Source organism: Ovis aries, chromosome 2 (assembly GCF_016772045.2).
Source record: "Ovis aries strain OAR_USU_Benz2616 breed Rambouillet chromosome 2, ARS-UI_Ramb_v3.0, whole genome shotgun sequence".
Classification (NCBI taxonomy): domain Eukaryota; kingdom Metazoa; phylum Chordata; class Mammalia; order Artiodactyla; family Bovidae; genus Ovis; species Ovis aries.
The window spans coordinates 242,829,949-242,897,885 of record NC_056055.1 but is presented as its reverse complement, the minus strand read 5'-3'; the positions used below and the strand labels follow the sequence as shown (position 1 = coordinate 242,897,885).

Genomic DNA, 67,937 nt, shown 5'->3' with positions numbered 1-67,937 from the left:
TTGTTTTTTTTATTTTTCCATTTTCCTCTTGTCTTTCAGTGCTTTAAATGACTCTACTGCCAACCAGCCTGAGACTGCTCTTTTCCAAAATTAAAAGACCTTTAAATTGTGTTTGTTGTAAAAGTAGAACATATTTGTTTAAAAAAGTCAAAAATGCGCATAGCAGAAGATGAGCGTCTCTGTGCCCATTCCCCACCCCCACCCCCCCCCCCACACACACCCAATATAGCTTTAAACGTGCCTTCAGAACATGTTTTGTTGTTGTTTTAAAAGATGGGTCTTTTACGTTCTCTCTCAAAGGGATCTAACCTGAGTGCTCTAACCCCCTCAGGTTTTCAGATGACACTCTGGACTGGCCTTAAGCTGAATAGTAATTAGCTCAATTTATAGGGACGTTACCTGTATGCTAGGTGTTGCTGATCCAAGATGGACAAAACAATGGCAGACTTTGAGGAACTCACTCTGTTCCTTAAACCAAGGATGAGCTGGTAATCCCCCAGTGAACATATACAGAGTATAATTTTAAAAACAGGTTAAAAACATTCTTTTTAATCAGAATGACAATGTAATTAACAGATCTGAGAAGAAGACCAATATTCAAGTGTAAGAGTCCTTTACTTTGTAGGTGACCCTGCCTCCTGCTGAGAGTGCACTAAGTATATGCCAGGGCAGTTAGTCAGCGATTCTGCTTCAGGAATGAGCCCATGTATCCATTATACCAATGTTACATTTTCAAAATGGAATGCATTTAAAATGTAAACATAAATTAAACATTTCCTGTGCAGGAGAGGGAGATTTTAGGCCTGGGACTAGAGTGCAAGGCTCCTCACACCAGTTTGATGTGTTTCCTTACACCCTGTGATTGAGTTCTAGAGCACCGAGTGAGTATTATTCTTCATGGACTTTTTATCCATTGCTGACTATATGGATTGGATTGTGCTGGGCAATAGAGATTTAAAGTTGGACAGCTCAGGGAATTCCCTTGCATTGGAGGTCCAGTGGTTAAGGCTGTGCACTTTCACTGCCATGAGCCTGGATTCAGTCCCAGGTTGGGGATCTAAGATCCCTCCAGCTGCACGGTGCAGCTTAAATAAAGTTGGTCAGGTCAGTCACCTGCACTTTGTGCTGAATAAACAGCCCAGTGACAAAACAGAAGAATAAAATGACGATTTACACCCAAAAAGGGTTAGTTGCAGAGGAAAGGGCCTGGAGCAGAGGCATGGAGGGCTTCTCAATTTAGTGAATGAAAGCTGATTGGAAGAAACAATTTATGTCATTTCTTTTACTTTTCCTGGAGCAGAGACCTGGAGAGCTACTAGGCTTTCCCTGGTTGGGTGAGGAGTCAGGCTGGGTACATTGGGGAATTGCTGATGGTGATCAGATTAGTTTGTAATCCAATCTGATCTAATCCAACAGGATGTAATCAATGCTGGTATTTTAAATCAATTTTCAACTGTTTGAAGTGAAAGTTGCTCAGTCCTGTCAGACTCTTTTGCAACCCCATGGACTGTAGCCTGCCAGGTTCTTCTGTCTGTGGAGTTCTCCAGGCCAGAATACTGGAGTGGGTAGCCTATTGCTTCTCCAAGGGATCTTCCTGACTCAGGAATCAAATCAGGGTCTCCTGCATTGCAGGCAGATTCTTTACCAGCTAAACTACCAGGGAAGCCGCTTCAACTGTTTAGTAGCTCTTTCTAGCCATGATAATAGTTTATTAGTAGTAAAATTTAGTGCTTCTGGGATGAGGGTAAGAACCCTCAGGGATGGTGTCTTGGACTGGTCTGATTCAGGCCTACTGGTTTAGAGGAAACAGCCATTGGTTCATTCAAGAAGTATTTATTTGGTACTCGGGTACCAGGCACTGTTCTGGGGTGAAAGTGAAACATGGGCTGTTACCTCTTGTAGCTAAATTGTTTGACTTTTAACGAATCCCTTTCACTCTCTGGGCCTCAAATCCTTCACCTACTCGGAGATGTGCGTTCACCGTGAACCTAGACTGTTTAGATTCAAATTCCAGCATCACTTCTTTGGTGTTATGTGACCACAGGCAAGTTAACTCCATCCCCCTGAGCTACGCGTTCCTCATCTGTAAAATGGGGATAATATGACTCCTTTCATTGGGTTGTACTGAGCGTGAAATTAAGCTAACGAAATCACTGGGCTTCAGTGCGCCCAATCAAGAGTGGTCACTAGCGTTAATCCCTGCTGATTTCATTAGCCGCAGACCCACTAAGCAACCACACACAGGTGTTATTTAGGGCGTGGCTAGCAGCGCAAGGGACCGGCCCGGATTTATAGAACCAGGGTCCGGCGCTACGGTCTACATTCCGCCTCGGCTGGACATCGGAGCGTGGTCTTTTCGGGCCTGGGCTCCGCGCCCCCGAGGACCAGAAGCCGGGCTGTCCAGCGGCGGCCAGTGCGGAGCACCCGGCGCGCCGAGACTAAGCGGCCGCCCGGCTCCCGGAGCGCTCGGGCCGCCGGGGGCGCGCCGAGGGCCCGGGCTCCCGGCCGCGGGGGCGGGGCCTGCGGCCGAGCGGCGCCCCCGACGCGCCGCGCCCTCCCCGCCCCCCGACTTCGCCGAGGCCCGGAAGGGACCGGCCGCGCTTCCGTCTCCGCCGGGGATGCACGGAGGGCGGAGCCGCAGCCCGAGGACGCGACGCGAGCCCAGTTCCGGCGAGGAGGCCGCGCCAGTGACAGCGATGGCGGCGGAGTCGGCGCTGCAAGTTGTGGAGAAGCTGCAGGCGCGCCTGGCCACGAACGCAGACCCGAAGAAGGTGAGCGAGCGGGCGGCCGGGCTGGCGCGGCGCGGGGCGGGCGTTGGGCGCGGCGCGGCCCGGTAACGGTCGCGGGCCCGGGCGCGGCCGCGGGGGGCTCGGACCCGCGGCGCCGTCCCCGCCGGGCTGCGGCCTGCGGCGGGCAACTTCGCGGCCGTCCGGCCGCTGCCCACGCGGTGGGGCCCGCAGGGCGGCCGGCCTCGACGGGCCCGGGCCTCCGGCTTGTGCCGGGCCCGGGCGCCCGCGGGCTGCGGCGGGGCCGGGGCGCGCTCCGCGCGGACGCCGCGTGCCGGCGGGGCTCGCCGAGTCCTCCCCGGGCGTCCCGGGCCAGCTGTTTTCCTGTCGGGAGGGCTCCCCGCCCGGAGTTAACTCCTGCCCGCTCAGCTACTCCCCCTGCGCGATCCGTCCCCTGATTTCTTCCCGTCTTTTTGATGTTTGTTGGGGAGAAGGGGGTAGCAGGGGAGTGGTTCTCTGCCTGCGCCTGATGGAACCTAGGCTCGGTGTGCGGTCCCTGCGTCCTTAAGACGTTTTTTAATTCTTTCCGCCTTGATAATTAGAACGTGGACTCTATTATTTTTGCTTTCTCAGTAAATCTCTTTCAAAGCAAAAATAAACCTCATGTCACCCTAACTAAAAACTTAGGTTGTAATTGTAAGAGGAGGGGAGAAACAGGGTTAGAAGTTGCCGCTAGATTTTCCTTTTCCTTCTGGCATTGCTGGAAAGGTAAGGGCTACCGTTTCTGGCAGCTGCGATTGATGGGCAACCATTTTTAATTGTGCTCGGCTAGTTTTGTTCCCCCTCCTTAACTGTTTCCATAAGTTAAATGCATGTTTTGGGGGGTTTTTTTTCCTCCGATTTTTCTTCCATTCAGCTTCTCAGTGTCTGGGAGAGGGTCCGGTGGATGTTAGTTGTTTTTTTTTTTTTTTTAATTGAAATACAGTGATAAAAACGCTCAAGGTGTTTGACATTTCTGTCAGCATTATAGCCGCTGTGTACAGTCCTTAAGAGTTGGATCTGTAAATCCCAGAGTGCCTTTTAAAGAGGAAATAATCCAGGGAGTCATTAGAGAGAAAATGGTGAGGAGATTTGAGTTCTAATTTATTTGCTAGCCATGGACATTGGGGGGGGTGGGGGGAGGGATGTTCCTTGCTAAGCCAGTTTCCTCACCTGCTTCTTCTAGGACAGCACCAAAAGGCGGAAGTGCTCAGTAGATGTTAATCTCCACTCTTTACAGTTTTTCTTGATGGGTCCCTTTCTCTTCACCTTGTTCTCGGTCTGTCATAGGTGAGGTTTTTTTCTTTCTAAAGGCTGTATCTCATTATCAGACGACTTGCTTCTCATGCACACCTAGCTCAAAGATCCACTTCTTCAGGACGACATTTGAGCTTTAAGTCTGTGAAAACTGAAATGCTCTCACTTGTTTTGTGTTATATTTTCTATCCTGGCTTCAGTACCTAGTGGACAGACATATTTACAAGTTTCTTTTTACAATAACCCTTTGTGGGCTTCTAATCAGTGGTCATTATTTCTGAGTACTAGCTTGTTTTCCCAGACACTGTAAGTTTGCTAGCGCCTTTAAAACCTTAAAACATTATGTAAATCCTCTTATCTCCCCAGTTTCGTCTTCCATCGGGTTTAGAAAGGGAAAAGCACCGTTTGGTATCTATAGCCATTTCCCCGCTAGAACTGGAATTTTGAAGTAGCTTTTCTAGTTGTTGATGTGCATGAGATTTCAAAGTAAAAAAAGGTTTGTTTGACTTCTCAACCTATTCCAACTAGGAGTGATTCTGAGTATCTGGGCACAGACAGTCACCCTAAACTTCTGACTTTGCATTATGAAGATCATTTTTGCAAAGGGCACAATAGTTGGCATTCACAAATGAGCTAATGCAGAGGGAAAACTGCAAGCTGGCACCCCGGCCTTCTCAACCTTCTGTTAACCCAGCAAGCTCCCACAGGTTGTTCTTGAAATTGCAAGATGATTATATAGCAGTATTGAAATTTGAAACTAAATCTTGATTTCAAACCATTATTAGCCAAAGGGTTGATCCTACACCTCTGTGGATGGATTTTCCAGCGTTAAACATAGAGATGTTTAACTATAACGCTGTTTTCACTTTAAGCCCATGTATAATCCAGCTTACTTGGGGGAAAATGTATCAGGCAAACCAGGGTCACTTGGTTCCTACTATTTAAGTGGAAACAGTTTTCATGGCTGGTCAAGTTACTTGTCACGTGTTATCGTTTGAACATGGAAATTACCAGGAACACAGTTTGAAGGCAAGTGGAGAACAAGGGGTCAACACTATGAACATCTTTAGCTCTCTGGGATGAAGTGGTGTGCAAAGGACAACTGAGATTCTTAAGCATGGACTGTGCAAATGTTTTCCGTTTCTCAATGACTTGTTATCACTTCTTGCAAACTACAACTGGTCCCTCAGTTTGCTAACAGCAAGTTTCCACCTACCTGAGGATGCCCAAAGAGCTTTACCTTTTTAATGCTTTGTTCTTCTTTGAACCTCATTGAGAATAGAGAGGCTCTGAAGCCATGTTTCTCTTGGCTTTGGCTAAATTGGTTTGAATATCTCCAGGGTTTTAGTTTTGTCTGCTTTTAAGTCGCCCCTTCTAACCCAAAATGAAGCAGAAAGACAGGATTTACACTTCGAGTTAGTGCTAGGCTTCAAGATGAACACCTTCAGTGACTTCTAGCCCTATTCTTATAGAGGTCCTGGTAGTGACCTTCTTTCCTCTGCAGACTCTAAACTATCTGACATTGTAACACTAAGGAGGGACTCTTCTGCTTGATGTCACGTGTGCTAAGAGGAACATTTTCTTTGCCTCTCTTCTAAGGACAGTGTTTTTGTTTGTTTTTTTTTTTTTAATGTGGCTTTGTAGTATTAAGTTGGCCAAAGGGGTTTTTCTGTAACATTTTACCAATCCAATGCCTGCTGTGTTAAACACACTTGACTGACTTGCTTGTTAGGCAAGTTACCTTAATCTCACTGAGCTCAATTTCAATATTTGTAAAATGTGGAATCTAAAATCCATTTAATAGAGTTGGTTAACGAGAATGAAATGAGCTAACAGGTGTAAGAACTTAATGTAGTAGCCAATGGACAATAAATAGTATTCAGTATATAAATGCCTTCCAGAGAATGGTGTTAGAGGAGACAGTCTGTTTTTGATCTTTTCAGATATTCTAAATTTTCTTTTTTAAGAAAAGGATTTGGCAGGAATCTTGGCACCCATCACTTGGGTGACAAGAAATACACATATGCTTTGTCCTGAGTTGGATGGTGGTGGTGATTGAATTGGAAGCAGAGCATAGTTTTCCACAGATACACTACTTGGCTTCTCAGTTGTTCCCAGTCAAACAAGATGATCACATGTGATCCAGTTGCTCTGCCTAGCGACTGTGTTCAGTAATTATTGAAGTAGAATGACCAGAAAAACATACTTGCTACTCCACCTAGTAGCAATATGGCATACTAATTATAGCCTGGGCTACACATGTAAAAAGAACAGATCCTGTTATCAGATATTTAAATATAAAGGCAGTCATAGTTAATTTTGAACAACCTGTACTCTTTTGGCACTCCTTGAATGTAAATTTATATATTCGTAAACCTTTCCTAGAGAATGGCATAGCAGTCATGACCTTGGGTAGAAGTGGAGCAAGTAGGAACTGGCTGAGAATATCTGGTAGAAGATTAAGGGTAGCTGTTTAACGAATGGTCAGTTGATGAATGAAATGATTAATAAGCGTTTATTGAGCTTGTATAGCATTCCAGGCCCTAGGGCTATAGACATGGTTTGAATCCTCACAACCTGTGAATAAGTAGAGACAGGATTCAGTTCTGTTTTGCAGATGAAGTAACTGAGGCTCAGAGAGGTTAGTGACTTGCACAAGATCACCCCACAAGAAAGTGGCAGGGGCACATTGAAGCCTGTCTGTGACTGAGACTCAATCTTAACAGCTCTGCTGTCCTGATTTTTATCAAGTTCAAGAGACTATACTATAGAAAGGAAATGTGGCCAAACCCAGATTGCTTCTCCAGTCTACCCAGACATTTTCGTTCACCATTTGCAATGCAGAGCTCCTATTCTAGCAACTTGAAATTGGTCTTGGCTTCCCACTTAACATCAAAAAGCAAACAAACAAAAACCCCAGTTCTGTTAAACACACTTTCTCTGGAAATGTGATTCCCTTTTCCTGTAGAGACCTCTTCTCCTTTTTACTTTCCTCCATGAGTAATCTCCTACATTCGGCACCTTTCTCAGAAATTCTAACTGGGGCAGAACGGTAGTTGTTGATGACTTATATTAGAACTGATAGGGCTTCCCTTGGTGTCGCATAGTGGTTGAAAGTACAGAATCTAAAGCCACAGACCTGAGTGAATCTTGCCCTACATGCATCCTAGGACAAGTAACTTAACTTTGCGTCTGTTTTCGCTCTTGTAAGTAGGATAATAACCATACTTAATACTGTATAAAACAGAGTAAGCACTTTGCCGTTAGATATTATTCTTTGATATTTGTTCAGGGAATGATTATGATTTTATAGAAATTAATGTGTATTTAATTTCTCTTTGCAGCTATTGAAATATTTGAAGAAACTCTCTGCCCTGCCCATTACCGTAGACATTCTTGCGGTAAGAGCTGTGTAATTTTAGATATTATACAACTGTATCCCATCCCCTTTGCAGTTGGAGAGATTATATAGTAAGGTTAAGACCATGGGCTCTAGAAGTGAAGGAAACCAGACACAAGGTCACATAGTGTGTGGTGGTGTTTATATGAAATGTCTAGAGTAGGCAAATCTACAGACAGAAAGTAGATTAGTGATTACCAGGGGTGGGAGGAACTGGGTTTCTTACTAGGGTGATGAAACTGTTCTAAAGTATTAATTCAAGGAGTTCCTTGGTGGGTCAGTGGTTAGAACTCTGTGCTTCCCCTGCCACGGGCCTGGGTTCAATCCCTGGTTTGGGGAATTAAGTTTCCACAAGTCGCACAGTGTGCCCCCAAAAAAGTATTAACTCAGACACCAGATGCAATACTCTTAGGTCTGGATCTGACACCTGCCATAATCACTCTTGTTATTATTTTTAAAGTTCTAGAAGTGTTTTATGTCTTATAAACCATGGGCTTTTTTTTTTTTTTTAACTGTATTTATTTTTGCTGTGCTGGGTCTTTAGTGCTGTGCGCAGGCTTTTTTAGTTGGCATGAGCAGGTTTCTCATCACAGTGGCTTTTCTTGTGGAGCGCAGACTCTAGGGCGAGTGGGCTTCAGGAGTTGTGACACATGGGCTGAGTCACCCCGAGGCATGTGGAATCTTTGAGACCAGGAATTGAACCTGTGTCCCCTGCACCAGCAGGCAGATTCTTAACCACTGGACTACCAGGGCAGTCCCTCCAGAAGTGTTTTAATTTAGTGTTTTCCTCTTCTGAATTTGGTATGCTTTGCTACTGTGTGTCATTAGAGGTTCGGCGCATTGACACAAACTAACTTTGTACTGAGACTTGTATGTTTTTGGAATGAAGTATTAGTTTGTTGGAATGTAGGAGGCTTTGTTTCTTTAGAAAATTATGAGCCTAGTTCCACAACCTTCTAAGGATTCCTTTGTCAACTTTGTAGGAGACTGGAGTTGGGAAAACGGTGAACAGCTTGCGAAAACATGAGCACGTCGGAAACTTTGCCAGGGACCTAGTGGCCCAGTGGAAGAAGCTGGTTCCTGTAGAACGGTAGGAAAAGTTCTTTTATTCCTTCTCTGCCTTCTTATTTAAAATGTTTATTCTGCCTCAATTATAAAGAATAAGTCACGATCATTAAAGAATATTATAAAATATTTAAAAAGTAGAAGAATACATTTCTCTTTTTGGTACTGCCTCTGGAGCTTCCTTGGTGACTCAAGACGGTAAAGGGTCTGCCTGCAATGTGGGAGAACCAGGTTCGATTCCTGGGTCGGGAAGATCCCCTGGAGAAGGAAATGGCAATCCACTCCAGCACTCTTGCCTGGAGAGTCCCATGGACGGAGGAGCCTGATAGGCTACAGCGCATGGGGTCGCAAAGAGTCGGACATGACTGAGCGACTTCACTTTCACGGCTTATGGGATCTCAGTTCCCTGACCAGGGATTGAACCTTGGGCCACAGTAGTGAAAGCCCAGAATCCTCACCACTAGGCCACCAGGGAACTCAAAAGAATAAAAATTTCTAAATTGTACCTTCCAGAGATCAGCATTATTGACATTTTGGAATGTTTCTTTCTAAGCTGGTCTTAAAAGTCATTTTTATACAGTTGTGAATAAACTGACGTAAATTACTGCCCCTTTTTAATGTAACAAATTCAGTATTTCCCTGTGTTGAAAAGCTTTTTAATTATTTTCACGTACACAAGATACTTGATCTTCTTTGTAGCCTGTATTCCATTTATGGAATATTTGAGTTTTCCCAGTTTTAAAACCTAGTTGAGTATCTTTGAGCAGAACCTTCTTCCCAAGCCCATGTTTCTAACTATGTAAACTCTTCATCTGTTTTGTGAGTTCAGGTTCTGTGACTTTGTCTTATGAACAAGGATTATCCTGAACTTTTTCTCTGTTTTTTCCTTTTGTTTTAGAACCACAGAGCCTGAGGAACAGAACTTTGAGAAGAGCAGTTCTCGGAAGCGCCCCAGGGATGCCCTGAGGGAGGAGGCAGAGATAGAGGGGGACTACCCGGAAAGCTGGAAAGCCTCCAGCAGCCAGTCGTATAGTCCTGATAATAGACAGAAAAAGCACAGAAAACTCCCAGAGCTCGAGCGGCCTCACAAAGTATCTCACAGTCATGGGAGGAGAGATGAAAGAAAGAGGTACCACAGAGCTTCTCCAGTTTACTCTTCAGACCATGAGTCTTCCGATTACGGCCATGTTCAGTCCCCTCCACCATCCGCCAGCCCTCATCACATGTCTTTGGACCATTACAGATCCCTGGAGGAGGACCATGAGCCCTTTGTTCCCCACCAGAAGCCTGGCAAAGGCCATGGTAACACCTTTCAGGACAGACTGGGGGTCAGTCAAGAACGACACGTGGGGGAAGCCCAGGGCAGAGAAAGCGCGAGTCAGAGCAAGGAGCACAGATCTTCCCATAAAGAAAGACGTCCGGCGGATGCCAAAGGAGACGAGAAGGCTTCTCTGAGCAAAGAAAAGTCACACAAGGTCGTCTCCAAAGAGGAAAACCGGAGGCCGACCTCTGGGGACAGCACAAAGGAGAAACTGCCCTCTGGTGTCAGGAAAGAGAAAGAGAAGGAGAAGGAGGGCAGCGCCAAGAAGAAGGTCTTACCCCCCTTGGAGGTGGCTTCAGACAACCACCTTAAAAAGCCAAAACCTAGAGACTCCGAGAAAACCAGATCAGACAAAAACAAGCAGAGTCTAGAAAACTCGGACGTGGGCAAGGGGGCAGGAGACCTGTTGCCCAAGGCAAAAGAGAAGGTTTCTAACAACCTGAAGACTCAAGAAGGGAAAGTCAAACCTTCGCATTCAGACAGAAAGTCGGTGGCTTCCTTCCCTAAAGGTGAGGAGGCAGATACGGATGATGAATTTGAGAAGCCCACCATGTCTTTTGAGTCATACCTCAGCTATGACCAGCCCCGGAAGAAAAAGAAAAAGGTTGTAAAAACTTCAACCACGACTCCCGGAGAAAAAGGACTTAAAAAAAATGATTCAAAAAGCACTAGTAAAAACTTGGACTCAGTTCAGAAATTACCTAAGGTGAATGAAAACAAGCCCGAGAAGCTTCTGCCAGTTGGAGCCGACTCAGCCAAGCTGAAAAAGGTAACCCCTGCGGCCCCTTCCACCCAGAGCACCTGGGCCTGCAACCCCACTGCTGATTTGCTTGGCTGGCTTTTCCGTGACTTGCTGAATTTCAGTCTGAAATAATTTCCTCCTGGCCTCTCTGGCCAACAGGGTCGGTAGAACCCAAGGAAAGTTTTTCTGAGGCATTGCGTCGTGCTGGGCCCATCTGTGTGTCTCCTGACTTAGGTGGCATCAGGCACGGCTGCTGCCTCTCCTCCTGCTGCCTGTGAAGTTACTGCCGCGTCGGCACCGCTGGGCATCGACTGTGGGAAGGAGCTGTGCTGGTAGGAAGGGTCTCTCCAGTCACTGGTCTCTTCTCTGCAGGTCCCCAGCGATGTGCTGCCAGTATTACCTGACCTCCCATTACCTGTGATCCAGGCCAATTACCGTCCACTTCCTTCCCCTGAATTGATGTCATCCTTCCAACCAAAGCGAAAAGGTAATTTGCTTGTCTCTCTCTTTTTTTTTTTTTTTTTTTAAGGAAAAAGTGATATTAAAAATTCATGATCTGACATCATGAATGGTGTGTTTTCTAAGAGCGCAGGTTCTAGAGTTTGATGGCTTAGGTTTGAATCCCAGCTCTGGCCTCTACTACAAGTTATATGATCTTGGGCAATAACTTAATTTTCTTGGGCTTCAGTTTCATACTCTGTAAATGGATGAAATAGTGGTGTCTGCCTATGAGGTGGATTGAAAGTGATAATGCTCGTAAAGCTCTGAGCTCTGGTATTTTACACAGAATAAGTGTTCATTAAATTTTAGCAGCTGCTATTACTAGCAGCCTTCTGTTCTGTACATTCCACAGGGGCTTAAAGAAAGGTCTAGGTTTTTTCTGGTTTGGGGTTTTTTTTTTTATTTTTTAAGGTTAGTTTTAATAGCAAAAGAATTAGACGCTACATAGGTGCTCCTTTGCAAGAGACTCACAGATGGATCATGGTTCATCCACACAATGGCATCCTATGCCACTTTTTTTAAGTGGAAAAATCTATGTATTGAGGTGATTTCTAAAATTCAGTAAATGACAAAATGATGGTATGTTATTGATTAAAAGGAATAAAATAAATACTAGCTCGTTTTTGCGTAGACTTTCTAGAAAGACAGAAGAAACCGGTGGCATTGGTCACCTCTGAGAAAGGGAAGTGGGAGGCTGAAGAATGGGGTAGAAGGAGAGTTTTCACTGAAGAGCCAGTGCCTTTAAAAAAAATTTTTTTTTAATCTTTTGACAGTGGCACATGGCATGTGAGGTCTTAGTTCCCCCACTAGGGATTGAACCTGCGCCCCCTGCATTGGCAGCTCAGAGTCTTAACCGCTGGGCTGCTAGGGAGGTCCAGCTTAGTGCCTTGTATGACTTACCTTCCTGTTTTTCTTGCCTTGCAGCACTCTCCTCACCCCAGGAAGAGGAAGAAGCTGGATTCACCGGAAGGAGAATGAATTCCAAGATGCAGGTCTATTCCGGTTCCAAGTGTGCCTATCTGCCCAAAATGATGACCTTGCACGAGCAGTGCATCCGGGTGCTTAAAAACAACATTGACTGTAAGTCACACGCTTCTCTGCTCCCTGGCGTGTTGTTCACCGGGTGGCCTGACCGCTACTCAGTCCCTTTTACCCTCGATCCTCTGCAGCGATCTTTGAAGTGGGAGGCGTCCCATATTCTGTCCTTGAACCTGTTCTGGAGAGGTGTACACCTGATCAGTTGTATCGAATAGAAGAGTACAATCACGTGAGTATCCTGCTTGGATGGCAAGCGGGCGGTTTGCTGGCTTGTGTCTGAAAAAATAGATGTGTCTCTGATTTGCCACAGTGATGGGCAGGCAGCAGTCAGAGCGCTGTTCCGGGTTTGCCTGTGGGCCTTTAAACAAGCAGAGTGTTAGCCCCTGCCCCTAGCATCTTACGTAGGCCTCTTAGGCCAGAATCAAGGTGGCATTAAAAGGTGGGAGCAGGGAGAGGCAGACCATTTCCCACACGTCCCTTGCATTTTCTTAGATTCAGAAGTCAAGGAAAATTCTAAAAGCACAGCCCGTGGGATCCAAGGCAGGGATTGAGCTTTGTTCACCAGACACCTGAGCATCAACACGGAAGATTGACTGAGTGTCTTCTAGAGGCAAACACATCTATCCCCCAGTCCTCCTAAGGCTGGAGACACTCATTTGATTGCGTGAGCTGTCCCTCTGTTTCAAAAGATCTGTGGCATCTCCCCCTTAGGCGGCCCCTGGCCATGGCGGTTTAGTGTGAATAGATTGGGGGAATGCTTGGACTGGACTTCACCTCAGCTCCTTCCTGCACAAGAAAATACTGATCTGAAGCTAATTTGGTGTTGTCTTCTCTCCTAGCCCTACAGCCCCCAGCAGCAGTTAGCAGTGCCTTGCACTTAATATTTTAATTCAGGGATTTGGTTTTTTCCTAGAACTATGGTGTTTTACTATACTACTACTGTTACTGTGCAGGCCAAAATACTGTTAGGAAACTGGCCACCATGGGTGATTAAAGATGGAAAAGAGGTATCTAAGAGTGCTTGCATGTAAATGACGTCCTGGTTCTGATTTTAGGTATTAATTGAAGAAACGGATCAATTATGGAAAGTTCACTGTCACCGAGACTTTAAGGATGAAAGGCCAGAAGAGTATGAGTCATGGCGGGAGATGTACCTGCGGCTTCAGGATGCGCGAGAGCAGCGGCTGCGAGTCCTCACAAAGAACATCCGGTCCGCACACGCCAATAAGCCCAAAGGTAAGACTGCAGGCCGGGTCTGGCAGAAGAGTGAGCCCTGTGCTCTGGTCATATCAGGGCTGTGGCGGGCTCAGCTAAGGTAGAACCTCTGGCCCCTAGCGCTCTCGCGTTTGCAGAAGCGGGCAGAGGGCAGGTGTTTGTTCTGCCACTACCCATGCTACCCTACAGAGAGGTTTCCAGGGTTGGTCGATTATCCACTACCTTTGGAGGCCCTTGAAAAGCCTTTGTCCCTTAAGAGCATAGATTATTAACAGCATCTCAGCTCAAGAAGGCAGGTGTTAACCTCCATTTATCTACAGGCCGACAAGCAAAAATGGCCTTTGTCAACTCTGTGGCCAAGCCACCTCGTGATGTTCGAAGGAGGCAGGAGAAATTTGGAACAGGAGGAGCAGCTGTGCCTGAAAAAATTAGGTAAGATCTCTGTTCCTCTGTGGTTCTGCCTGCTCAGGGAGAGAGCCCGAAGGCAGGTCCCAAGGCAGGAAGCAATTCATTTTGTCTGGTGGGGGTTGCAGCGTGAGGCCATAGGGGGTTCTGAAGGCTGACTTTGACCCACTGGGCCCTAGCTCCCTGAGCCGCAGCTTCCTTGGCTGCACTGTGGCCCGGATAATGACCCCTGCCCCTCAGAGAGGTCAGGATTACATGGAGAACAGGGCCTGCCTCTGGGACACATTCCCTAAGGCTTTCCCTTTCTCTGTTTAAACAGAAAATATATTACTGCAGTGACTATGTTATCTAAGTACGTTTGCATTTTCAAAATACAGATTTACACTGAAAGAGTGAAAAGTTAGTCAAGATTATCATTCATTCTGAAAGACTACCATGTCACTTCCAAGCCTTGAGCAAAATCTAGGTAGCAGGTCCACTGGTCAGAGCCATAGAACCGAGTCCGCAGCCCAGCCCGCTCCAGGCTGTTTGTGCCGAGGTTCGGTTTCTCCTGCTTTTGACTGTCAGCTTTGCTCTGTGCTCCAGGATCAAGCCAGCGCCGTACCCCACAGGAAGCAGCCGGGCTTCGTTCAGCAGTGGCAGCAGCAACAGCTTTACCGCCAGCCCCGAGGAGCCGGCCTACGACGGCCCGAGCACCAGTGGCGCCCACCCAGCCCCGGTGGTCAGCAGCACTGTTTCCTATGATCCTAGGAAACCGGCCGTGAAGAGTAAGTAACTTGGGGCTCGCTCAGATGTCTCAGGACTAGTTCACGCTAGTGTTTGTGCCCCTTTGACGTCATTAGCGCGGTGCCATCAGTGCCCCTGTGTGTTAGGTGGAGCGTATGTGGCGCCTTGCCCGTGGCTGGCCTAAGCGTCAGCGCCTCCTTCCTCTGCCTTGTTCATATGCGTGTTGTGTGTGTCGTGTAAGTTTTGAGCGTAGTGAATATTCATTGGTGCTCTGCTTGGGGTTTTTTTTTGTTTTTTTTTTTTTTTAGCCTAAATGTAAACGTGCTTCTCTAGGCAACAACATGGAGTTAACAGCTGAATGATTTTGTTGAAGTTTTATAACCTCAGCTTCCAAGTATTTGTTTTTTATATCTAGTTGGATCTAGTTCATGTCTTACTAACTTTGTTACCATAGACGATCCTAAGTATTCTACAGGGGTGTCCTGACTTAAGCATTATTCTGTATTGACTTCAGGGCCCGCAGGAGCGTGGGAGCTTTAGCTGGGCTCAGGCTAACCCGTTTAGAAGCAGGCTAGTCCTTCTTAGGTGGTATCTGCATTTAGCTCTGTTGCTGCATAGGACAGGTATGAGAGTGGGTGCTTTTTGCTGGTTTGGATGTTGGTGAAGCAGAGTTAAATTGTGGCTCAGAATGGCCTTTAGAGTCTGGCAGGGATTGAACCCCAGTTCTGCCACTTACCATACAGGGCCCAGCCGAGTCTCGGTGAGTTGTGAGACTCAGAGGGAGGGATTGTCGGGGCCCAGGCGGGGGCTCGGGAAGCATCGCTTCGGGCTGCCACTTGCATCCGTTCATCTGGCTGCGTAGAGTCAAGAGCAGCAGGCCTTGGGTTTGCCTGAACCACTGCTGTCTGGTGTCCAAACTGCCGTGGATCTGAAACAACCGCCTTGTCTCTCTCTTCACAGAAATTGCCCCAATGATGGCCAAGACGATTAAAGCTTTCAAGAACAGGTTCTCCCGACGATAAACCGAGGACTTACCTTGGAAATGAAATCTGGGGGGAGGAATACAGGATGGTGGGGGCTGGGGAATGGAACTTCCAGAGGAGACCAGAGCCTTTCACTCCGTGGAAGCTTTCAGTCCCCGAGTCCTGCGCCGTCAGCGGGCGTGCGCCCGAGCTGGTGTCCGCAGCCGCTGCCTCCTTGCCTGGCGAGTGCTTCAGAGTTCTGAAGATGTGAAGCTTCGCTCTCACCGAGGATTTTAAGGTCAATTGTACCTTTGTTATTAATTAGCTTCTTTGTAAACTATAAGATATAGTTTTAATTAATAAATATTGCCCCCAGATTGTATTTATATTACCTCCCCCCTGCCCCCAAGTTTTCTGTTCTGTTTTGGTCCTGTCCCACACACTTAGCCTTTTATTTTTAGGGTTCTTTGTTAGAAGCCTAGTGGAGGTCTTTCTCCTGTCCCAGTTCATCTCTCTTGAGCGGACTCTGGTCCAGAGAGAGGACTGGGTGTCCCCGGAGCCTGTGTGGGGCACACTGCGCTGCGAGCTGCCTGTGCTAGAAGGGGAGCCCTGGCCTGGAGACCGGTGTGTTCCGGGCGGCCCCCCTCCCTCTGGGAACCCGTCTCAGTGTCGCGCTGCGGTCCTGCACAGGTGCATCTCTTCCCTGCTCGTCACATAGTATTTATTAAGGGTCGTTCTGGAGTCTCCCCCACCATTCTTTTTGCCAGGTCCCGCTTCTTTTGAGGCTTAACTTGACACAGAACCCCAGTATTTTTACAGTTTCCAGTTTCTAATCCAGAAATTTAGGCTCCCTTTTTCTCCCTTATTTTTCCCTCTACCCACTGGCATGGGGCAAAACACAAACCCCTGGCAGGGCTTTTGTAGGCCCCCAAATACAACTTAAAAGAGTTTTTTAAAAACCAGCACTTTAATCTCTTACTCCCTGTGAATTGCTGAATGGTTTTAAAAAGTAATGCTATGTTGGAAATCGGTTTTGTTTTTGCCTTTCTTTAAGATCATGTGATTGAAAGAGCACAATTTGCTATGTTTTGTAGAGAACTTTGCAGCTTGAAACTCTCTCTACCTTTTGAGTCTTTAAGCCAGAATTTGGAGGAAAGGACCAGTTTAAGGAAAGGGTCTGAGCCCCAGGGGCATCCACAGGTTTGGAAGGGAGAATCTCACTTTGGAGTGAGACATAGGAGGAAAGATTAGAACTAGGAGGACAGGTCAGTGTTCTTGGCTGTTGAAGGGCAGTGGCCTAGTAGGAACCCCCTTGGTCATGACGCTGGTAGAAGTAGATACTATGAATCGGAGATGCCCGTCCTTTAGAAATCTGAGAAGCAGATTGAGGGTGTGGTTAGTGTGGCAGCCCATGGAGCTTGGCAGTTGCTAGTCCCTTTGACAAGGTCACTCAAAGCTCACAGTATGGAACCTACTGTTTTTAACCATCCTGTAGACCTCAGGCTAATTCTGAAGATTGCAGAGCAACACAGCAAGAAGTCTGTGCAGCGAACGCGGCATTGTTCAGTGTGCATTGCTGTGCACGGTGCCTGAGGGACGCTAGTATTGCTGTGTTTTAATTTGCTGTATTTTTGAACTGGGTAAAAGCATTCTTTCTCTTGATCATATGTATTACCATTCCACCAGTCCCCCGGGCCGCTCCCCAAATGTGATACTAGGAAGCCTCTTCTCTAAACCACACAAGCACCTGGGTCAGGCGCCAGACGTCTGTTGCCTGGGACAGCTTCCTCTCGGTGTCCATACCTTGAATTTGTCTCTTTACCTGTGTGTTGAAGTCTCTGCCACTGAAACGCGTTTTCCATATTTGATTCAGTTGTATGTGATTTAATTTCCTTCATTAGGAGTCTTTGAGCAGGGCGGGAATAAAAGACACACCCCACCATCACTCCCCATCTTTGGATCACCCATTTACCCAGAGCCAGATCTTCCTCCCGCCCCCTCTAAAAGTGTCTGCATCAGGGATATGACTTGGTGGGAACAGTGAGGGAAGAGGAGAAACCGAGTTTCCAAACGACCACCTCTCCTGGGTTGTTGAAATGGCTGCAGAACAGACACAGGTTGACGTTGAACCTTTGGTCTCATTTGTGAAAACTTGTGCAATTCCTTTTCTCTGTGCTACACTACACACAAATCACCAAATTGCAAATTATCCCATTGTGATCCTTGGTGTAATGAACAGTTTCTTTGGGGCTTTTTCTTTCTGGGAAGTGGGAGGGAAAGAAGCAAGGTATTATCTTGCTCTTCATTTGTATTTTGGTCCCAAAATGTAAATACAATTTTCTATGTTACTTTTTTGTGGTAACTACCAAGATGAATATTTTAATTAGATAAGTTATATGAAAAGAAAGGAAAATTCCATGTCTAAATAAAAACAACAACAACACAATATCCATATTCTGTTGTCTTTCTTCCGTTCTCCCTTATTGTGTCAGAATGGTAGTCGGTCACAATGTCTGGTTCCTGGGCTGGAGGCAGAGATCTTAATCCCTGGGCTGGGCCGTAAAGGATGTTGAATTTCTGTCTGTACTGTAGCACAGCTGTTCTGGGGAAGGGGGACTCCCAGCTGGGAGAACCCTATGAGCAAAGCAAGGCAACACAGATAAAATTGAGCACTTGGTTTAAAAGCTCTTGGCTGGGCTGGGTGACTTGCATATTCAGTAACACAGCGTGTTGTCCCCAGTCTGTTGCTGCGTAAGACAGACACTGCCCTGCCTTCATGCAGCAGCATCTAGTAGGGGAGACAGTAATGAAATAACAACACAAATAATTTGTTTTTCTTTTTTCTGGCCGCACCACATAGCTTGTAGGATCTCAGTTCCCTAGCCAGGGATTGAACCCAGCCCCTCAGCAGTTAAAAGTGCACAGAGTCCTAACCACTGGACTGCCAGGGAATTCCCAATTTTAACAATTTTTATTGTTTAAAATAAACAATTTTTTAATTAAAATTTAAACAATTTTTATTGTTTAAAGTACAGATTTCTGGGCCCCACTACAAAAAACTGAATTGGTCAGAAGTATGATGTGGAAAAAGGTACTTTTTCATAGGCCTCCCTCAATGAGTTGCATGAGCAGCCTGGTTTGGGAATGCCTAGTACAGTGGGACGGAGAAGGCAATGGCACTCCACTCCAGTACTCTTGCCTGGAAAATCCCATGGATGGACAAGCCTGGAAGGCTGCAGTCCATGGGGTCGCTGAGGGTCGGACACGAATGAGCGACTTCTCTTTCACTTTCATGCATTGGAAAAGGATATGGCAACCCACTCCAGTGTTCTTGCCTGGAGAATCCCAGGGACGGGGGAGCCTGGTGGGCTGCTGTCTATGGGGTTGCACAGAGTTGGACACACCGAAGCGACTTAGCAGCAGCAGCAGTACAGTGGGAGGATAATGCATGAACTTTGGAGTAAGTCAGATTCAGGTTTAAATCCTGGCTCCACCAGTCTAGCTTTGTGAAATCTCTCTGAGCCTCGGTTTCCTCATCTATGAAATGGGAATAATGACACCTCGCAGGAATTCTTACAAGGATTAAATGAGAGAAGTAGAGCTCAATAAATTTCAGTGTCCTTCATTCTCTCCAAAGGTAGAATGAAAGTCAAAGTTTTGTTTCCAATTGACAGGAATTAAAGCTTTAGGGTCACAAGCTAAGCACTATTCTGAGGTCAGTCAGTCCTTCCTGATAACTGAAATCTTAGGCCCTGCTGCCCCAGATGGATGAGTTCAATTTCTCTGTTCTAGACTCTTATCTCTTCCAGGTCCCTTAAACCATACCCCCCAACAACCACCAAAAAGGCAGCCACTACCTAATTTCTTATCTCAGGAATCCCAAATGGCAGGAATTTGGTGTAAGACAGAAGTGGTGGGAACAGAAGGAAAATGAGCTATTAACCCAGCTCCACTTGATTGTTTCCAGGTAGAAGGCAGGGTCCAGTGTTGCCACATTTTATGAGTTTTAAATGAAATCTAGATGTCTATGTAAAATTTCCCAGTTTCTAAAACCCTGTGTCACAACTATAGGCAGTACTTCAGAAAACCTATATATGAAGTGGATAATTCTCCAGAAATACAGCTTACCAAAACTGACCCCTATAGAATTGGCAAATCTAAACAGGCTAATTACCACAGAAGAAAGAGAGAAAGTGGTTGCAGTGGTTGCCCTATAAAAAAAGCTCCAGACCCAAGATGTCCTAGGGGAATTCTTTTCAGCCTTAAAGATCAGATAATACCCAGGCCACTTAAGCTACTGCAAAGCAAAGAAAGAGAAGAGCTTGGGGAACCTGGGGCTTGGCTATAGTACAGTAACAACTAAAACCCCAGTGACTCAAAACAGCTAAGCTTTGGGGGCTTCACTGGTGGTCTGGTGCTTAAGAATCCACCTTGCAATGCAGGGGACGCTGGTTTGATCCCTGGTCCAGGAACTAAGATCCCACATACCCTGGGGCAACAAAGCTCATGCACTGCAACTACTGAAGCTGTCGTACCACAACTAGAGAGTCCATGCACCACAATGAAAGCTCTCGCATGACACAATGAGGGTCCTATGTGCTGAAACAGATCTGAGGCAGAAAAATAAATATTAAAAAAAAAAAAGTTTGTTACTCAGTGTCCCTTAGGGAGGCCTTTCCAAGTAAGTGAGGAATACTGTACTGGAGCCTAAGCTGTGTCCAGAGGATACATCCATCATTTCCATCATATTTCACTGGCTACGCCAGAACTCAAGGGTACAGGGAAGTGCAATTCATCCATATACCTTGATGCAGAGGACTGGAAATATTTGCTCACTCCAAAGGCATTCATAGTAGCCTGGACTCGGGTAATCCACAAGCCCACCCAGCTTTGGGTCCTACACTTGTGAGCAGGCCAGGTAAGTTCTCTGTGTCTCAATATTTTCCTCCAAAAATGAGGACAATACACCAACCTTATAGAGCTATCGTATAATGATTTAATGAGATAAAAATATGTCAAGTGCTTAGAATAGGGCCTGGCACATAAAAAGAGCTCAAAGCATGTCAGCCAGGACATTGATGATGAATTAGGGGAGGTACCCAACATGGAAGGACTTCCCACGTGGTGCAGTGGTAAAAGAATCCTCCTGCCAATGCAGGAGACCATCCCCGGTCAGGAAGATCTTCTGGAGGAGGAAATGGCAACCCACTCCAGTATCCTTTCTTGGAAAATTCCATGGACAGAGGAGCCTTATCATTTTATAAAGCCCTCAATAAAACACTATAAAGTAGGCACTCTTATTATTCCCATTTTATATAAGAGATATAAAGAAGCTAAGTGACTTGCCCAACAGGCCATACCCAATATTTGTAGGACTGGGCAAGAGTACAAATAAGGAAGCTTTGCAGAACAGCTTCAAAGTCAATGGGGTAGAGTGGCCAGTACAGTAGTATGTCTGAGGTGCTGGCTGTGGATTTCAACGCGATCATTTGCCCTCATGTGTTCATTGTCTGGCTTTTGCTTCTACAGATGCTGCTTTGTATCTGATTCAGACAGATTGTGAACATATCTTTTAAAAATACCTTTCAAATTCTTCATAAGATAATTTTGATAGATGACTGCAGATTTTCCTGTAGTTTGTCAAATTAATAAAGGCCATATGACTCTCCCCAAAAACGTTATAAATGGAACTAATGAACTGTTAAATAAAATACAGCCTAGGGAATTCCCTGGCAGTCCATTGGTTAAGGCTGCAAGCTTTTACTGCTGGAAGCATCCCGCAGACTGCATGGCCTGGCCCCAAACAGCCAAACAAACCAAAAATACAGCCTATTCTGCTACCTTGACAAATAAATACTTTCACGATGACCTGGGGGGCCACATTTAGATTTCTGAGCCTTTGGAGCTCTGCACTGGAAGGTCATGGAATGGGAAAAGGCAAGGCCCTAACCCCATCCCTCTTCTCATACCCCTAAATATGTTTCCCTGCAAGGGGGCTTGAGCACAGATGTGCAGTGTCCTAATCTGCAAGCTTACATTAATTGTAGGGTTTCTAAACTGAAAAGGTCCATCAGGTATCCAGCACAGTGAGTGATGAAAGAGCCACAGCATCACATCTCAGAATGCTAGGGACCAAGAGAAGATCTTAAAAGCTTCCAGGGAGGAAATGAGGGAAATCCACACAAAGAATGAGAATGACACTGTATTTCTTAAAGCCAGGAGAAAACAATAATATCTTCAAAATCTTGAAATTCCATCCTCATCCAAACTACCAATTAAATGTAAGGGAAGTTTAAAGACATTTTCAGGGGTCACTTCCCATGTACGGTAGCATGGTAGCCACCTACAAGAGGGCCTCTAATAGGTTCTACCTCTTGGTACTCACAGCCTTATGGTGTTTCCTCTCACACGAAATACGGCTGATGTATGGACCCATGGGATACTGCAGAGTCACCAACATGTGATTGCTAAGGTTAAGCCATAAAAGACATGGTATTTTCGATTTTTCTCTCTCTTGGATCACTTGCTGTGGTGAAAGCCAGCCACCATGTCAAGAGGACACTCAAAACAGTCCTATGGAGCGGTCCATAGGAGGAACTGAGGTTTTGTGCCAACAGCCTGCACCAACTTGCCAGCCGTGCAAGTGCACCATCTTGGCAGTGTATCCCCCAGTCCCGGCCAAGCCTTCAGAAGACTTGAGTTTCATGAGAGAAGAGAGAGACCCCCCTGCCCACAGCAAGCAAAGCCACTCCTGAGTTCCTGACTTGCAGAAATTGTGAGATGAAGGTCAATTGTTGCCTTAAGATTAAATCTGGCAGTGATTTGTTGCATAACAAAAGGTGAACAGGGGTACACTGGGGGGAGGGGGGCAGGGAGCCACAGTATTTGGCAGTTCTTCCAATTAAAAGTCTATATCTCAACTCTTGAATTTGGATTTGGCTAATAAAACTTGTTTTGGCTGATGGAACACTAACAAAAACGATAGAAGCCGGAGGTTATCGAATGCTTGTGTAATTGGCCCTTCCCTCCTGGAATTCAGTAACTGCAGCAATGTGAGTGAGCTCAGGTAGCCTGCTGGTGACCCCTGGCCATCACTTCCGCTAACAGCTCCTATCAACAAGACAGGTGAGTGAGGCCATTCCAAACTAATCAGCCCAGCCAACTTGCCCAGAAAACAACTGCCCTGGTGATCTGCAGAACTGTGAGAAATAGTAGATGTTGTTTAAAGCTTTTAGGTTTGGGTGTGATTTGTTACACAGTATAAGCTAACTGATACATGTTTGCATTAGGTATACCTTTTTGTTTCAAGAAAACAAAGGAGGCTCAAAGCCTAGTTTCTTCTCAAACTTATCTGATCTTGGGCAAATTAATTCACCTCTTTCAGCCTCAATTTTCCTCACCTTCAAACTGGAGAAAATACTGGGCAACACTCCCTATCTCTTAAAGGTCACATGACAAGTAATTAAGATGAGCCACATGAACTACCCTCATTGCTCAGCTGGTAAAGAATCTGCCTGCGATGTGGGAGACCTGGGTTCGATCACTGGGTTGGGAAGATCCCCTGGAGAAGGGAAAGGCTACCTACTCCAGTATTCTGGCCTGGAGAATCCCATGAACCGTACAGTCCGTGGGGTCGCAGAGTTGGACACGACAGACTGACTTTCACTTCACATGAACTACATGGGCTTCCCAGGGGGCGCTTGTGGTAAAGAACCCAATATTCACTGGAAGGACTGATGCTGAAGGACTGATGGCCATACTTTGGCCACCTGATTTGAAGAGCTGATTCCTTGGAAAAGACCCTGATGCTGGGAAAGATTGAAGGCAGGAGGTGAAGTGGACAACAGAGGATGAGATGGTTGGATGGCATCACCGATCAATGGACATGAGTTTGAACAAACTCAGGGAGATGGTGAAGGACAGGGGAGCCTGGCGTGCTGCAGTTCATGGGGTCACAAAGAGTTGGACACGACTGAGCAAGTGAACAGCAGCAGCAGCCAGGGCAGGAGATGGAAGAGACCGGGGTTCGATCCCTGGGTCGGGAAGATCCCCTGAAGGAGGGCATGGCAACCCACTCCAGTATTCTTGCCTGGAGAATCCCATGGATGGAGGAGTCTGGCGGGCTACAGTCCATGGGGTCACAAAGTGTCTGACATGAGTGAAGCAACTTGATACACACGCATACAAACTACATAATCTGCTTAGCACGGCACAGGGCGCAGGATAAATCAGTAAAGGATGACGATGCAAATGACAGGAAAGAAGACAAAAACGGGCAGGGTGAGGCCTGGGGTAGTGGGACACAGTCTTTCCAAAGACAGACTACCGAGTGTATCATTCAATTAAACAAGTATTTGCTAAGTGTTTAGCACATGCTGGGCCCGATCCCTGAAATTGTAAAAGCAGGAATAGGTCATGACATTGAGCTATTTGAATCAGAACCAAGCTTGCTTGCTTCACAAAGAATTGAACTAGGACATCAAAATATTTCTGAATGGAACTTGAGGAGATAGATGTTTTGTGGCTGCCCTCAGTCTCATCTGGATACTTCGGAGCCAGAAGTGAAGGGTTCACAGTATCCCTTAACTGTCCCTGCATCCTATCTTTCCCCATCTCCACCAAGGAATAACGCATTCTACCCCAAAACCAGAATTACTCCAGCTCTAAATAGTGCTTCCCACCCTTGATCTCAACCTGAAACAGCAGGTCTACAGTCCCTGCCCCCCTGCCAAGTCCTCAGCCTGCCTTTTTTCTGTGGAAAAACACTTTAGCCAAAGAATACGTTTAATCAGAGAAGTGAGAAATGCAGAAACAAAGAACAAAGGAGACCAAATAGTAATAATGTAGTCATGAAGCATATTCAAGGACCTTTTACTTCCTTCTTAAGAGCTATAGATAAGATTCTGAGCCACAGCCTGTGAGCTGTCTTATAGATACTGAAGCCTCCACCAGGTGGAAGAAGTTGACTACACGATGTCATGACAGAAGTGGCCATAATTCCAAGAACTGGCCTCAAGAAATGCAAACAAACTGACCTTGGAACTGAAGATTAACTGTACCTAAAACACGTAAGATGACACTGGTTGGACCACCAATGACCAATCTGAAGATGACTGTCAGAGCTGACTGCTGTTTCTGCATGTAGCCCCCTCCCTCAGTCAAGAAAAACTCCGGCCCCTTAAGTGTCAGGGGAGCTGAGGAGTCAGCCTTTGGACAGGCATTTGCTAAAACCCCTCCTCTGCCTTCCATTTCAGGCATCCAAAATAAAGCAAACTTTTCTTTCCACCCACCTATATAATGACTTCTGAGCAGCAATCAGCTGGACCTGGGTTCAGTAACAAACTCACAAGATGAAAAACATTTTAACTTGCACCTGAGTATACAAATCTGAAGCTGAAACAAAAGTTCCATAAACTGAGACTAAAATGTGTAATACATTCTGAACTTTTAATTCTATTCTATTTAGTTTTTAAATACTGGTCACAATCCTCCTAAACAGATTTTAAGACATTAATGGGTCATAACTAGCAGGTTGAAAAAACTGCTCTGAAATGTCATATGAGGAGGGGACTTAAAGGTCATCTAGTCCAATCCTTTTACTTCCCAGAGGGTAAACTGAGACTCAGAAACGTTAAATTAATTGCCCCAGGCCCCACAGCTGGTAAGTGGTAGAGCTTGGATTTGAACCAAGATTTGACTCGACTACTGAATTCTTACCATGTGTCAGCAACTGCGCTGAGTTCTTGAAGTGCAGTATTTCATTTAATGCTCACTGTGATCGTATGAAACAGATATTACTATTGCCACTTTACAGACGAGGACCGAAGTCTCAGGATGGGGAACGTGACTTACTCAGGCTGTTACAAGGTCAATAACAGACCCGGGACTTGTTTCAGATTCAGCCGTCCATAAAGCCTGTGGTCTCCAACGCGAAGCCCACTGTGAGGAAAGTGACCATGTAGGGTCGTGAGCTCTAAGCGCCTAAGTCTGCACATGTGAGGCAGTGATAACGTTGTGTTTCCTACTCTTCAGGGCCTTATCACTGCCATCACCAGCTCCTCCAAAAACGCTGGCGGGTAAAACAAAAAGAGAACAGATTGTAGCCTAAGGAGGAGGAGGATTCAAAACCCGACCTCACCATTTACTCGGAACACCAGCGTAATCTTTCTGCCTTTTTTTTTTCCCGCCCTCAAGTTTCCACATCTGTGAAGCTGGGAGAGCAATAGCATCCATCTTCAGGACTGAAAGGGTCAACGTGAATTTCCCAGGCTTGGGAAGCGCTTTAAGCGAACGTCCGTCCTCTCCGAGCCCCGCCCTCTCCAAGCCCCGCCCTCTTCTTCCCACGCGCATGCGCCGCACAGGGGCGCCTTCTACGACGCGGCGGCGGCGGAGCGCTTGGCGGCCAGAGTGAAAAGAGCGAGTCGCGGGGAACGGCGGCGGCGGCGGCGGCTGCAGGGCCGAAGGGACGCGCGGGCGGTGGCGTCGCCATGTCGCACGGTCACAGCCACGGCGGGGGCGGCTGCCGCTGCGCCGCAGAACGGGAGGAGCCGCCCGAGCAGCGCGGCCTGGCCTACGGCCTGTACCTACGCATTGACCTGGAGCGGCTGCAGTGCCTCAACGAGAGCCGCGAGGGCAGCGGCCGCGGCGTCTTCAAGCCGTGGGAGGAGCGGACGGACCGCTCCAAGGTGGGCTTTCGGGGCCCTGGGCGGGCGGCCGAGGCGAGGCAGGGATCTGCGCGGGGCCTCAGGCCACCCGGCTGCTCTGTCAGCCTAGTTCCTGAAGTTAAAAATAACCGCAGCCCGATTGCCAGGCGCTTTCCCGTGCCCGTCTCCTTCCAGCCCTTTGAGAGGCGAACAGGGTTGAATCTCCCCATCTTGCAGGTCGGGGAACTGAGGCCCAGAGACGGGAGGGGGCGCTTTGCTTTCACACGGCCAGCGTGCAGTTCCAGGGATTAGGAGGGGGTTGGTGAGGGAGCATGTCCACGAGGGCGTGTTCCCTGCCGTTTGACCACTGGCCCCGATGGCTGCCTGATCAACTTAACCACCTGATGAAGACCAAAGACCAGTCTTTGGAAGATGAAGCACGTGATCCTATCTAGAGCATTTACCATTGTGGGGTTGCAGAGCCATTTGAAAGCTGTGGACCGCAGAGGTACAGATCTCTGCACACAATTTAAGGAAACTAGTCGGCCCTGGAATTTAGTATGTGCTGGAGAACAGAGGGAGGTTGACTGTTTGCATTGCACACCAGTTGTAAAACAGGGTGGAAAATGCCTGAAATTGTGGGCGCTCAGCAAATATTTGTTGCTCTCTCCTCCCTCTCCCCATCCAGTTTGTTGAAAGTGATGCAGATGAAGAGCTTCTGTTTAATATTCCGTAAGTATCTCCTTGGTGCTTGCCTCAGGCTAAATAGGCTGAACCCAGTTGCCTTATCAGGATTCATTCAGTGGTTATATCGAGAGCACACATCTGTTTCTAGAAATGGGCTAAGTTACTGAGGTGGGTGTGTGAGTAGGAAAGGATCCAAACTTTTCCTGGTGCAAAAAAAGACACATTTGTTAAAACATAACTGAGAGGTCAAGGTAACGGCAGAATGCCAGAGGCAGACAGGATCTTAGAAATTATTTAGTACAAGTCTGACACTGAGTAAACTGAAGCCCAGAAAGGGGAAGGGTCTTGCCCCCAGGGTCACACAGCTCAGCAGAGACTCTAACCCAGGTTGACAACCCTCTTTTTTTTGCATTCTGGCAGATTTACAGGCAATGTCAAGCTAAAAGGCATCATTATAATGGGAGAAGATGATGACTCACACCCCTCTGAGATGAGACTGTAAGTGGCAAGGGTCTTGGCCCCGAGAAGCTTCTGTCCTTTTTTCTCTGGTCACTGATAGCACTTTATTCCAGATTGGCAAAATTTTTTCTTTTTATTGGGTTAAATATCCCCTTCTCCTCTTAAAAAAAAAGTTGTATATTTGTTCTGCATCAGAATACACTAACCTCTTCCTGAATTAACGACATTTTTAGATTAGCTATCTTTTGGACCAGCAGCTTGTCTCTCTTCAAAGTACTTGTTGCGGCACCATTCATTCAGAGAGCATCCTCTAAATGCCAACTGTTGATGACTTTGCAATTTTCTTAATAACCCAGTTGCAGATCTCAAATTATCTTTAAGGACTCTACTCTTGGGGTTAGCTTCAACGTTTTCCCTTCCGTTTTAGACAAGTACAATCTTTCTGTGTGTTTTGTTGAGATGGAATAACTCCAGCTGATTTTGCATGGCCTTTAGTTAGCAAAGTTCAATATATCTCTTGTAGCAGCTTCCCACGTGGCATAGTGGTAAAGAATCTGCCTGCCAGTGCAGCAGACGCATTGGTTTAATCCCTGGGTTGGGAGGATCCCCCTAGAGTAGCAAATGGCAACCCACTCCAGTATTCTTGACTGGAAAATTCCATGGATAGAGGAGCCTGGTGGGATACAGTCCATGGTGTCACGAAGAGTCGGACAGGACTGAGCAAATGAGGTATACACACAGGTATACCTCGTTATAACACTAAATTGGTTGATACCAGAGCTACTACTCCCTTTCTGACAAGCTGCCTTATTTCACTGCAGCCTTTCTAGAAGAAGGGGGACACCACTTGTGCTGGAGAAACAGAAATCAGAAGAACTTCTTAAGTAAAGTTCTTCTGAAAAATCAGTCAATTTAAGTGAAAGATTTAAGAAATGGAACTTATTTTTGAATGTTAGAAACATGAATTGGAAAGCAAACCCAAATATTTAATGATTTTAAGGAAACGAAGTAGGTTTGAGTTGATGCTTTGAGACTCTCTTACTTGGGAGATGGATTGGCTGGATAAGATTTGACATCCGTGCTGCATTCTGGGTAAGAGTGGGCTCTGGAATAAACTGGCGTTCAGATTCTGGCTGCACCACTTGCTAGCTGCATGACTTTGGGCAGTATACTTTTTTCTATATCTCGATTTTTTCATTGTAAAATGGTAATAATAGTCGGAACCTCTTAAGATTGTGGAGAGAAATGAGCTGTAACACATGAAGAGCTTAGAAGAAATCTGGAAGGTAGTATGTGCCCAGTTTTGTTTCTGGTGTGTGTGGGTATTTTGGGGGCTCCATTGCACAGCTTGTGGGATCTTAGTTCCCAGATCAGGGATTGAACCCAGGCCTTCGGCAGTGAAAGTGCAGAATCCTAACCACTGGACCGCCAGGGAATTCCCTATTATGTCCCCAGTTTTGCACCCCAGGTGCAAATACTTACATAGCCCTCCATTTTTAAGCACTTTGTACTTTATTAAATCTAAGATATCATTGATTATAAAATGCAGCATTATTTTGTGAACCAGTGATAAAGAAATACATAGCATGTTCATTGACATGTCATTGACACATCTAGAAAAGTTAAATTCAGACTTAAATCAGTGAAATTTGAACACAGACTAGTTGTTAGATGATATTAGAGAATTATTGCTAATTGTTAAACTGTTAATTATAAAATAGTAATCACTGCAGATGGTGATGGCAGCCATGAAATTAAAAGACGCTTACTCCTTGGAAGGAAAGTTATGACCAACTTAGATAGCATATTCAAAAGCAGAGACATTACTTTGCCAAGAAAAGGTCCATCTAGTCAAAGCTATGGTTTTTCCAGTGGTCATGTATGGATGTGAGAGTTGGACTGTGAAGAAAGTTGAGCCCCAAAGAATTGTTGCTTTTGAACTGTGGTGTTGGAGAAGATTCTTGAGAGTCCCTTGGACTGCAAGGAGATCCAACCAGTCCATTCTGAAGGAGATCAGTCCTGGGTATTTGGAAGGAATGATACTAAAGCTGAAACTCCAGTACTTTGGCCACCTCATGCAGAGTTGACTCATTGGAAAAGACTCTGATGCTGGGAGGGATTGGGGGCAGGAGGAGGAGGGGACTGCAGAGGATGAGATGGCTGGATGGCATCACCGACTCGATGGACATGAGTTTGAGTGAACTCCAGGAGATGGTGAGGAACAGGGAGGCCTGGCATGCTGTAATTCATGGGGTCGCAAAGAGTCGGACACAACTGAGCGACTGAACTGAACTGATAGTAGGTTTTTTAAGAAGTCCTTACTCTATAAAGATATATACAAAAATATTTATGAGTGAAATGATATGTTTGGGATTGCTTTAAAATGTCAAGGATAGGGATTTTCTTGGTGGTCCAGTGGTTAAGAATCAGTACTTCCACTGCATGGGCCATAGGTTTGATCCCTGGTCAGGGAACTAAGATTCCCACATGCCACTTAGTGAAGCCAAAATAAATAAGTTGGAAAAAACAACAAGAACAAAAAAGCCCTACCAAAAAACAATCATTTGACAGTTTACCCCTCCCCCCAAAAAAAGAATCAAGCACACACAAAATGGGGGTGATAGGCAAAATTGGCATAATGTTGGTTATTAAAACTTAGTAATAAGTATATGGAGGTTCATTATATTTCTCTTTATTTTTGTATGTGTTTGAAATTTTCAGTAGTAGAAATTTTTAACAAGTGTGTCTCTTAAAATTGGTTCAGTTTAACATCCATATCAGCTGTATGGGATATGCACTGTCACTAATCCCATTTTACAGATGAGGAACTAAGAGAGAGGTTAAATCACTTGCCCAAAATTACAGAGCCGGTCAGTGACTCAGGCTTTAAACTTAGGAAGTCTGGCTTCAGAGCACTGCCTCCCATAATGCTGCTCATAAATGCTTACTGTTGGTAGTGGTACTGTGCTGTGTATCATTCTTAGAAACACTTTGAAGCAAACATTTGCTTTCTTATATTACATGCGTTTTGCTCTAGCTGATATCTAGACCCATCCCATGTGGATGTGTTAATAGAACACTCTAGAGATTGAGGTGTATGGCTCAGTCTTTTAGACTTTGTGAGTTATAGAGGAGACTGGTCTTTCAAAGACCAGTCTTTGAAAAAAATTTTTTTTTCCTCATTAGCAGTTGTACTTGACTTTCCAAAGCCCATTGTGTGTTGATGGCCTTTTATACCCTTTTCAGAATGGAAATCCCCTGGTTGTATTTTTTTAAGACTGAACTGAACTGAACTGAAGGTGACTCGGTATATAGGCTAATTTTGGACAGAGAGAAAAGATTGAATGTTGGGTTACCTGATCTTATCTCTTAACTGTATTTAGTATGTTTCTGCCAAAGTATTTTTTTCGCCACGAGTAAGCTGTTTTGTTTAACGTCCTCAGCTTGGTCCAAATGTGCTGAGTTGCTTATTTTCTCCATGCGTTTGCTGCCTGTGACCAGTTTGAGCTGTCTCTTTGTGTTCTGCTTCTCATGTGATCTTAACCCACTCAAAGATGTTATTGGCTTGTGTTGCGGTTCTCAGCTCTTTTCTTGCTGGGTTAAAGATATTTATGTATAAATGCCAGTAAAATGTCATTTCTAAAATTTTATCTCCTTTTGATAGAACTGAGGGGAGTCAGTAGGAAGTTTTGAGAACCTGAAAAATGTGATAATGCACATTTCTCAATTTTTCTCTGCTTTCCTTTCTCAGGTACAAGAACATTCCACAGATGTCCTTTGATGATACAGACAGGGAGCCAGATCAGACCTTTAGTCTGAACCGTGATCTTACAGGGGAATTAGAGTATGCCACAAAGTAAGCACTGGGCCTCTTTTCCACTCTCTGGCTTCTCCTGAGAATAGCAGGCACTCCCTTGTTTGCAGAGAGCATCTGTGCATTAGCGCTTATTGGGCTTGCAGTTTGGTTTTGGCTGGTCTTCTGCTATCTTAGCATCAGAAACAAGTTAAAACAGTGGAGAGTCCTGATCCTAGGCTTGGTCAAATTTTGGCAGAGTTTCAGTGCAAGCCACAGACTTGTTAACCTGTAATCAATTGACAGATCTGAATGAGCTCCTAGCGTGGTCTTAGGAAAAATGTTTTCAGAATTGCTCTTTGCATAGTGGGCTTACAGCAGCTAAGTTACATGTGACCACATATCTCTTCACTGATTTCTCTCTTTTTTGAGCTTGCTTTCAAATCCCTGTGTAGCCGCACAGTGGGGGCAGTATTGATTATTTTTCGTCCCTATTGCCTTGGACAAGATCTGGCCAATTTCAGTAAATGTTCACGGTATTAATTGCTTGTCCAGAGGAGAAGAATGAGACGTAAGACCCCAAGATTATTCTCTGACATTTGCCTGGGTTCTACCACAAGATGGAGCTGGAATTGACATTTTTAACATGGTGGTGAGCAGGCTCTCTGACCTCTAATTGTTGTCTTCTCTCTCCACTCCTTCATCCTCTAGAATTTCTCGTTTTTCAAATGTCTATCATCTCTCAATTCATATTTCAAAAAACTTCGGAGCCGATACCACGAAGGTCTTTTATATTGGCCTGAGAGGAGAATGGACTGAGGTAAGATGGGGCTGGAAGTGTTCTTGCCCTTCCGTGATGTGCACATGTGTGTTTGTAGCTATAGGCTGTGTTAGTAGGAGCTTGAAGGAAAGGAAAAAGAGCGAGCAAGTGAGACATTGATTACTTTGAGTCTCTATAATATTTCATGGTTTCATCGCTGTAAACTATCTCATTTGACAGGCTATAGGAATTTTAAGGGGGTTGAAATAATACAGTTGATGTCAATTTGGTTTTTCACCTTAAAATTCTTTCCTTGATTTAACATTGTTAATAACTTTTCTTGTTCCAGGCACCAGAGATAGGGTGGTAAACAAGATAGACAAGTTCTTCTTCTCATGGTGCCTCCATTATAGTGAAGAAATGAATCTTCTAAGTTACAGGGTGACTCATTGATTTGATCTTATCCAGGCTTCTCATGGGCTTCCCAGGTGGCTCAGTGGTAAAGAATCACCTGTCAATGTAGGAGCTTCAGGAGACGTGAGTTCAATCCATGAGTCAGGAAGATCCCCTGGAGGAGGAAATGGCAACCCACTCCAGTATTCTGCCTGGGAAATCCCATGGACAGAGGAGCCTGGTGGGATGATGCAGTCCATAGGGTCTCAAAGAGTCAGATGCAACTGAGCACACAGTGCAGGCTTCTCAGGATAAAAAACATCTGAATGGGGATGAAATTAGAGGATGATGTCTAGAAATGAACCTGAATAAGGACTACTCCAGTGTGTGGTCTGGGAAGTGGCCAGCTGACCCAGCCTCTTAATTTTCTTGCAGCTTCGCCGACATGAGGTGACCATCTGCAATTATGAAGCATCAGCCAATCCAGCTGACCACAAGGTCCATCAGGTTACCCCACAGACACACTTTATTTCCTAAGGGCTGGCCAAGACTCCCACAGAGGTGTTGTGTTGGTGAAGAAGTATGACATCCTGTTGGGAAGGACAAAGAGAGATGGGGCTCCAAAGAGAGTTGGCTGCCACAGCCTCTACCAAGCTTTGTCTTTGGGGCTTGCTGCAGAAACCTGGCCTATAGAAGACACCACACCCCCAGGAAGGGTTGTGTGGGTGCCGAGGAACAATCGTGGTTCTCTAGGGCCCTAAAGAAATTAGGTCTTGGGCCGGTCAGTACCTGGCAGCCGTGGATAATGCCTGCCTTCCCAGTTTATGTGGCCATGGGATCCCAAGTGTCTTGTTGCTTTGTGGCAGGATTATTGTGTGACTTGTTTTTAAAATGGAAACTATTCCTGGGCTGCAGTAAACTTTCTGAAGCCTCAGCATTGTGTTTGTATTAACCATCAGGAGGGTCTCCAGCTAGAAATACTTGTCCCTGCTTGCTCCTTCTCCCTGTCATCTTTCAACATTCTTGTCAAGTTGCCCAGCTTGGAGTTGTCTGTCATGCACCAGTGTCCCATGTTATAGCTTGAAGAGCAGAAATCTCCTGATGTTGCTTAATAGCTTGGGAGGGTCTTTTGTTCCTGTTGCCCAGGTAAGCAGTCTGAGGAGAGCATTGTTTCTGTGTGGGTATCCTGGTCAGGGTAAGATTGGGACTTTGATATGCTTCTCTTTGGGACATCCTTAATGTTTATCAGCTTTTAACTAGTGTTGTAAGCCCAATGGCAGAATTTGGAGATCTCAGTTCTTCTGTTCATGGCTTTTTATTCACTGTGACTAATAAGCTTCCTAATAAATCCTTGCCAGACTTAATGTTTATATATTCTTTTGTGTTCTTAATAGTAATTATGAAACCTTTGTTGAGAACTGTATGAGATTTTCAAATCTCTTGTTATTTTGGACTAGGTAGATCATAAGTGCCACAATTGTATCAACACTAGATTAGTGTCTCCAGGAAAGGTCAGGCCACATTCTGTATAGTAGGGTGAAAACACTCCTACACCCACTAACCCACATTTTGTAAAGAACCTGAGGTTAAAATCCTTACATTTCATTTCTCATGTAAGGAAGTAACTTATGGGGTGGTTTACAAAAATAAGGGAGAACAGATTCTCGAGTTCATCAGAAGAAATGATGGTGAGGAAATTAAGTGAGCAGCAGATACAGTCTGAAGGTGGACCCAAGATTGGACTTAAGTTTTGAAAGTCAGTTGTACGTCAAGGCTGTGTATTGTCACCCTGCTTATTTAACTTATATGCAGAGTACATCATGAGAAACTCTGGGCTTGAAAGAAACACAAGCTGGAATCAAGATTGCCGAGAGAAACATCAGTAATCTCAGATATGCAGATGACACCACCCTTATGGCAGAAAGTGAAGAGGAACTAAAAAGCCTCTTGATGAAAGTGAAAGAGGAGAGCGAAAAAGTTGGCTTAAAGCTCAACATTCAGAAAACAGATCATGGCCTCTGGTCCCATCACTTCATGGGAAATAGATGGGGAAACAGTGGAAACAGTGTCAGACTTTATTTTTGGGGCTCCAAAATCACTGCAGATGGTGACTGCAGCCATGAAATTAAAAGACACTCCTTGGAAGGAAAGTTATTACCAACCTAGATAGCATATTCAAAAGCAGAGACGTTACTTTGCCAACTAAGTTCCGTCTAGTCAAGGCTATGGTTTTTCCAGTGGTGATGTATGGATGTGAGAGTTGGACTGTGAAGAAAGCTGAGCACCGAAGAATTGATGCTTTTGAACTGTGGTGTTGGAGAAGACTCTTGAGAGTCCCTTGGACTGCAAGGATATCCAACCAGTCCATTCTAAAGGAGATCAGCCCTGGGTGTTCTTTGGAAGGAATGATACTAAAGCTGAAACTCCAGTACTTTGGCCACCTCATGCGAAGAGTTGACTCATTGGAAAAGACTCGGATGCTGGGAGGGATTGGGGGCAGAAGGAGAAGGGGACTGCAGAGGATGAAATGGCTGGATGGCATTACTGACTCAATGGACGTGAGTGAGTGAACTGCAGGACTTGGTGATGGATAGGGAGGCCTGGCGTGCTGCAATTCATGGGGTCGCAAAGAGTTGGACACGACTGAGCAACTGAACTGATCTGAACACCAGTTGGGCTTAAGTATCTTAAAAGAGATTTGAAATAGTATTTTCTCCCTTGCATAAAATAGAAACACTTGATAATGGGAATTAGTGTTGAATTTGATCCTTTTGAGAGAATTCCTCTGAATCGGTCCACACAGTTGTTAGCCTGTTTCTCCAGCCTGTCCTGGGGAAAGTCTGCCACCACCAAGCCTGTCAAGCCTCAGAATTTCTAAATATGCAGTCTGAAATCAACCAGAATGCAAACATTATTCTTGATGCACTAAGGATAGTACTCTACCACAGGCTCTCTATGTCACTTGGGTCATTTGGAAATAAAAAAGAATGACTATGTTTAATTTGGAGTAGGGGGAAAATAAAGTTAGAAATGTTAGAGCAGACTAGCCCTTCATTAATCCCACTGATTAAAGCACTAGTCATAGGTAGCCTCTGGGGCAAGGCCTCTGAATTTGAGCTTCCCTTTGAAGAGTTTGCTCTAATTGCCACAGTGTCTCAAGTGATTGGAGTGCAGGAAGAATTGTTTATTTTTCCACAAGCAGACCCAACCAGGAGTCTGGGAGAAGGGGCAGGTGTATTGTCTTCACCCACTCATTCCCCTTCCAGTCCTGGGTCCTTGGTCTGCTTTGGACTTCTGGACCAAAAGTTTTCCTGTTCAGGGCCTCCTGTGACCTGCTGAGCGCTCAAAGCCCCTCTTAACTTGGGAAAAAGTGCTTTGCTGAGCTTCCAGATACTGTTTTCTTTCAGTTCAAAGAAAAATCAGCATAGGTTACACTGGGCAAGTGAGTCCTGAGCTGCTGAGGGCTGACTCATTTCCTGTGTGTGGATGTCCATAGGCTCTGTCAGGGACGTGGTCCTTCAACTCAGCTTGCCTCCCCTTCCAGCCTTTATGTGGGCCCCGAGTCCCGCTCCATTTTACCAGTGCAACAAGGAGCAGAGAGTGACCTCAGTGGTTGCTAACTGAAACCCTTTTTGTTAACAACTGGAGCCTCCGACGGTAGTATTTTGTGCACTGTCTGCATGTCATAGCTTGCCGAGGGTAGAGCTAAGGTAACACTTCGGATTCCTGACCAGTTGCCCCGGACACTGCTGATGCCCTGGACACTGCTGATGCCCTGGACACTGCTGATGCCCTCTTTTCCCAGGGTCCTTTTTAGAGTCATTAAGTCCTCACACTGTGATTTTACACTGTATAAAGCATTTCCACACGACCTCATTTGAGCCTTAACAGCAAAGCTGTGAAGCAAGCAGGGTGGTTATTACCGCCGTTTTATAGCTCAGGAAGCAGGTGCAGAGGCAGCATTAGAGTAATCCTGAGATTGCTGTTTACTTCCCTCTCCTGAGCCTGTTTCCTTATCTTTAAAAGTAAGACTGGAAGACCAGACAGTCTCAAAGGGTCTTGTCAGCTGGAGTGTGTGACTCCATGATGCTGGAATAGGACCAGTGGTGGGTACCCCCAAGACCATAAGGGATGGGAAGGTGGGAAACGACGCTTGAGAATGCCTCTAGCCTCAGGAAGAATGCCTCTCCTTCAGGAGACCGACGCATGGGTGGTGGTAGCAAGTGGGAATCACGGGTGCGTCGTCTAGACCCCGAGGAAACTCCGTGGCCTAATCACGGGGAGTCGTCCCACCGTACCCAACATGGCAGCCCTCATCCGGAGAAACCCTGACGCCCACTTCCGGGATCCGTAGCGCTGGCCAGGCTACTTCCGGCAGCGCGATGGCTAGGTTCCCGGGACTCGAACGGAAGTTCCGGCGGGGGCGGCCGAGGGGGGAAGAGTGTGTGTGTCTGTGCCGGAGAAAGAGGAGAAAATCGCCCGAGAGGTCTTGAAACCCCCCAGGGAGTGGAGGTACCCTGGTCCGGGGCCAGCAGGCGGGGGAAGGGCACTGGGGTGGCCTCGGCTTCGCCACGAGGGTCCTGGCGAGAGAGGAGGGGCAACCGCAATTGTGAGGGATGGGGGTGGGGAGTGAGGTGCGAAGAGGCGCCGGCCGGGCTCGGGGAGTTTCGGGGTAGAGACGGGGAAGAAGGTGGGGTCCGGGTATGCTGAGAGGGGCTTCACGCTCGGAAGTTGGAGAATCCCACTGTGGGGCGGGGTGGGGGGTGCTCTCCAGGGTCAAAAGTGGAACGCCCCTGTGTGGGCAGAAGCGGGTCCGGGATCAGGATACAAAATGTCACTGTGAGGCGGGCGACCCTCCGTCAGAACAGAAGTCCCCATTGTGGGGAGTGGGAGACCCTGAATCAGGGTGCAGGTTTTTCCTGTGGGGAGGAAGACCCCAGGTCGCGGAGGCTGGGGAGAGGGGGAAGGCACCACTCTGAGAGGAACGACCTAGGGTGAGAGGTGGAAGTTGCTCAGTGGGGGAAGGAAGGGAATCCCAGCTTGGGGCAAAAGATGAATTCCTGTGTGGGAAGAGGGACCCCGGGGTCAGAGTTGAGGAGGGATCCTCCTGTGAAGAGGGGCACTCGGAGGTCCGAGGGGGAAGGTGGCAGCCCTTTGGTAGGGTGGGAGGGGTGGACACAGGCAGGAAGGGTAGGCACTTAGGCTCCGGTAGCAGAAGCTTCCGGGGAGTTTGGAGGATGCTAAGGATGGGGAGGAGCCCGCCAGCTTGACATTCTTTTGTGTGTTTGGGAATCCCGGAGCGTGGTCGAGCTGGGTGGGGGGAACCTGTTTGGGAGTGGTGGGCAGCAGCAGGTAGCCTCTTTCAGGAGGGGCGTGGAGAGCGTCATTTAGCGGGTGGGCGGTGGATCAGAGTTCGTGTGCCTCCTGGGGCACGGGCAGTCCCAGGGGCTCTCAGAATGGTTGAGGAGGACTGGATGGGAGGGGAGTTGGACGAAATAGTGTGTGGGGTTGAGGGTAGAGGCCGGAAGCCTCTTTGCCTGGCGTTTTTCTCCCCTTGATCTCCCTGTAGGGCTGGGAGAAGGGGATCCGGGGCTCTAGAGAGGGGAGGTGACTGTACAGTAGGGAGAGCAGGCAGTCACCTGCTGAGGGCGGTCGGGTGGGGAGGAGGCTGCAGGGAGCCCCCGGCTCCCCTCCCACCGGCGCTCCTGAGCCCAGCCTCTGCCCACCTCCAGCCCAAGCTCAGGCTGTGTGGGGGGCCAGACCTAGGGCTGCCAGAGTGGCTGCCTCTGCTGTTCTGCCCTGGAACCAAGGCACACTTCCTCCCTGCTCGGCCCCAGGACTTTTTTGCCTGCCTTTCCTTTGTGTCCAGGAGCTAGAATCTAGGGTGCTTGAGGGGCCCGGGTTTGTGTTTCTGCTCCTCAGTCAGGATGCTCTCCGCTGCCTGGCCTTGCCCTTGACCACTGCCCGGCATTTGCACAGGCCCCAGCCGTGGAGCCCTGAAGTGTATGTGTGGTAACACCATGTCTGTGCCCCTGCTCACCGACGCTGCCACTGTGTCTGGAGCTGAGCGGGAAACAGCTGCGGTAAGGGTCCTCTCCTACCCCACGCAGCCCCTGGGACCACAGGACCACCCCCCTGGGGAACTGGCTGGAGTGGGTGTGGGGAGAATGGAGGTGGCAGTGATGAGAGGGGGGCAGCCCTGCAGCCGGGAGGCAGAGGGCTGCTTCCTCAGCGTCCCCTCTCCCAGATCCTCAAGGGTGAGGGAGGGGTGACCAGAAGTTGGAGGGCAGAGTGAGAGCAATGGCAGGATGATGACTGCCCTCTTCCCCATCTCTGACTCTCTTCCAGGTGATTTTTTTACATGGACTTGGAGACACAGGGTGAGTGAGCTGGGGAGGGGGTGTTTCTGGGGAGGCCCGCGCCCTCCTTCCCTCCCCACATTGGTGCCTTTTCTCCCTTCCCTCCTACAGGCACAGCTGGGCTGACGCCCTCTCCACCATCCGGCTCCCTCATGTCAAGTACATCTGTCCCCATGCGTGAGTGTCACCGCAGCATGGGAGGGGCTAAGGAAGGGGAGTGGTCCTGTGGTTCCAGGCCTCTTCTCTGCTGCCAGCTGCATGCTGGGGCCAGGGGCCCAGAGCGGTCTGAAAGGCCCTTTTCAGCCTTCATTCCTGTGGAACCCTCCAGGAACAGGGTCCAGCCCCAGCCCCCAACCCAGGGCCTCCTTGACCCAAGACTCCTAAGACCGGGACCCCCCTCCCCCCCTTCCCCAAGTACTTACCCACTGAGCTGGAACCCTGTCACACCGAGTGCTGGGCTTTGCTTCTCCATCGCTACTGCCGATGCCCCAACCACAGCCTCCAGCCCCACGTGGCAGGTTGCCTGGCAACACCTTAAACACAGGCCCTGCCCGCTGGGAGGGTTCCCCAGGGGCTGCCCTGCCCTGTCCTGGGCTGTCTGCTGTGGCTGCCTCATCCCTCCTGTACGTGACGGTCCTCCTTGCTGCCCCTCCGCAGGCCTCGGATCCCTGTGACACTCAACATGAAGATGGTGATGCCCTCCTGGTGAGCTTGGGGAGGGGAACAGGAGCCAAGGGAGCTGCCCTGGGGCCAGCCCAGGTCTCCCAGTGGCTGCCAACTCCTCTACTCCAGGTTTGACCTGATGGGGCTGAGTCCAGATGCACCAGAAGACGAGGCTGGCATCAAGAAAGCAGCAGAGAACAGTAAGGCCCCAGCCCCTCCTCGGCATCTTCCCTCTCCCCCTCGGCCCCCCAGGAAAGTGCTGGGCAGAACCTCTTGTCTGGCTCCCTTCCTGGAGTCCTTCCAGCAGCTTTCCCCCCACCCGGTTATGCCCCCTCCCCCCAGTCAAGGCCTTGATTGAGCATGAGATGAAGAACGGGATCCCTGCCAATCGGATCGTCCTGGGAGGCTTTTCACAGGTGAGCGGAGAGAGAGGGAGGGGGTGGGTAATGGGTGCTGAGCTGTGCCCTTCGTGACCCCCTCATTCTCTTCTTTCTCCAGGGTGGAGCTCTGTCCCTCTACACAGCCCTCACCTGCCCCCACCCTCTGGCTGGCATTGTGGCATTGAGCTGTTGGCTGCCTCTGCATCGGGCCTTCCCCCAGGTGAGCGTCTCCACGACCCTGCTCCTGCCCTCTGTCTCCTCAGTGCTGGGGGGGATCGTGCCCAAGCCTCTTAAGTCCTGTCTGGCCCACAGGCAGCCAATGGCAGTGCCAAGGACCTGACCATCCTTCAGTGCCACGGGGAGCTGGACCCCATGGTTCCTGTACGGTTTGGGGCCCTGACAGCCGAGAAGCTGCGGTCCGTTGTCACACCTGCCAGGGTCCAGTTCAAGACGTACCCAGGGGTCATGCACAGCTCGTGTCCCCAGGTCAGTGGGCAGGGGCTCCTTCCTCTCCCCACCCGTCTCCCTCTAGCGAGGCGCATCTCACAGTCCCCCTCACCCCCAGGAGATGGCAGCTGTGAAGGAGTTTCTCGAGAAGCTGCTGCCTCCTGTCTAACCAGAGCTGCTGTCCCCCAGCACGGTCCCCCCGCTCACGGTGGGGGGACTTGGCACGCGTGGCACCATCTTGGATCTGAGCCGGTCGAACCCCTTTCTCACCCTCCTGGACCCATCCCCTCTTCTCACAGGCCTCTGGGGCAGACAGGCCAAAGCCTGGCCAGGCCCTCCTTCCTGGCTTCAGCCCCCTGGCTGTCTGCTGCAGCGGGTGGGCTGCTTTCTTATCCCATTTCCCTGGAGGTGGGGGCCACCCCCCTGGCAGCAGTATTGGAGGGGCTGTAGGCAGCGGGAGAAAGGGGCCCAGCCGCTGACCCACTCACTCAGGACCTCACTCACTAGCCCCGCTTTGGGCCCCCTCCGGTGACCTCAGGGTTTGGCCCATGGGGCCCTCCCAGGCCCCACCTCCTCCCGCCTCCCCCCAACTGATTCTGCCCAGATAATCGTGTGTCTCCTGCCTCCACTCCAGCTGCTTCTCAATCATGAATGTGTCCATGGCCCGACCCCTGGCCGTTGTGGGCTCCCTGCCCCTGCGCAGGAGTATGGGTGACAGGGCCAAGTCTTTTGAGGGGGCCTCCCCTCAGCCATTCCGATGTGGGGGCTGGGCCCTGCCTCCCCATTACCCTCTGCCCCCCGCGGGCCTGGAGCCTGCCGGGCTGGACTGGGGCTCAAGGTCTGCCCCAGCCGCTTCACCCCACGTCGTCCCCATGCTAGGTCTGGGGAGCTGGGAGGAGTCTTGTGTCTCGTCTTCTGTCTCCATGTAGTTTCGGGTGTTTTTCTGGTCGTGTCCTGGATTCCGATAAAATTAAAGAAACTGCTTCAACTCTTAGGCCTGGGCAATTCTATCCAAGGGGTAGAGTGTGACCACGTGCAAGTATCTGCTCCAGTGTAAGAAAAGTGTTTATTTTAAATACTTTAGGACGCTCCTTCATAGCAGTATAAATTAGTGCCTGGGAAGAGGGGCTTCTGTGTGTCTTAAGGCCCTGCTGACACCACCCAGCCTTGGTGGTCCACATGGGTTCCTGGCCCCTGTGGCACACAGACCCGATACCTGGTCACTGGAGACCTGGGCCTTGTGCCCAGCGGGCTCAGTGGGCCCAGCTGGGGTCCGAGGTAGTGGAGCCTTTGGGGCCCCTGGGTTCCTGCCAGAGGCTGGAGAGCAGGCAGTTGCTTTTCTCCTTTTTCTGGTTCGTGGGAGGCCAGGGTCTCAGGCCTGCGTGCCAAAGCCTGAAGGATTCTGCTTCTGCCAGCGCCATAGATCTTCACCTGGAACGGGACAAGGTCCGTGCTCAGGGGCCACACTGAGTGCAGGGCCCACAGTGTCTTGGGCAGCCCAGGATGGGCCAGTCCAGACCCCAGTAGCCCTTTCCTGGCTCCCGAGTCTCTCCCGGCAGTCAGGTAAGCACCCAGGGTCAGGGGTTAGGGCGAGCACTCACACATCCTGTCCAGCCCTAGGGCTGCTGACCAGCCCAGCTCCTTGAGGGCCAGGCTGGGGTTGGCATAACAGGCAGCCACGTCGCCTTCACGCCGGGCCACCACCTTGTATGGGATCTGCAGGAGAGGGGGCGGTTGTAGCCTAGCTGAACCAGCCCTGGCATCACCCACCAAGTTGCTGACCAGCCCTCCAGAAATGGAGGTGTGGAGCAGGGTCTCGCTCTTAGGCGTCAAGGCCTCAGGCAGGCTCGAGTAGACAGTGGGACTCAGGTGCCCATCAGGTATGTTGGTGTGAGGGGCTGGGGGTGGGGCAGGGTGGGCTGCCAGCCTACCTTCTTCCCGGAGGCCTTCTCCATGGCCTGGACCATCTGTAGCACCGAATAGCCTGTTCCCGTGCCCAGGTTGTAGATCTGCCCAGGAAAGGAGGGCAGAGATTGCGGTGGGGGTGCACTGACTTCCCTCTGGGCCCCATTGGTCCCGGCCTCTGTCTCCGTCTCCCCCGCTTCTCCCTTCTCCCCCTACCCGGCAGCCACACTGCTCCTTCAGCTTCCTCAAGGCTGCAATGTGGCCCTTGGCCAGATCCACGACGTGGATGTAATCCCGGACGCCTGCAGAGGAGGAAGTGGTTGCAGGAGGGGTCCGTTACAGTCTCTGTCCCACCTCAGCCTCCCTCGTGGCTCCTCCGGCTCCTGGGCTCACCTGTGCCATCCTCTGTGTCATAGTCATTGCCAAAGACATTCAGTACCTCCCGTCGCCCAATCGCCACCTGGGTTGGAGGTCAGGTTAGCTCTTCCCAGGCCCTCACCCGTGGAGCCCACCCCCTTCCTTTCCCTTCTTCCTTACCTGGGAGACGTAGGGCATGAGGTTATTGGGGATGCCCTGCGGATCCTCGCCGATGCAGCCTGAGGCATGGGCGCCTATGGGGTTGAAATACCGCAGCAGCACTGCGTTCCAGGCCTGTGGGATGCATGTCAGACAGAGGGGGTTGGGGTGCAAGCTGTATGGCCCACCTGAAACCAGAGCCACCTCCCCCGCCCCACCTTGCTCATTCTCTGTCCTTAGAAAGGAGCAGGGGATCCAGCCCTCCCCGAAAGGTCTGAAGTCACCACCGCTTCCTGAGCCCCAGCTTTGGCCTCGGGGAGGGTGGCTCAGGACCCCATCCTGGGGCTCGGGGCAGGCTGTGAGGGGCCCAAGAGTGGGGCCCAGGCTGAGGCAGAAGGGGCCCTTACCTTGTCCGCCTGGCACAGGTCCCGGATCATTTCCTCGATGAAGAACTTGGACTTGCCATAGGGGTTGGTACAGCCACCTGTGGGGTGGGCCTCGTCCAGGGGCAGGTATTGGGGGTTCCCGTACACGGTGGCCGAGCTGCTGAACACCAGGTTCTTCACCCCATGGGCCCTCATCATCTGCCCGCAGAGGAGAGGCATCAGTGGCCCCTGCCAGCCCCCCAGGTGGAGGGGGCCGAGGTGTGACCTCCCGTTTACAGAAGGGGAGACTGTGGCTGAGAGCTGAAGACGTGTCCAGTGTGTGAGCCAGCTTGGGCTCTGCCACCGTGTTTGGTACTGCCTGCCTGGCCCGGGGCCCTCCCAGGGTCTGTCCCTGGCCCAGGTCTCACCTCCAGAAGCTGGATGGTTCCTGTCAGGTTGACTCTGTAATAATCCAGGGGCTTCTGCACTGACTCACCCACAGCCTTGAGCCCCGCAAAGTGGATGACTGCCATGAAGCTGTGCTGCAGGGTGGCAAAGCTGGGATCAGATGTGGCTTACAGGCCCAGCCCTTGGAAGTGCCCACTGCTTGCCTTCCTGCCAAGCGCCCACCTTCTTAAAGAGATGTTGTAGAGCTGCCTGGTCCAAGATGTCCATCTCCTCAAACTCCACAGAGCGGCCTGTCAGCTCCTGAACCCGCCGTAGGCTCTCAGGCATGGAGCCCCCTCCTGGTTGGGCACACAGAGGCCATCAAAATCAGAGGCGATGGGGAGCTGGGTTCCCAAGGGACCGGCCAGGCATACACCCCTTGGAGGTGGATGTAGAACCCAGGGTTTCCCTTCCATCCCCCCGGAGCCGCAGGCCCCTTCCTTCTGTCCGGCTCACCACGAATGGCGTTATGGAAGTTGTCAATGACCATGGGTGAATAGCCCGCCTCCAGCAGCTCCAGGACGGTGTGGCTGCCAATGTAGCCAGCCCCACCTGTTACCAGCACCTTCTCGGCCATTATGCCTGGCTCAGGACAGAGACTCAGAAGTGGCCGAGGCTGTCTGCTCAGAGCCTCTTTCAACCTGGAAACGTGTCCGAAGCAGTGGTGTGTCCTAGTTAATAGGGTGGGTCTGGAGTCAGCCCTGGTCCAAGGCCGAAGAGCATCACTTTCTGGCCTTAGGCATTGGAGAACAGTTCTCTCTTGGCCCTAGTTTCCGCCTCTATAACATGGAGTTTATAACTGTATGAGTACGTGGTCATGGAAGGGTCAGATGTGGTGATTCTAAAGGCCCATCACACGGTACAGGTGGAGATGGATGCACAGGCACCGTAACTTCTAGCCCTAATTGACTGGGGGTTGGGAAGATGGAACCTGAGTCTCCACACTGCTTCCCTGAGGCATCTGGGAACTGGACATTTCTGGACAGCAGGAAACGCGGCAGCAGCACTGGATTCGCAAGAGGCCAGGAAGAGGTGTCTGCTCAGACCCAGGCCTCCCCAGACCCTCCACCATCACTGGTACAAACTGGCTCCTCGGTTCAGTGACTAACACCTCCTGGGGTAAGCAGCCCTCCCTGCCCCCTGCACCCTTTTTGCACCCACAGAGGTCAACTGGGAGAGGCAGGAAATACAGCAGATGGCCTCAGGGTGGGTCCTCTGCCCGGCAGGCTGAGCCCAGCCCTGGGGCTGAAGCACTGTAGTCCTGGAGTGGGCCCCACCCCCAGGTCGCTCAGGCTGGTTCAGCCAGTGCGGATGCCACTCCTGGCCTGGCGGTAAGAATCCCGCCTAATTGTAGGCGGCACTCAACACGGTGGTGTAGACGTGGCTTTCGCCCCTGATTTCACTGCCAGGTGTGCACCGCCGCCCTGAACAAACTCCGCGGTCAGAGACGGTGGTGGGGTTGGCGAGGCAGGAAGTCCAGACACAGAGGCCTTTCATTGGGGCAGCCTGGCCCGCAGCCGCCTTCCTCCAAGCAGCCTTAATCCTGTTCTGGGTTCATACAGTTCCTAACCCACTAGACTGAACGCCCGCTGCGTGCCAGGCTCTGTATTGGGCACTTTTGCATTATCTCCCTGAATTCCTCCAACGTCCTAATGAGGCAGGTGTTATTACTGCCAGTTTACAGAAAAGGATACTAAGGTCAGAGAGGTTAAGTAATTTGCCTAAGTCACATAGCCAGTGACGGCTGGTTTAGAATCTGGATCTAGTCCCGCTCCTGCCTGAGCAGTTCGCCCCCCGCCCCCGCTGGTTCCCCGTCGGACTTTGCCCTAGGCGTTGAAGCCGCCCCCGCCCCCGCCCCACCAAGCACCAAGCAGTGTGCAGGCCCCCCGAAAATGGTGGAGGGGCCCCCAGAGAGGCAGGAAGGCCGATGAGGTTGCCCTCCCTCCGACACGCGGGGTGATCTATGGTCAGCTCTCGCCTCAGTCTTCCCCATCAGTAAAATGGAAGGGAGGGGGCGCAGGGCCTTGAGCGCTCGCGTGCCCTAGAGTCTCAGGCTGGGGATTCGGGCAGTGGCTGGATGGGGACAGAACTAGGAGGCCCCCAGCCGGGAATGAATGAATCCTAGCCGCTCCAGCCAAGGCAGCGAGAGCTAGGAGCCGCGGGGGCGAGCCCGCCTAGGCGGAACTCTGCCCAGAATGCAGCCCGGACCCCCGAGACTCCCCCTCGCTCCCAGCGGACCACCCGGCCCCTCGCAAACCCGCTCGGCCCCACCCCTCATCAGCCTCCCAAACCTGCTCCGCACCACGCGCCCCGCGCAGTCTCGAACGGCGCCGCCTCCGGTGCTCCGTGACCGGTCCCTTTAAGAGCCGACGCTCCGCCCTGGACCCGCCCCCGTCACGCCCCCAGGAGACGTGTCGGTTGGGAGCCGGCAGTACGGGGAGCCGAGTGGACCAAGAGCGCCGCGGCTCCAGGACGCTTGCGCGGCACCATCTGCAGAGGACGGTACGGACCGGTGCCTGGGCGGTGGACCGAGGAACACGCGGTCGGCACCCGGGGCCCGCGAGACTTGGCGTGCTCCCCCGTCCCGATCCCTGGAAGCAGGCGCTGCGCCCCGGGAGATGCGGCTCGTCGGCGGCGCCCGGCAGCAGGAGCGACAGCCGAGCGCGGCGCGGGAGACAGCGGCTCCACTCTCAACCCCAGGTTTCCCACCTTTTGTCTGTAAGCCTGGCGTGAAGTAGATGGCTTCCTGGAACGGAGAGGCTGGAGGGGCGGCGCCGATGGAAGGGAGTGGGTCAGGGTCTCTCATAGGCTGCCGTTCTGGAAAATCTAGTTTAAAAAACCCGCCAAAGGCCTGGAGGGAGCCCTGAGACTAAAATACGAATTACAGCGCTGACTGCGCTCAGCCTTCACGCACACAGTGGCCCCCAACCTCGTGGAACGGTTTGCACCTTGCCTACCATAGTAGGCTAGAAAATAGTGTTCTGCTTCTCTTTAAAATAAAGGGAGGGCTAAGGAATGATGTGTATAAAGATGTGACGTACTGAATGAGGAGCTTCCCAGGTGGCTCAGATGGTAATCTGCCTGCAATTCAGGAGACCCCAGTTCCATCCCTGGGTCGGGAAGATTCTCCTGGAAAAGGATATGGCAGCCCACTCCAGTATTCTTTCATGGACAGAGGAACCTGGTGGGCTGCAGTCCGTGGGGCTGCAAAGCTGGACACGACTGAGCCACTAACATACACACGTACTGAATGAGGAAACTGGAGCAGAGGAAGAAATGCACATGGGTGTCCCACAGCCTGGAGTGCCCTGGGCCTGCTGGAGTCCAGCAGGGATGCTGACTGGCCCCCTGGTCCCCAGGGCGCCTAGAGCTACGCCTGTCCTGGCCCAGAGGACCTTGTGCCACAAACAGTCCTGGTCACAGAGCCAACAGCCTCAGAAACCACCTCTCCAGGGTTCCCTGGAGTGCTGAGTAAGTCATTACCACCGACTTCCCCAATTCTCAGGAGAGGGAGAGAGAAAATTCAGAGGTTAATAAACTGAAGCCTCCGTTTTCCTCTCAGAGGAAATGTAAAGATGCTTCCCCACCCCCACCCCCCCCATGTATACACACATTTGCACAAGAGAACACTGGAATGGTTGTCATTAAACCTTTAATTACATAATCTGTTTTCAACAATCTGTTCAAAGTGGAGGTTTTGCAGAGGTGCTGGAGTTGGCAGGCGGCCACCACAGCTGCTCGGCCCTCACCCTTTCACCAAGTGCCCCTCTGCCAGCTGAGGGAAAAATTCCTCCAGGCCCCTTTGCCCTACAAAGTCAGAGCAACGGCTCTCAAGAATATGGCAGCAGCAAGTTGTGGAGAGTGGCCAGCTGGCAGGTTTCACCCAGAATGAGACTTGAGGATCAACCCAGGCCAGAGAATTGGGTTCCCAAGAGCCCTCAGGCTTTCAACTCCTGGGCCTTTGGGTCCAGGTGGAAGGAGACCTCCAGCTGCCCAAACCTCTCACTGATACTCAGGTCAGGCAGGGAGGGCCTGAAGCCAGGCAGCTCCTGTCCACTTCCCTCCTTCCAGGAGAGACCCATGTGCAGAGCTGACAGTGAAGTGCCTGCTCCGGTTGACTGCATTCCCATTTCCATGTGCCCATCCATGATTCATCCACAGCTGTCCCTATTCCCACACAGTCCCCAGGGCTCAGGGACCAAGTGGCTCACAGTTTACAGGTAGCCTGAGCCACTTTGGAATTGGTTCTTCTGTTCAGGGCTTGACAGATGAAGGTCCCGGCTTCCAGGAGCTTCTGGAGGTTCACACCCTTTGAGAAACAAGTCAGAGGATGCAGTTAAGTCACAACCTGCCCTCAACACCCAGGGAAACATCCGACTGGACAGAAGACCCTGCTGCTGAGAAAGTGAAGGTGAAGACAGTCACGCTCTTGTCCCTCTGATGGCGGGATGCCGGTTATCTGTGAAGTGGTGTCCTCCTGGCATGTGGGGTTCCCTTCTGACTGCCCTCAGCGTGTGACATGGTTTGAGGTGCCGCACCCTGGAAGGGAGCTAGTAGTCCTGTTCGGTACTCCAAGGTCTAGCACACGCTGGGCCCACAATGCGTATGAAGTAAGGGTCACGAGGCAGAGAGGCAGGGGTAGAAACACCAACTAAAAAGGCCACACCGAAAGCCTCTGTTTACTGCTGTGTACTATTTCCTTAGCTCTGGGCTACATTTTCTTTCTTATCCTATGAGATAAGTGCTATTATTTATTCCCACTTCTTAGGCCCAAAGTGCTGAAGTCATCTGTCAGGTCACACAGCCTGTGAGTGGCAGGACTAGGTTTTAAACCCAGCCTGTCTGATCTCAAAGCACAGATGCTATAGTGCTTCCAGCCCACACTTCGGGCCCTCACTGACTCTGGCAGAGCCCGGGGGGCGGGAGGGGAGGGCGTGCAATTCTATTGCCCTCATTTTTTTCCAGAGGAGAAAACAAAGGTCCAGAGAGAACTGACTCATTTCAGGCAGGGGCCTTGCCCCTTCCAGGGCTCTTTCCTTGCACCCTGGTGCCACCTCGGATGGAACTCTCAAACACACGCCAAGGGCCTGGCCTTCTCATAGCCCCATCGACTACACTCTGTTATCCCAAATCATGTGACAGAAAGGCCCTAGCCCCTTGACACCCTTCCCCTCTTAACTGCACCAACACCACCACAGAAACCCGGAACAAACCCAGCAGCTCTGGCTTCAGGCAGAGCTCCGGTCAGTTCGTGGCCATCACCACCAGGGGGCAGGCGGGCTTACCGTGTGAATGCCCAGGCCAGCCAGCATGTAGACCAGGTCCTCAGTGGCCAGGTTTCCCGACGCCCCCTGCGCATAGGGACAGCCTCCCAGTCCTGCCACGGAAGAGTCCACGACACTCACTCCCATCTGAAAACAAGAATGGTGCAACATGGCTGTCACTGTGGGGCTCTGAGCCTACCAAGCCGGTCCTGGTAAACCTCCCTCTCAGTGGCTGCCTGAAATTCCACTCAAATTATTCATTCCTTCAGCTTATGAAAATCCCACTGAAAGAAACTGTCCCTCTTTTTGGTTCCTAAAACAGCGTGAGTCTTTTTTGCTACACTGTTTGCGCTGCCAGGAATCTTTCCTCCTTCCTTTCATGGTTGGCTCCTCAACTTCTCTTCAGCCTAAAAGCCTCCGCCTCAGAGACGCCCTTCCTGATGGCTCACCTAAAGTAACTCCTCCCAACTGCTGTGGTTTCAGGCCCTTGTTGTTTTCCTGTTTCCCACCCCCTCCTGCACCCCACATCAGGCCTCTGACCCCAAGGTCGCTTCTCTGGATTGATCCCACTTCTCTCGTTGCTCCCACTTTCCTAGATGACTGTTTCATTTTCTCTCTCTTTAAGCCTCAACTCTGAGAAAATAAGACCCATAAAGTCTCAGAATCATTTGGCTTAAAGACATGAGCCTCAAGGAGGTAACGTGAGAGAGAAAAATGGGTGAAAAAAAAAAAGGCAGCCCAGGGTTGCTCTACTAACCTAAACACTACGCTAGACTTCCTGCAGCAAGGCAGCCTGTGGTCAGACATGCAGAACTTTCTAAGGGACTCTTGGGCCATGGGACTCTTGTTCTGGGCCAACCCACAAGAAGCTAACCTCGAGAGAAACTCAATCTGAGGTCTTGGTCCAGTCTGGGCAAAGAGCATCAAAGGCTCCCCCCCCCCCCCCCACCCCCCCGCCCTGGCCACTGGTGCACGCATGCGCACTCACAGCCCTGCATGCCGTGGTGGGGCCAGGGCAGCCCAGTCCTCCCGACCCCACCTTAGTCTTGTTTACAATGCAGGGCTGCCTGGTCACCTTTCCGGTTCCCCTTTTCAACTGCTCAGCTTCATGTCCTTCAAGCCTCACTGAGGCATTCTTTGGCGAATCGTCTCTGCCCACCCCCACCCCCAGCTGGGATGGGGACCGTCCTCAGTCCCCATGACATTGTCACAGTGAGTTAGGATTATCACCTGTCTCTCCTGACAGACAGATGCAGGCACTTTCAGGGCAGGGTGGCATGTCTGTGTCCACTGTGGCCAGCCTGGGACCTGGCACACAGGTGTGGGCACACAGTGAAGGCTTGCTGAAAGAATAACTGAAACACAGCTGTCCTGCCGCCCTGCCCTTTGAGAGAATGGACGTGTGCCTTTATCCGAGGACACGCCCTGATTACCTGCAGGGCCGTCAAGGTGTTGGCCAGGGCCTGGCCGTAGGTGTCATGGCAGTGGACGGCCAGGGCTGTCACTGGTACCTCATGCAGGACAGCGGACAGCATGTCTTTCATGGCCCCAGGGGTGCCCACGCCGATGGTGTCCCCCAGGGAGATCTCGTAGCAGCCCATGGAGTACAGCTTCTTGGAGACCTGGGGAGACAAGCAGGCTCCTGGAGGACCCGGATTCCTCAAGCCAGGGTCCTTGGCCTACGCAGAACACCTCCATGTCCAAGGCACCAAGCTCCTCTTGGACCAGAGACTCCTTACAACTCTGTGAATGGGACTGAATCCTCACTCTGCTCATCAGGAGACAGATGTGAGGAGCAGCGCTGGTCATCGTTACAGGCCGTGGGCTCTAACCCCTGCAGCTTTCCTCCAAGGGTCTCAGACTGTAGCTTCCTTCCCTTACCACCTCACCCACGGCGTCAGGCCTGGGGCGGGAATCAGGAGAACTGTTCTCTTCATGTGGCTCTATCCTTGGTAAGCAGATGCGTGAGGTCAGGGGTCTGAAGTGCTAGATCTATATTTTTAAGAGAAGGGCCTGGCTATGAAAAATTCAGAAGCCCATCCATAAACCGCTAAGATCATGGCAGAACCAGAGCAGGATCTGCTCCACGAGGAGATGCTGCCCTCCGCTGCTCTGGGGAGAAGTGGGAGGAAGGATGTGGCAGGGCCGAGGACGGAAATGATACTCAATACTCAACGATGGTCTGCGGGATAAGGGAAATGGTGGGCCCCCTCCTCCACTGCCCACGCAGGCAGAGTGACAAGCCGCCTGTGGCAGCCGGTGGGCGGGAGAGGATGCAGCAAAGGCGGCAGGTGGCGGAGTGATGTGATGTTGAAGTAATGCCCCAGTCCTGCTGCTCACTGGCTGGGGAACCTTAGCAGCGGACCTCACTTCCCTGAGCTTCAATCTCTGCTCCTGGAAAACGAGGACAAGCTTTTGGGGAGGACTGGGGGAACAGGAGGCTGAGGTCTGGACTGCAGTGGCCTCTCTCAGGAAGCAGTGGCTCCCGTTAACCACCGCTCGTTTCTGGCTGCTACCTGGTGGGCAGGAAGAGCAGGAGGGCGCTGGAAGCAAACAGACAGGGGCTGAGACCTGCTTTCTCTGTATGCGACCTGCATGGCAAGTCAGTCAGTGTCAGTTTCCATAACTGTAAATTGGAAGAACAGTAACTCCAGATGTGCAGGGTGAGCCGTTTGTTTGTTTTGTTTTGGCCGCTCTGTGCCGCATGCAGGATCTTAGTTCCCCAACCACGGATCGAACCCCGGGCCCGTGGCATTGAGAGCATGGAGTTCTAACCAAGGAATTTCCTGCAGGGTGGCTTCGAGGACAATATGACACAAGCTCTTGGGCTGCTCGAACTCATTTCCTGTCCTGTGTTCTTCTCAGTTCAGTTGCTCAGTCGTGTCCTGACTCTTTGTGACCCCCATGGACTGCAAGATGCCAGGCTTCCCTGTCCATCACCAACTCCCAGAGCTTGCTCAAACTCATGTCCATCAAGTTGGTGATGCATCCAACTCATCCTCTGTCATTCCCTTCTCCTCCTGCCTTCAATCTTTCCCAGCAGCAGGGTCTTTTCCACTGAGTCAGTTCTTTGCATCAGATGGCAAAGTACTGGAGTTTCAGCTTCAACATTAGTCCTTCCAGTGAATATTCAGGACCGATTTCCTTTAGGATGGACTGGCTGGATCTCCTTGCAGCCCAAGGGATTCTCAAGAGTCTTCTCCAACACCACAATTCAAAAGCATCAATTTTTCGGCACTCAGCTTTCTTTATAGTCCAACTGTCATATCCATACGTGACTACTGGAAAAACCACAGCTTTGACTAGATGGACTTTTGTTGGCAAAGTAATGTCTCCGCTTTTTAATACGCTGTCTAGGTTGGTCATAACTTTCCTTCCAAAGAGCAAGCATCTTTTAATTTCATGGCTGCAGTCACCATCTGCAGTGATTTTAGAGCCCTCAAAAATAAAGTCTCTCACTGTTTCCATTGTTTCCCCATCTATTTGCCATGAAGTGATGGGACTGAATGCCATGATCTTAGTTTTCTGAATGCTGAGTTTTAAGCCAACTTTTTCACTCTCCTCTTTCACTTTCATCAAGAGGCTCTTTAGTTCATCTTAGCTTTCTGCCATAAGGGTGGCTATCATCTGCATATCTGAGGTTATTAATATTTTTCCTGGCAATCTTGATTCCAGCTTGTGCTTCATCCAGCCCGACATTTCGCATGACGTACTCTGCATCTAAGTTAAATAAGCAGGGTGTCAATATACAGCCTTGATGTACTCCTTTCCCTATTTGGAACCAATCTGTTGTTCTATGTCCAGTTATAACTGTTGCTTCTTGACCTGCATACAGATTTCTCAGGAGGAAGGTCAGGTGGTCTAGTATTCCCATCTCTTGAAGAATTTCCCACAGTTTGTGGTGATCTACACAAAAGCTTTGGCGTAGTCAATAAAACAGAAGTAGATGTTTTTCTGGAACTCTCTCACTGTTTCAATGTTCCAACAGATGTTGGCAATTTGAACTCTGGTTCCTCTGCCTTTTCTAAAACCAGCTTGAACATCTGGAAGTTCACAGTTCATCTACTGTTGAAGCCTGGCTTAGAGAATTTTGAGCATTACTTTGCTAGTGTGTGAGATGACTGCAATTGTGCAGTTGCCGGGAGCCAGCGTGGAGAATCCCACCCATGGCAAAGGTCATGAGGAAGAGGCCTGACAGGCAAAGGCGAGATCAGGACTCAAGGGACTGCCTGAACTTGCTCGAGCATCTACCCCCGAACCAGAATCTGTCTTATTATTTTATGTCTTTCACCAGCTCTTCTGACATTAGCAGGGGTCTGTCCCTGACCAAAAGAGTTAACATTGGGCTTTAGTTTCTAAATCTCCTGGGCATGAAAGGAGTGTTTCAAACCCTCTGTTAGCATTCTAGCTTACTTGGCAGCTTTATCCAGTCTCTTGCAACATTGCTGAGCCTATGCAATGCCTGCTGCCAAGTTCTCACATCCCTTATCCATTGTGTTCCTGGGAGTGCATATAGTCAGGATGCAGAAGAAGCAAGTAATAGCCTTAGCATTAGCAACACTAGACTTTGAGTTAATAAGTTCTTTCGTTGCTGTAACCTGCTGAATCTTTGCTCCATAAAAACGTAACTCTGTACTTTAAGGGTGACCCAGGCTAAGAATTTAAGAAGAAACACTTTAAGGGAAAATCATTGTTCTGGTGTTCTGGCTGACCAACCTTTATCAAAAGGAGGTCATGGTATATCAACAGGCTTCCAGAATAGAAGATGATGTACAGAAAATAAGACTTTTGCAGGAAGGAACCTGATATTGATAAAATTATTACTGATGGAATGTTGAGTTGACTCTGCATTTTTCACCTTGCTGTATATATAACTCAGGGTATAAAAGCCCCGAGAAAAATAAAGTAATGGGCCTCGCTCGAAGAAGCTTGGTCACCCCGTGTTATCTCTTTATCTATCTTTCTTCATTCACCGACGTCGTCCATCCTGAGGATATCCCTGGACTCGGCTGAGGCTGGACCTCGGCATGCAGTAGTTTGAGCATTCTTTGGCATTGCCTTTCTTTGGGATTGGAATGAAAACTGACCTTTTCCAGTCCTGTGGCCACTGCTGAGTTTTCCAAATTTGCTGGCATATTGAGTGCAGCACTTTCACAGCATCATCTTTCAGGATTTGAAATAGCTCCACTGGAATGCCATCACCTCCACTAGCTTTGTTCGTAGTGATGCTTCCTAAGGCCCACCCACTTGACTTTGCATTCCAGGATGTCTCCCCAAGCACAAGAAGCCCTCTGCAGAGGATCCTCACCTTGGTCATCACCTTTCACTGACCAGACTGGGAACTGAGTCAGAGGATTCCGCTCTGGGGTAGAGGGCAGGGGCTTCAGAGACTCCCTGCCAGGCTAGGAGTGGCCCCTCACTGGGATGAGTGCAGGGCTTTCTCAGAGGGTCTTAAGGAAGGAGCTGAGTGAACAAATGAAATCAGTGACCCATCAGGAAAGGGTGGTGAGAGGAACCTGCACACTCAGGGGCCGGCATGGAAGCCAAGCCTCGTGAACCCGCCCCTCCCCTGCCGAACATACACACAAACAGACCTCAGCGACTTTAGCCGGGGAGATCTTCCCTTCGTAGGGACATCCAAGCACACAGGAGACGTACCTGTGGGAAAACAGGGAGGAATGGTGTCAGTGCGCCTGGGCTCTCTGGCCAACAGGGCTGGGGCAGGCTGGCTGTTTGACACATCGCCCTGGTTAGCCCCACCCAAACCTGAGGCTGGGCAGGAGGCCCAGGGCCCAGGGCAAAGGCTAAGTCCATGATGGTGAGCCAGACGATGGCAGTGCCGCTCAGCGCCAGGAGTGGGCAGTGCAGCGCCACGCAGGGAAGGGAAGAAGCCAACAGGCCTGTAGGTGAGGAGGCCGATGATGCCCGGGTCTCAGAAGAGGCAACCAGAGACCAGCCATGGAGGAGGAGCTAGAGAGGCTCCACAAGCAGCCAGCTGACCCCGTGGGGTAAGGAGAGCAGAACGTGGGCACAAGAAAGCTGGGCCGGCCTGAGGCCCGAGGGGTCAGCGGCTCCGGCCAGGGGCGTGTACACTCATTTATCCGACTGAGGTTTACTGAGCTCCCACGGTGCGCCAGGCACTGGAGAAGTGCAGTGAGCAAGGCCGAGCAGGTCCCTACCGCCACGGAGCTTAAGGTTTCAAGTTAGGGAGACAGATGATAAATCAGATTTAGTAGGGGAAGGAGGTAATCTCAGAAAGTGATGTGCCATGAAGGAGACAAGGGAAGTGTGGCAGGAGCACCCAGAGGAGGCTGGCCGCAGCTAGGATGGCGCAGGAAGGCCTTGTGAGGATGTGACACTGGAGCTGGGGGAGAGCCACGTTCCAGGCAAAGGACCAGTGCAGAGGCCCCAAGGTGCAAGAGTTGTCTAGTCGCTCAGTTGTGTCTGACACTTTGCGACCCCGTGGACTGTAGCCCGCCAGGTTCCTCTGTCCTTGGGATTCTCCAGGCAAGAATACTGGAGTGGGTGGTCATTTCCTTCTCCGGGGGATCTTCCTGACCCAGAGACTGAACCTGCAGCTCCTGCACTGGCAGGCGGATTCTTTACCACTGAGCCACCAGGGAAGTCCAATTTAAGAGTTCAGTTCAGTTCAGTCCAGTTGCTCAGTCATGTCCGACTCTTTGCGACCCTATCAATCACAGCACGCCAGGCCTCCCTGTTCCTCACCATCTCCCGGAGTTCACTCAGACTCATGTCCATCGAGTCAGTGATGCCATCCAGCCATCTCATCCTCGGTCGTCCCTTTCTCCTCCTGCCCCCAATCCCTCCCAGCATCAGAGTCTTTTCCAATGAGTCAACTCTTCGCATGAGGTGGCCAAAGTACTGGAGTTTCAGCTTCAGCATCATTCCCTCCAAAGAAATCCCAGGGTTGATCTCCTTCAGAATGGACTGGTTGGATCTCCCTGCAGTCCAAGGGACTCTCAAGAGTCTTCTCCAACACCACAGTTCAAAAGCATCAATTCTTCGAAACGGCAACCCACTCCAGTATTCTTGCCTGGAGAAGTCCATGGACAGAGGAGCCTGGTGGGCCACAGTCCATGGGGTCACAAAGAGTCAGACATGACTGAGGACTAACGTGTGTAACGTGTGTTCAAAACATACAACAAAGGACAGAAAAACAGGTGTGGGGAGCAAGGGGCAAAGAGGTACAACAGGGGGTTGGAGAGGAGGCCACCATCCTGATCATGGGGTCTTGTTGAGCTATGGTGAGGAGTCTGGATCTTGAGTGTAGATGGCTTCTGAGCCCACTCATCACACTGAGGCAGAGGCTCCATTAAAATCTTTTAGAGTCTAACAAATGATGCTGCATATTAAGAGGCAGAATAAACGTTTGCTGGATAAATAATTTCAGACTCAAACAACTCAGTGTATTTTGCCATCTTCATTCTCCTCACTCTCCAATCACTGCTGAGCATGGAAAAGCTAAAAGAAACGCTGAGGAAAGAGCACAGACTTGGGAGTCAGGCAGACCTGACACGTCCTTGCTTTCCCATCCATCCATCCGCCCATTGGTTTCTGAGCACCTACCATGTGCTAGGCCCAGAGCTGGGAAACAGTACACGCCAGGGACCGACGGAGATGTGGGCTCTGCCTTCACAGAGCACAGAGTCTAGTGGGAGGTGGGAGGCAGCGGAGAATGTAACCAGCGGTAAGTGCTATGTCAGAGGATGTCCAGGGGACTCTGGGAGCCCAGAGGAGGGGCACCAACTCCACCTGAGGGAAGAGAAGCAAGCTTCTTGGAGAAACTGGCACCAGGAGAGGACCTGAAGGTGAGCAGGAGTGAGCCCTGGCAAGTAGGATGTAGAAGGAAGGGTGGTCTGAGTCTACGGAAAGCACGTGCAAAGGCCCAGGGGCAGGAGAGAACTGGACCATGTGACAAACGGAAAGAAGATCCCACTGGCTGAATGCAGTGTGCAGAGGAAACGGGGCCGGAGGGGAGACGTGAGCTGCAGAGAGTGGCAGGGGCTGAACTGCGCAGGGGCTTGTGAACCCGCTGAAGTCTGGAGCTGATGAGCACTGACACTTTCAACCAGGCAGTGATGTGATCAGACGCGCATTCTGGCTGCAGTTGGTTGCGACCTTACAGCAGACTCTTCATCCTCCTGGAGCCTCAGTTTCGTCATCTGGAAGCGGGGAGAGTGCCCTCCATGCTGGGCGACTGAGAGGCTACCATCAGATAATACGTGGACAACGCCTGGCACTACTGCCATTAAAGATGTGATGCTGGAGACACCTCAGAGGCCGAGGGGATTCCTCAGGGATGTGTGACGAGCTAGTGGTGGAGCCAGGGTTCCACTGACCTCCACCAGCCCTGTTCAGGACCCTGTCCTGCTAGATTCGCGGGGTGAAAAGATCCAAAAATCAGGTTTGGAGAAAGCACTTGCCAGGATTTCTTCTGACCCCATTTACTTGGGAAAAGACCTCCGGGTGTGGAGCTCTGGCTCCCTGCACCCAGGATAAGGAGCCTGTGAGGGAGGCTGCGGAAGTCAGAGGCTGGCCCTGTTCCAGAATGTTCTGAGGAAAGGAGAGGCAGCACGAGCGTGGCCAGACTCACCCCCGCACAGAGATACCGGCTGCCCGAGCTGCCTTCAAGATTTCGTCAAACCGCTGCAAACTCTCATCTACGGAGCAGTTGATGTTCTTCTTGGTGAAGAGCTCAGAGGCGGCTCCAAAGATGGCCACTTCCTTGGCTCCGGCAGCAACCTGCCAACAGCCAGGTGAATTCCTTTCAGCGGTTTTCTTTTGATGGAATACCCCCCAGAGTGAATTTCATGACGTATGAGTACTACTATAAGCTGAATTGTGTCCCTCCAACCCCCAGCACTATCCTGGAAAAGGTCAATCCTCAACCCAATTCCCACAAAGGGTAGTATTAAAAGAATGTGTTAACCACCGGACAACTGCACTCATCTCCCATGTGAGGAAGGTCATGCTTCAAGTCTTAAGATGGGCGGGAGAAACATCAGTAACCTCAGATCTGCGGATGATACCACTCTAATGGGAGAAAGCAAAAGAAACTAGAGCCTCTTGATGAGCATGAAGGAGAGTGAAAGAGCCGGCCTAAAACTAAATTAAAAAAAAAAAAAGATCATGGCATCCAGCCCCATTACTGCATGGCAAATAGAAGGGGAAAAGGTGGAAGCAGACGGATTTCCTCTTCTTGGGCTCTGAAGTCACTGCGGATGGTGACTGCAGCTATGAAGTCAGAAGACGATTGCTTCTTGGCAGGAAAGCTATGACGGACCTAGACAGTATGTTCAAAAGCAGAGACATTATTCTGCCAACAGAGGTCCATAGAGTCAAGGCTATGGTCTTCCCAGTGGTCATGTACAGTTGTGAGAGCTGGACTGTAAAGAAGGCAGAGTGCCAAAGAATTGATGCCTTCAAACCGTGATGCTGGAAAAGACTCCTGAAAGTCCCTTGGACAGCAAGGAGATCAAATCAATCAATCTTAAGGGAGATCAACCCTGAATATTCACTGGAAGGACTGATGCAGAAGCTGAAGCTCCAGGATTTTAGTCATTTGATGTGAACAGCGGACTCACTGGAAAAGTCCCTGACGCTGGGAAAGACTGAGGGCAGAAGGAAAAGAGGGCGTCAGAGGATGAGACAGCTGGACGGCATCACTGATGCAATGGACATGAACTTGGACAAACTTCAGGAGATGGTGAGGGACAGGGAGGCCTGGTGTGCTGTAGTCCATGGGGTCACAAAGAGTTGGACACGGACTGGGTGACTGAACAACAACAACAACCCCCAGAACCTCAGAATGTGATCTGTTTGATAGTAGGATCACTGTAGACAGATGTAGAGTTAAGATGAGGTCATATTGGTCTCTACTCCGTAATAAGAAGGCGCTCGTGTGAAGATAGAGGAAAGGCCGGCAAAGGTAGAGGCGGACACGGAAGTGATGCGCCCACAGGCTGAGGACACTGAGGACTGCTAATCATCGCCGGAAACTGGCCGAGAGGCAGGGAGAGACGCCCTCTCAGGGTCCTCCAAAGGCCTGCTGCCACCCTGTGAGAACTTCCAGCCTGCCGACTGGGAGGGAGAGCGTTTCTGTTCTCCTTCACCTCTTTCACCGAGTGTTTGGTATTGTGTAATGGCAGCCGTAGGCAATTAATACAGTGAATCATATCCCAAAACAAAGAAGTCCTGGCCTTCCCCCAAGGACCCACACTGCTGCTGCTGGCACCACCCCGAAGTCCCTTTTGGCCTAAATTCAGAATCAACATCTCCAAAGAAATTCTCATCTGAAATGATAAAAAAGTTAGATACTAGCAACTACCTCTAAATTTGTGGACAGCTTGCTTACCTCTAAAGAGGAGATCGACGACAGGAACAAGAGTGAACATTTATTAAGCACTCACCTTCTACCAGGCTCTTACTAAGTAATTTATGTGCATCCTGTCCTCTGAAAACCTCACAATGGTAGGTACTACCATTAACCTTATTTCATGGGAAGAACCTGAGGCTCAAAGAGGTTTACGCCACTTGTCAAATCAGAGAGCTGAGAGTGGTGGGGGCCAGTCTGATGATGCCCACCTCCACTGGAGACAAGTCGCTCAGACAGAATCCTGGAACAGAGACTGAGGCCCAGGGACAAGACAGGGGCCCATGCCATCCATCTCATTTCAGGGGCACTCCCCAACCAAAAATGAGTCTCTTACCGCTGCCTGGAAGCCTTTGAAGTTTGGGGTCAGGACTGGGTAGTTGACGCCAGGAAATTTCTGGATGCCTTTCAAGACTTCAGCATGGTCAGCCATCTGGGAGCCAAAGGAGACATTGCCAACTCACCACCAAGGCAGCAGAGAGCTCGGGCAGAGAAAGCCTTTTCAGCACAAAATCTCTGTTCTCCAGGACCCTTGGAGAAAAGAGGCCTTTTGCAGAGCTGAGTCTCCCCAAGGCTTTCACTACTTGTTTGACGGCTGATGAGCCAGAAGGCTCCCTGGCATGGGTGAGAACCCCAGTTTCTTTCTTTTTTTTTTTTAGAACCCCAGTTTCTACACATGGCTAACACTGTCGACTCTACATGAGCAGCACCAGCACCAGTGATACTTCTAGCCATTGGTTGAGAACGTGCTCTGAGCCCGACCATGGGCTCAGCTCTCTGTCACCTAAGACTCAGCTGGACCAGGATCTTTCTTCCCATTTGACTGTCTCTGTGACGCAGGAGTTGTCCAGCTTCCCCTTTCGACAAACACAGAAGCCACATCTCTAGACAGGTCTAGAGAGTCTAGACTTCTAGAGCCAGAGACATCACCTTGAACCTGGGGAGGGGAAGGCCTCACCAGGCAAGGCGGGGCACAGCCAAGACCGAGTCTTCCTCCCAAGTCCCCCTCCTTTGCTGCACATGTTACTATGAAGCACCGAGAGCTCACAAAAGCGGAGACCTGGAAACCTACATTCCTGACCTCCACTTACTTCCAATGCATCTGAGATATGCCTGCAGGCTGGGGCTCACCTGGGGAACCCATTTGGGAGACACGAAGCTGGTGGCTTCTACCACAGGGAGTCCTGCTTCGGAAAGCATGTCTATTAGCTTGATTTTCACTGGAGTAGGTACAATATTCTGTAATGCAGACAGAAAACACCAGAAAAAGATAGGCTGGCCAAGTCAGTCATGAAATGGTCTCAGAATGCAGTTAGTTCAAAGCTTTTTCTACAGCACCCGCTTCACTGTCTCAACTGTCAGACACCAACCTGAATTCACGTGTAATCCTGCCAACAGGTGCAGTACAGGCTTGTCTTCCAGTTCTACAGACTGCATTTTGCAGTGGAAGCAGTTTCTCACTTGAAAAGGAGTTAATACTTACATTGGAAACAGTATTTGCCCGTCATACGGGCTTTTAAACTAAAGCTTTGTTACTTTATGACCCCATCAAAAACTGACTGAGACCAGTGAGCCATGGCCTGAAAGGGCAGAGATGACTAACTCGCTGGATCCTGTGAGACACGGCCTCCAACGGGCCACACCTTCCTCCTTCCGTCTCAGGCGGCCCAGGGTCTCACCCTCACACGCTCCACTCACTACTTCTTTCTTTCCCTCCCACGCCCTGTCTAGCTGCTCACCAGACTCTGTGGATTCTTATTTCCAAGTCTACTATCATCCCATGTATATTACGCCATGGTCTTCCTCTACCAATTCATCCCACACAGGAATCCTTCTAAAACACAGTCTCTATTATCTCACTCTCCTGCTTAACAGCTTCCCCTGGCTGCCTAGTCCTTACAAGATTGGGTCCAAAATCCTGAAACTCCCAAGTCCTTCTCACCAGCCCCTTCCACCCCAATTTCTCTCCCGCTGTTTTAATTTAATTCATTCCACAAGTAACTTTTGAGAGCTCACCCTGCTCCAAGGAATGTGCTAGGAGCTACAGATATAGTGGTGAGCAGAACAGACAAAATCATGCCCTGAGAGAGCTTACAACTGACTTTTACAACCAACATTTATTATTAAAGGTAGCCTAAGCATGCTCCAGTACTCTTGCCTGGAAAATCCCACGGACAGAGGAGCCTGGTAGGCTGTAGTCGATAGGGTCACTAAGAGTTGGACACGACTGAGCGACTTCGCTTTCACTTTTCACTTTCATGCATTGGAGAAGGAAATGGCAACCTACTCCAGTGTTCTCACCTGGAGAATCCCAGGGACGGGGGCGCTTAGAGGGCTGCCGTCTATGCGGTCGCACAGAGTCAGACACGACTGAAGACTCAGCAGCAGCAGCAAGCATGCTTTAAAATTTTAAGTTTTTTTTTTTTAAATTAAAAAAATAATTGACCATGATTATTTCAGAAAAATACGCCCCAAACAAAAGAAAACCACCCTAACACCTGCCAGAGATAACACTCTTAATACCCTGGTAGGTAACTTTTTAGATCTATGACATGAGCCATATGTGGTTATTTAAATTTGAACTAACTGAAACTACATTTTAAAAATTCAATTCCCCAGCCATACAAGCCACAATTCAAGTGCTTAACAGCCACATGTATCAAGTGGCTACTGTATGGGACAGCTCAAATCTACTACATTTCCATATTCACAGAAAGTTCTATCACACAGCACTGTTCTAAGAGCCTTTTCTCGGAAGATACTTCCACACATATACAAACTTTTTTGTTTATATATAAATGTATATTAATATATACATATGTATGTAATTATATATATATACAGTATTGTATAATCTGCTTACATCACCTAATATACTCCTATATCATTAACAGCTTCACAGTATTCCATTTTCTCAAGTCATTAATGTATTTGACCTAATTTTCCTCATACTGAACATGTTGGTTCTTTGCAACTGTCCTGCTGTTACACCAGGGTTGTAAGGGGCACCCCCAAGCTAAATCATGGCATGTGACCTTCATAACTTCCTTTGGCCAAATCCCCTGATGTGTCGTTGCTGGATCAGGCACGCCCTCACCTTTCCTCTGCACTCCTGCAGCTCTTACCATCCACCCCCGCTCCCCAAGGCCTTGAGATGGACCCAGGGTCACAACACTTGGGGCTGAACTGTCACAGGCGCCTGCCTGGCCTCCCAGACGGGCCCAAAGTCAGGCACAGCTCTGCACCCACGACATGGAGCGCTCAGTACCTGTAAAAACGCTTTTGGTCGATTTCCACGTTTACCTTTTCATTTTGTAGTCCGTCTCGTGGAGCAACTTCCACAATTTTCACTCGCTTTGGGAAGGTACCCACAGGTGAGGTGCTGACCTTTGGTTTAAAAGAGGAAACAAAAAGTAACAGGATGAGAGTGTCACAATTCTCCAGGGGGGCAAATCGGAAAGAATGTATCTATCCTCTCACTAATACTGAGGCTAGAAGCAATATTTCTCACACTTTAATCCATATTTGCTCTGTTTCAGAATCAAGAACAAAAAGAATATTTCACTTAGGGACAGAGTAAGAGATTCATGCTTGCAGTATGGACCATTTCCAACTCCCCTGAAGTCCAGACTCATTTCCAACCACCTGACAACTGGGCATTTAGACTGTTCTTTAAACAAACCTATTTGTACCTCTCAAACTTAGAAGTCCCCAAACAGAACTGTCTGATTTCTCCTAAAGCCCAGTTTGACTTGAACCTTCCCAGGTGGTGCTGAACCCTCTCAGTCGTAAAGAACCCTGCCAATGCAGGAGACCTAAAAGACCTGGGTTCGATCCCTAGGTCAGGAGAATCTGCTCGAGAAGGAAATGGCAACCCACTCCGGTATTCTTGCCTGGAGAATCCCATGGACAGAGGAGCCTGGTGAGCTACAGTCCACAGGGTCGCACAGAGTCGGCCACGACTGAAGTGACTTAGCTTACACACCTGGGGCATAGCTGCCCCAGAGGAGCACAATTACTAAGTGTGGAGAGGAGCAGTCTTGGACTTTGTGGGGTGGCAGGGATGGAAGAGGCTCTGCTCTGTTATGACCACAGGGTGGGTGGTGACAGGGGGAGTGAGTCTGAGAGATGAAACCTTCAGCATTTGAAGGTATTAAAAAAACGACCTGGAGTCTCCTCTGTATAAAGTCTGCCCTATATATAGTCTCCTATAGAAAATCTTCCCCTCCTCACCACCAAGTAATATGAGGTTATTTTCTCCCTTTCCTCTATTGTTCTTAGTACTACTTATTATTATTTAAATTAATTTCATTTCACCAGATTTAATCTGGATAAACACTGCAGTAGGGCAAGGGGCAGGGGTACTGGCAATCTACTTGGTGGCGGTGGCTTAGTTGCTAAGTTGTGTCCGAATTCTTGCGAGCCCACGGACTGCAGCTCGCCTGGCTTCTCAGTCCATGGGATTCTTCAGGCAAGAGTACTGGAGTGGGTTGCCATTTCCTTGTCTAGAGGATCTTCCTGACCCAGGAATTGAAGCCGGGTCTCCTGCCTGACAGGCAGATTCTTTACTGACTGAGCTATGAGGGAAGACCCTATCAATCTGCTAAGGATCCCCATTCCCGAAACCCTTAAGGAAGGAAATATTCCTGGCTATCAATCAGCCTGAACTTAACTTGCCCAAACTGGCCTTGGTTTTAGCCAACAAAGCTTCCTAGAGGCTAAGGTGAGGAGCCACTGAATTTCATGAAGTCAACAGGCTAGGCTGGAAGGTCCCTGCAAGCTGAATCTCCCTCCAGTAGGGATGTTCAGCCTCTGCTGGTACATTACCCTAAAAGGATCCCACTGGAACATAAGCTCCAAGAGGCAGGAACTCTGTTTTATTAATTGTTATATTTCCCTGAGGCCCTGAGACCTAACAGGGACTCAATAAATAACTGGTAAATGTTGTTGAAAGAATGTTAAGTTTGCTTCAAGTTCCTTTTATGAAAACAGAATCAACTTGATTCTATAACACACTTCTTCATAACAACTCTTCATATACCAACAACAAAATAATTCACATTTATGAAGCATCTACTAATTTCTAGGCACGTGAAAGAGCCTTTTACATATTAACCCATATGATCCTCTCAACACCTTATTAGGTAGGAACTATTAAAGTCCCCATTTTACTATGAGAGATATGAAGTTCAAGAAAATTAAGTAATTTTCCCAAGGTCACATGGTTAGCTAGTCACTGAGCCCATATCTGAACCCAGCAGTGTGGATCTAGAGTGTGTATTCTAGAGTCATGCTCTTAACCCCTAGGCCACATTATCTCTGCCACCCTCTGGTCCCCCCAGTTTTCTCTTGCAGGGGTTAAGTGCTAGTTGCTCAGTTTTGTCTGACTCTTTGCGACCCCATGGACTGTAGCCCACCAGGCTCCTCTGTCCATGGAGTTCTCCAGGCAAGAATAGCGGAGTGGGTTGCTCTTCAGGGGATCTTCCCAGCCCAGGGACCAAACCCAGGTCTCCCGCATTGCAGGCACATCCTTTACAGTTTGAGCTACCCTGGGTTGTCTGGGTTAAACACCTAGTTAATTCCCTTTGTGCAGTTCTGCATAGAAATAATCCCCTCTAACCACACAAATCCTGAGCCACAGCCTCCTGAACTATGGTACCTATATCAACAGCTAATACTGACTAAAGTCCAGTGCCATAGCCATCAGCACCTTACAGCCACCAGCACTTCATTTAGTCCCTATATGATGCTGCTGCTGCTGCTAAATCGCTTCAATATGATGAGGGACTATCATATATCACTCTCCCAACTCCTCCCATAGGGGAAGAAATGACCTCAGAAAGACCCCAAATCACACAGCTAGGAAGTGAGGAAGTTTGCACTGGTTCTGATATTAAATCTATGCCAGTAACCCCATGGAATGCCTACCACTACCATCTCATTACAATAGGATTTTTTCAAACACTGACATTCACCATCTCATTTAATTTTCTTAACTTTTCAAGTTGGACTCCATGGATTTATTTGCAATGATCTGGTGGGGGAGGGTGGTCTAGTAGACACTGAAGTGGCTTTCTGAGAGCCCCCTACCCACTTCCCCACTGCCAAGACAATGTAATTTTTACCACTACACAGTTTTAACTCCTTCTAAACTCTAAGGCAACAACTGACCTAGCACTTACTAAGAGCTAGAAAAATGTCAAATGCTTTAGTTCCATTTTCCTGAACCTCCAAACCAACCCTGAGGATTTTTTTTTTTCCATGTTAAAGGTCAATATGACTGGAATTTAGAGATCTGTCACTCAACCTAAAAAGTAGCTTCAGAACCGCTGGGGCATCACAGCTTGAGCTCTAACCAACACAATGTAATCAACTCTTTACCCAGTTAGGTCTCCTACACTTTCCCTCCACTCATTGAGCATGGGAGAGAAGGCGGAACATCAGGATCGAACTGGCCCAAAGTACAACTCCAGGGGAATCACATCCAGCAACACGCGATCCAAGTCCTGCTCAGCTAGCTGGGACCAAGAGCTAGCTGGGACCAAGTGTCCCCAAACGCAGCAAGACCTAGAAATGGAGACGGACAGAGGCGGGTGGCCTGGCTTTTTCCACTCGAATTGGCAGAGTATTCTTGAGCATTCATGACTTTCATTAAGGAGGAACTTGAAGTCTGAAGCTCTATGATAGAAAGATGCCAGGGTCAGCCAGAAGAGCCCTAGCCAGGGAAGCAGGACGCCTAGGATGGCGTTCCAAGTCTCCACGACCCGGGAGAGTCGCTCCGCATCTCTGAGGGGCAGTTTCCCATGCCTCTCAAGGGATCTGGGCAAGTCAGAGAGTGGTGTCCAAGACTTCAAAGACCTCCCAACTCTGGCCTAAAGAGCTGTCCGGCTTCGCCTCTCAGAGAAATGGTATTCATTTTTTAAAAAATCATTTGGTTGCGCAGAACTGCCCGTGGGATCTTAGTTGCCCCACCAGGGATCGAACCCCTGCACCCTGCACTTGGCAGCACAGAGTCTTAACCCGCTGAACCACCAGGGAAGTCCTAGGCTCTGCCTCTCCGGGAGCAGCCGCTAGGGGCCATGTCCTAGACCCTGACCCTCACTGTGCCTTCAAGACCGGCCCTGGGAGTGACGGGGCACTTACAGCCCGGAGGGTCGCCAAGCCCACCAGCCTCCGCGGGAGCGCCTTCCTCACTGTCGCCATCTCCGCCCAACTTCCACCGCGGCCGCTTCAGCGGAGTCCCACGTGACCACTGACGGCTAGGTGGGGGCATGACCCCGCCCATGGGGCGGGGCGTCTGGAGCGCCGTGGTGACGCCGTGCGCTGGCCCCGCCCCCAGCGTGTCGACGTTTCTGTTCCTTCTCGGCAGATTCCTTAGCCCTCGTTTCTGAGCGCCTTTTGTGTGCGACGGGCAAGTGAGGACTCTATAAAGATGAACAAAAATTCACCACAGTCTCGGACTTACTGAGTGTTTGTAATCTGGGAGGTGTGGAAAGACAGATGTGAACAATCACACGAACAGCTGTAGAATTACCTTCTGCAATAATGAGACCAAGCACTGCTATTTTGCCATGCGCTGTTCTGAGTTATTTGCATGTATTAACTCATTCATCACCGTCTTAAGGACTTAAATGCAGGCGGTCGACTCCGGAGAGAGAAGCATCCTTTGATAACATACCTTGAAGAATAAGTAAACTTTACCCAGGTAAAGAGGATACAGGAAAAGCTTTTCAGATAGAGTGCAGTGTATGCAAAGGCCCCGAGGCAAAGAAATTGAATGCGTAAGAGCGGTGTTTTTCAAAATTATGTCAACTTAGTGGGTACTTTTTAAAAGAAACAGAAAATATCAGAGTCCCTTGTATAAGCAGGAAAGCTAAGTAATGCTTTACAAAGCTTCTGTTTATTACAAAACAAACTGGGTTGCACTGTAAAATACATTTCTTACTGTACGCTGCAATTAGAAATGTTTGAAAACATTGTTTTAGAAAGATGAAAAGAAGGCCAGAATGCCTAGAGAGCAGGCAGAGAGAAGAGGTCTTCCTGCTCAGATGGGAGATATTGGCAGGGACTTTACCACAGGGCTTTGGCTAACTCGTTAATAACAGCTATCTTAATAGCAACGCATTCGAAGGATTTTAAGCAGGAAGATACACATTGTGCAAACAGGCACTGAGGCTACTGGTTGGGTGAGTACGTTCACTGACTGGCATTCTTGGGAGAGGCAGAGAAGTCCCTGTCCTTGTTTTCAAGGGACTCAAGATTTTAGCTAAGGAGAAAACAAGACATGGTAAGTGTTTTGTTATGCTTCCACAGCCCCCCAAATTTCCTCCATCATAGCAGCTAGAGAGCTGACAGAATCCTCAAGCCTGCAGCTAGAGGGCTGAAAGTCAAAAGTGTTAGTCACTCAGGCCTGTCTGATTCTTTTCAACCCCAAGGACTGTAGTCTGCCAGGCTCCTCTATCCATGGGATTCTCCAGTCAAGAATACTGGAGTGGGTAGTCATTCCCTTCTCCAGGGGATCTTCCCCACCCAGGGATCAAACCTAGGTCTCCTGCATTGCAGGCAGATTCTTTACTGTCTGAGACTCCAAAGTACTAGATGGCATTTAAAATAAATATGACTTTGAAGACCTGTACACTGAAAACTACAAATCATTGCTGAAAAATTGAAGAAGACATAAATAAATGGAAAAGATATCTGTGTTCATGAACTGGAAGATTTAATATTGTCGTGGTGTTAACACTACCCAAAGGTGATACGCAGATTCACTGCAATCCCTGTTTAAATCCCAGTGATGATTTTGGCAGAGGTAGAAAAAAAAAAAATCCTACAATTCATAATCTCCTTGGACAGCAAGGAGATCAAACCAGTCAATATTAAAGGAAATTAACACTGAATATTCATTGGAAGGACTAATACTGAAGCTGAAGCTCCAATACTTTGGCTATCTGATGGGAAGAGCTGACTCATTGGAAAAGATTGTGATGCTGGGAAAGATTGAGGGCAGAAGAAGGGGATGACAGGATGAGATGGTTGTATGGCATTATTGATTTATTAGAATAAGTT

General features: G+C 49.4%; 5 protein-coding genes across 8 annotated transcripts; 3 read left to right on the top strand and 2 right to left on the bottom strand.

The window, feature by feature from the left end:
- The first annotated feature begins 2,567 nt into the window (after window positions 1–2,567).
- On the top strand, window positions 2,568–17,843 carry ELOA (elongin A). The gene is made up of 11 exons (XM_027965535.3): window positions 2,568–2,771; window positions 7,367–7,423; window positions 8,406–8,512; window positions 9,386–10,577; window positions 10,923–11,037; window positions 11,976–12,131; window positions 12,221–12,318; window positions 13,145–13,325; window positions 13,625–13,736; window positions 14,295–14,476; window positions 15,396–17,843. Exons 1-11 carry the CDS (start codon window positions 2,619–2,621, stop codon window positions 15,455–15,457), a joined length of 2,415 nt encoding a protein of 804 aa, XP_027821336.1. The 5' UTR covers window positions 2,568–2,618; the 3' UTR covers window positions 15,458–17,843.
- A 7,911-nt stretch (window positions 17,844–25,754) lies between these two features.
- PITHD1 (PITH domain containing 1) lies at window positions 25,755–33,496 on the top strand. Of its 2 annotated transcripts, XM_012152227.4 has the most exons (6): window positions 25,755–26,082; window positions 26,729–26,772; window positions 27,148–27,225; window positions 30,938–31,042; window positions 31,691–31,799; window positions 32,568–33,496. In XM_012152227.4, exons 1-6 carry the CDS (start codon window positions 25,885–25,887, stop codon window positions 32,667–32,669), a joined length of 636 nt encoding a protein of 211 aa, XP_012007617.3. In that variant the 5' UTR covers window positions 25,755–25,884; the 3' UTR covers window positions 32,670–33,496. The 2 variants fall into 2 exon arrangements, with proteins under 2 accessions (XP_012007617.3, XP_060266662.1); XM_060410679.1 differs by having other exon boundaries at window positions 31,691–33,496.
- A 3,052-nt stretch (window positions 33,497–36,548) lies between these two features.
- Window positions 36,549–40,975, top strand: LYPLA2 (lysophospholipase 2). Of its 2 annotated transcripts, none has more exons than XM_004005128.4 (10): window positions 36,549–36,644; window positions 38,112–38,215; window positions 38,481–38,512; window positions 38,603–38,668; window positions 39,149–39,196; window positions 39,284–39,354; window positions 39,497–39,570; window positions 39,653–39,754; window positions 39,847–40,020; window positions 40,100–40,975. In XM_004005128.4, the coding sequence occupies exons 2-10, from the start codon at window positions 38,138–38,140 to the stop codon at window positions 40,148–40,150; spliced, it is 696 nt and encodes a 231-aa protein (XP_004005177.1). In that variant the 5' UTR covers window positions 36,549–36,644; window positions 38,112–38,137; the 3' UTR covers window positions 40,151–40,975. The 2 variants fall into 2 exon arrangements, with proteins under 2 accessions (XP_004005177.1, XP_042100514.1); XM_042244580.1 differs by having other exon boundaries at window positions 38,055–38,215.
- Window positions 40,976–41,028: 53 nt separating this feature from the next.
- On the bottom strand, window positions 41,029–45,549 carry GALE (UDP-galactose-4-epimerase). 2 transcript variants are annotated; one of them, XM_027965533.2, is made up of 11 exons: window positions 45,506–45,549; window positions 43,671–43,885; window positions 43,398–43,513; window positions 43,196–43,309; window positions 42,810–42,986; window positions 42,424–42,537; window positions 42,280–42,346; window positions 42,103–42,188; window positions 41,913–41,990; window positions 41,583–41,697; window positions 41,029–41,412 (listed from the first exon to the last, which is right to left on the bottom strand). In XM_027965533.2, exons 2-11 carry the CDS (start codon window positions 43,789–43,791, stop codon window positions 41,354–41,356), a joined length of 1,047 nt encoding a protein of 348 aa, XP_027821334.2. In that variant the 5' UTR covers window positions 43,792–43,885; window positions 45,506–45,549; the 3' UTR covers window positions 41,029–41,353. The 2 variants fall into 2 exon arrangements, with proteins under 2 accessions (XP_027821334.2, XP_027821335.2); XM_027965534.2 differs by having other exon boundaries at window positions 45,517–45,549.
- A 1,300-nt stretch (window positions 45,550–46,849) lies between these two features.
- On the bottom strand, window positions 46,850–66,125 carry HMGCL (3-hydroxy-3-methylglutaryl-CoA lyase). The gene is made up of 9 exons (XM_004005125.4): window positions 66,015–66,125; window positions 62,175–62,258; window positions 60,003–60,110; window positions 59,209–59,304; window positions 57,093–57,241; window positions 54,073–54,136; window positions 49,912–50,100; window positions 48,500–48,625; window positions 46,850–47,523 (listed from the first exon to the last, which is right to left on the bottom strand). The coding sequence occupies exons 1-9, from the start codon at window positions 66,072–66,074 to the stop codon at window positions 47,422–47,424; spliced, it is 978 nt and encodes a 325-aa protein (XP_004005174.3). The 5' UTR covers window positions 66,075–66,125; the 3' UTR covers window positions 46,850–47,421.
- Window positions 66,126–67,937: the final 1,812 nt, after the last annotated feature.

Coding starts and splice junctions, on each gene's coding strand:
- ELOA (XM_027965535.3), top strand. CDS start 2,619: ATGCACGGAGGGCGGAGCCGCAGCCCGAGGACGCGACGCGAGCCCAGT. Junction 7,424..8,405: donor TTACCGTAGACATTCTTGCG/GTAAGAGCTGTG, acceptor TCAACTTTGTAG/GAGACTGGAGTTGGGAAAAC. Junction 13,326..13,624: donor ACACGCCAATAAGCCCAAAG/GTAAGACTGCAG, acceptor ATTTATCTACAG/GCCGACAAGCAAAAATGGCC.
- PITHD1 (XM_060410679.1), top strand. CDS start 25,885: ATGTCGCACGGTCACAGCCACGGCGGGGGCGGCTGCCGCTGCGCCGCA. Junction 26,773..27,147: donor GAGCTTCTGTTTAATATTCC/GTAAGTATCTCC, acceptor GCATTCTGGCAG/ATTTACAGGCAATGTCAAGC. Junction 31,043..31,690: donor GAATTAGAGTATGCCACAAA/GTAAGCACTGGG, acceptor TTCATCCTCTAG/AATTTCTCGTTTTTCAAATG.
- LYPLA2 (XM_004005128.4), top strand. CDS start 38,138: ATGTGTGGTAACACCATGTCTGTGCCCCTGCTCACCGACGCTGCCACT. Junction 38,669..39,148: donor AAGTACATCTGTCCCCATGC/GTGAGTGTCACC, acceptor GCCCCTCCGCAG/GCCTCGGATCCCTGTGACAC. Junction 39,571..39,652: donor TCCTGGGAGGCTTTTCACAG/GTGAGCGGAGAG, acceptor TTCTTTCTCCAG/GGTGGAGCTCTGTCCCTCTA.
- GALE (XM_027965533.2), bottom strand. CDS start 43,791: ATGGCCGAGAAGGTGCTGGTAACAGGTGGGGCTGGCTACATTGGCAGC. Junction 42,538..42,809: donor ACCTGTGCCAGGCGGACAAG/GTAAGGGCCCCT, acceptor TGCATCCCACAG/GCCTGGAACGCAGTGCTGCT. Junction 41,698..41,912: donor AGAAGGCCTCCGGGAAGAAG/GTAGGCTGGCAG, acceptor CCTCTCCTGCAG/ATCCCATACAAGGTGGTGGC.
- HMGCL (XM_004005125.4), bottom strand. CDS start 66,074: ATGGCGACAGTGAGGAAGGCGCTCCCGCGGAGGCTGGTGGGCTTGGCG. Junction 57,242..59,208: donor TCAAAGGCTTCCAGGCAGCG/GTAAGAGACTCA, acceptor GGCTGTTGGCAG/GTTGCTGCCGGAGCCAAGGA. Junction 47,524..48,499: donor CTGGCCTGGGCATTCACACG/GTAAGCCCGCCT, acceptor TGTTTCTCAAAG/GGTGTGAACCTCCAGAAGCT.